General features: G+C 41.4%; 6 protein-coding genes and 1 long non-coding RNA gene across 10 annotated transcripts in view; 1 reads left to right on the forward strand and 6 right to left on the reverse strand.

The window, feature by feature from the left end:
• Window positions 1-3,116: 3,116 nt before the first annotated feature.
• Window positions 3,117-6,143, reverse strand: LOC119031845 (collagenase 3-like). The gene is made up of 10 exons (XM_037120597.1): window positions 6,020-6,143; window positions 5,638-5,885; window positions 5,401-5,549; window positions 5,018-5,146; window positions 4,698-4,859; window positions 4,470-4,599; window positions 4,247-4,380; window positions 3,983-4,142; window positions 3,765-3,868; window positions 3,117-3,635 (listed from the first exon to the last, which is right to left on the reverse strand). Exons 1-10 carry the CDS (start codon window positions 6,116-6,118, stop codon window positions 3,526-3,528), a joined length of 1,425 nt encoding a protein of 474 aa, XP_036976492.1. The 5' UTR covers window positions 6,119-6,143; the 3' UTR covers window positions 3,117-3,525.
• Window positions 6,144-11,668: 5,525 nt separating this feature from the next.
• mmp13a (matrix metallopeptidase 13a) lies at window positions 11,669-14,605 on the reverse strand. Its single transcript, XM_037120596.1, has 10 exons — window positions 14,482-14,605; window positions 14,100-14,347; window positions 13,863-14,011; window positions 13,511-13,639; window positions 13,217-13,378; window positions 12,970-13,099; window positions 12,747-12,880; window positions 12,484-12,643; window positions 12,256-12,359; window positions 11,669-12,148 (listed from the first exon to the last, which is right to left on the reverse strand). Exons 1-10 carry the CDS (start codon window positions 14,578-14,580, stop codon window positions 12,039-12,041), a joined length of 1,425 nt encoding a protein of 474 aa, XP_036976491.1. The 5' UTR covers window positions 14,581-14,605; the 3' UTR covers window positions 11,669-12,038.
• A 1,612-nt stretch (window positions 14,606-16,217) lies between these two features.
• LOC119031846 (collagenase 3) lies at window positions 16,218-23,958 on the reverse strand. Its single transcript, XM_037120599.1, has 9 exons — window positions 22,655-23,958; window positions 21,434-21,582; window positions 21,216-21,341; window positions 20,347-20,508; window positions 19,367-19,496; window positions 18,593-18,729; window positions 18,280-18,439; window positions 17,795-17,895; window positions 16,218-16,653 (listed from the first exon to the last, which is right to left on the reverse strand). Exons 1-9 carry the CDS (start codon window positions 22,795-22,797, stop codon window positions 16,523-16,525), a joined length of 1,239 nt encoding a protein of 412 aa, XP_036976494.1. The 5' UTR covers window positions 22,798-23,958; the 3' UTR covers window positions 16,218-16,522.
• A 9,674-nt stretch (window positions 23,959-33,632) lies between these two features.
• acer3 (alkaline ceramidase 3) lies at window positions 33,633-46,803 on the reverse strand. The gene is made up of 11 exons (XM_037119962.1): window positions 46,365-46,803; window positions 40,000-40,110; window positions 39,763-39,815; window positions 39,521-39,573; window positions 38,381-38,462; window positions 38,231-38,266; window positions 37,266-37,324; window positions 37,043-37,144; window positions 36,814-36,918; window positions 36,685-36,730; window positions 33,633-36,595 (listed from the first exon to the last, which is right to left on the reverse strand). Exons 1-11 carry the CDS (start codon window positions 46,465-46,467, stop codon window positions 36,542-36,544), a joined length of 804 nt encoding a protein of 267 aa, XP_036975857.1. The 5' UTR covers window positions 46,468-46,803; the 3' UTR covers window positions 33,633-36,541.
• Window positions 46,804-48,227: 1,424 nt separating this feature from the next.
• On the reverse strand, window positions 48,228-53,002 carry serpinh1a (serpin peptidase inhibitor, clade H (heat shock protein 47), member 1a). The gene is made up of 5 exons (XM_037120787.1): window positions 52,800-53,002; window positions 50,573-51,194; window positions 50,385-50,483; window positions 49,427-49,659; window positions 48,228-49,319 (listed from the first exon to the last, which is right to left on the reverse strand). Exons 2-5 carry the CDS (start codon window positions 51,168-51,170, stop codon window positions 49,017-49,019), a joined length of 1,233 nt encoding a protein of 410 aa, XP_036976682.1. The 5' UTR covers window positions 51,171-51,194; window positions 52,800-53,002; the 3' UTR covers window positions 48,228-49,016.
• A 7,533-nt stretch (window positions 53,003-60,535) lies between these two features.
• Window positions 60,536-70,579, forward strand: part of gdpd5a (glycerophosphodiester phosphodiesterase domain containing 5a) — a 25,049-nt gene continuing 15,005 nt past the window's right edge. For all 3 annotated transcript variants that reach the window (XM_037120576.1, XM_037120577.1, XM_037120578.1), the window contains exons 1-2: window positions 60,536-60,897; window positions 66,879-67,053. In XM_037120576.1, the coding sequence (XP_036976471.1) occupies window positions 66,937-67,053 (117 nt within the window). In that variant the 5' untranslated portion in view covers window positions 60,536-60,897; window positions 66,879-66,936. The remainder of the gene's footprint in view (window positions 60,898-66,878; window positions 67,054-70,579) is intronic.
• Window positions 65,859-66,991, reverse strand: LOC119031836. 2 transcript variants are annotated; one of them, XR_005078711.1, is made up of 3 exons: window positions 66,862-66,991; window positions 66,635-66,726; window positions 65,859-66,100 (listed from the first exon to the last, which is right to left on the reverse strand). It is a non-coding gene; the product is annotated as an uncharacterized LOC119031836 (long non-coding RNA). The 2 variants fall into 2 exon arrangements; XR_005078710.1 differs by having other exon boundaries at window positions 65,859-66,103.

Genomic DNA, 70,579 nt, shown 5'->3' on the forward strand with positions numbered 1-70,579 from the left:
TTCCACATGCAGCTCACAGCCGTAATTGTTACCGAGCAGCACCTTCGTGTGATGTGATGACTCACAGGTTATTAGTGAGTTTGCATAATGAGCTAAAGTGATGTTTGTGGTCGAGGCAACACGGTGCAAACAACAGACAACAAGCAACAGACACATGCACGCACACACACACACACACACACACATACAACATAAGCTTCCTGCAACCACAGCCACTATGTGCCAAACCCTAACCCTTACACTAAAATTAACGTGATCGCTTGACTCTTTTTACTTTTTTTTTTCTTTATGGAGTTATTTGTTAATAGCCATTTTTTAACAAAAAAAAAAAAAAAAAAAAATTCCACATACAGGTTTCTGCACAGTTTGAGAGCTGTCGGTTTAATATGCTGGGACAGTGGTGAAAGCATCCGAAACTCTGTACAAAATTAACAGCAGTGAATTTTCATTTACAAATACAAATAATAGACACGGGTATTACGAAAACTGACCAGATGGTGCAAACCAGAAGTGAGTTTTGTATAGCTGTATTGACCACACAGTGCAGAGTGAGGTCTATTGGTGGTTGTAGAGTCTGACAGCAGCAGGAAGGAAGGACCAGTGATACCTCTCCTTCACACACTTGGGGTGTATCAGTCTGTTGCTGAAGGAGCTGCCCAGTGCTGTGAGAGTGACCTGCAGGGCGGGTGGGACTCCTGCACCAGCAGCGATGACACCTTGTTCATCATGCTGCTCTCTCCCACCACCTGCACTGAGTCAAGAGGGCATCCCAGGATGGAGCTGGCCTTCTTGATAACTTTATCAAGTCTCTTCCAGCCTGCTAACCAGATGCTGCTGCTCCAGCAGACTACTGCGTAGAAAATGGCCGATGCCACCACAGAGTCATAGAAAGAATCAGGAGTGATGAACATCATACGTGTACATCATGGCACAACTCAAACGGGATCAAAACTCATTTGAATCACGAGAGATTTGTCATATTTTGAGTGAACATGAAGATTTATTGCCATGCGTACAAAGAGACCGAGAGAGTCTTTGGCGGTTAGTAGGAGTAATAGTAGTTGTGAGGCATGGCCGGAAGCAAGCACACATTAAACGTTTTAAGACTGCAGACACAGTGCTGCTCTCTGTCGCCCCGGGGGCTCTGATGACTTCACAGCTTAAGCCTGCTGCACTTAGCATGGCTAATTCATCTGTAAATGTGAGCGGTAAATTGAACTGTCATGTGGAGGAGTGGCTGTCGTTAGGCGGTCCCAGCCTGCATGACGCCCTGGGCGAACCTCACCTTCAGCTGAACCTATTTCCCTCCCCCCTCCCCCTTCTTTTTCCACAACCTCTGTATGTGAGACTTTACAAAACAGAGGACGCCTCACCGCCCTCTCCCCACACAGTACAGAAACCGGATGAAATGAATGCAAACAAATTGACAAATTTACTGTGGGCGTCTGTCCACTGGCTTGAGCAACTGCAACTGTGGCTGTGGTAGAATAACAGAGTGCCAGCAGACCGGGGACCAGCTGACAGCCGTAACATGATGTGCATGACTTTATAAAATAATAGATCCATTAAGACGCTTAGGTCTTAACAAGGATTGACCACACGTTTCAAATCTTGATTCCACAGTCATACAGTGCCACATGGCAATGTCAGCCAGAAGGTCAGCCGCTCCTCTGACTGGACTGCCATGAAATTTGCTACAAAGATCCATGATCCCCATGAGGCCCGCAGACTGTGGTGACCCTGCGGCCTCTCTCGTACTGCCACCCAGCAGGCCAGATTGTCAGCCATCCAGTCAAATATCTCAGCATCTACAGGATGAATTGATACAGAATTGTGTATAGGCTTTATGTAAGCTGTGACTAGATGATCTCATGACGCTTCCTCTAGCCCCACCATGAGGTTCACATTTGTTGTTCAGAGTGAATGAGCTCAACAGCTATGATTGCCATGATGTTTAATACAGACATTCCCGTTCCCTTTTAATCTGGCACCATCATCTGGTCAAAGCTTTAATTTGTTCAGTACTACACAATACCTGCGAAACCTAAGACATGCCCATCATCTTCCGCTTTGTTTTCTGTTGGGCGCTTATCAGCAACTGTTAGAGTGCTACCATGTTGAACTATGATGCTGAAAATGGTAAATATTATAGCTCTATTTAGTTTAATCGAGCATCAGGGTGTGCATGGTTCTGTAAAGCATTAAAAGTAAAATATGTTCTTAGGTTTCTTACATGAAAATGTTGTTCCTTCTAGTACAATTTCTATAATGTATCCATTTTTTTTTTTGCATTTTTTTCCCCCATAAACTTTAATTGAAAAAAATGGTGATACATAGTTCAAGTGTAAAACAATCAGTATTTTCATTTTCAATTTTTAAGAAGAAACCATACACCCTTTCCTGAGAGAGTAGCCAGAAAGATAATGGAGTGAAAATGCACAATGTAAGTTAATACATTTAAATTAAGTAACTTTAAATCATGTAATCTCAGAAAGCTTAATATGAGTGTAAATCGAGTGGTGATGAGTGAGCAAAGCAAAAAGCAAAGTTTGGTGAAGGGGCTTCCGATGGGAGAAAAAACCTTTTGATTGTAACGTGTATTTTTGTATTTTGAGTATCGTGCAACCAGGCTTTAAATGAGAGTGGCAAGGGTGATTTCCACGAAATGTTTCAAAGGGCAATTAAAGAGGTCAAAGCAATAACACCGCTTTGAATTGGTGCTGCTGTGACTTCATCTGGAGGTCGACCAAAGATAGATATATAAGTTGGGACAGATTTTCTTTTCCAAAATTTTAGAAATTGTATCAAAAAGATGATCCCACGAAGCAAGAACAGAAGAGGTGGGTCAGGTCACCGATGGCCTGGGAACATCTATTACCTCCCTCATCCAGTCTGCCTGGGTATATATTTCAGCTGGCAAGTCTGGCAGTGCTGAAATGAATTCTTAGCAGTACGTTGGTCTGTATATGGCTGAGTTCTCGCACAGCTGAAGGAAGAGTTTAGGGCATCCAGAAAGAAATTACTTTAGAGAAAAAGTTAGATGAAATTGCATAAGCACTATCAGGGACATCATCTCCTAAACTTCATTGTTCCAAATAACAACAAAACATACAAACTTCCTTTAACATTTTTTATTTGCTAATTCATAATGCCAATCTCTTTTCACATTTTTTTTTTATCATGAACATACAAACATTCATAAGCTGTGTCACAATTATTAATTACGCATGCGCAATTAATTGTAACAATATGTGAATTAATGTATGTAACATGTTCCAAATTCTCACAGTTAAACTTCTTGAAACACAAATCAAAAAGTAATACAAAGGGCAAAAGCAATACTGAAACAATGAATATTATATGAATAGAATTGTATTCACTTAAAATAGCAATGGCTAATAAAAAGGTGCTGTTCTCAGGAAGGCCATATAACCAGCATATACCCCCTAAGTGTGTAATCATATATTATTAAATATACTCTAATATATTATAGACTTTTTAACGCTGGTTGGCTAGTAAACTGGTCTAGAAGTTAGTGCAGCGCAGGAAGTAGCTGTTCCTCAGCACACGGAACAACCTCTTGCTCCTCAGGCTGTACTCAAACATGTAGGATCCACTGTAGATGTAGGTGAAACCTGCAGAACAGACGCTCAGTGAACACCGACTTTTTTTTTTTTCATTTCAGTTGTCTTGACTTGTAAAAAAAACAAAACAAAACAAAACAAAACAAAAAAAACCCAGAATGATCTTCAAATGTTACTCACCTCTGTACTGGAAAGCCGCAGTCACCTTGCCGGTCACGTCGGGGAGGGTCTGATCCACCGGCTTGGGGAATCCCTGGTCCATGGTCTTTCTGGCCTCATCGTAACTGAAGAGACGCAGACAGTAATTAGACTGATTCACCATCTTGTCAACCAACATCTTATTTATCATTATCATCATCGATATCAGATTTATGGTACATCACGTAATTTGAACACACCTGTAGTAATTTCTGCCAACGAAGAACAGAGTCTTGCCAGAGGAGGCATCATAGAGGGCCGCATCCACTTTCTTTACGGTTTGGGGGAGACCAAGGCTGGAAAGCGGTTTAGGATAGCCACGTACAATATCATATCCACTGAAAGCCCAAACTTTACTACCTGGATATAGACGAAAGCGAAATGTTTTTTCAGTAAAGGCACGTTAAGGTAATAATGCAGTCAGATCTGGCGCTTTGGGTAAATACGGAGAACAAACACATCACCTTTAAAGACTAAGACACTGTCTAGCTCTCGGCTTTCATAAGCAGCGTCGATGTTGACGGGGGCGTCGGGCCAGAAGCTTGTGATGAGACTCTGCTGTGGTGTGCTGCTCTGAGGGTAGCTACGCCAGAGGAAGCTGAGAGCGCACAGGAACAGACGGAAGTTTATGAACCAGCTCCAGATATTTCAGATATACTTGAGCGTTCTACTGTATGTCCACCATACCTGTCCTTGAAGAAGAGCATTTCTCCGCGCAGGGTGGTGACGGCATCCAGGACCATGTTTAAGTCACAGGCATCGGGGGTGGTGGGGGGCTTGGGATCGGGCTGATTAGGATCTCTGTCAGGGTTTGGACCTGGAGGTTACATAAGGTGACATCATCAAAGATTGTGGAGGAGTTTTTCCGAGGGCTGTTTTTGCAATCAGACATCCAATGAACTGAAAGGTACTAACCATAGAGAGACTGGATGCCGCTGACATCGTCCTGAGGCAGAACGAAGGTGTCGGGGTTTCTGTATGAGTACGTAGGGTACATGAGAGCCCCGGGATCACTAGAGTGGGACAAACCCAGGGAGTGGCCAAATTCATGGGCAGCCACAATGAAGAGGTTGATGCCTATGGAAGATACAGATACACTCCTTAAAGATTATCAAGATATCTTAATTAACTTACAGTTCCTCTCCATGTACAGTGTATATCACGTCAAACCATACACTGACGGAATCATTAGTAACTAAAAGAGACACTATGCAGAGCTTAAATAACAAACTGACCAGCATTTGAGCGGAAAGTGAAGGTCTCGTCTTCGTCGAAATGAGCATCTCCTCCAAGGCCGGGGGCTGGGGCGAAGGCGTGAGCAAGAGTGCGACCAGGGCCATCAAAGGGGTAGAAATCACCATGTGCTGTCAGTAAGAACATATTCACGTCAGGGGTTGAAACCAAACAGAGACAGAAGACACGGACCGGAATTGTGTTAAAAGACACAAATCAGGGTTGGGTTTACAAAATAAATCTATGTGCTATGATTGATCTGCTGTCCAACGAGATTCAAGGCACAGAAAACTCATGACGTTAAAGCTGAGAAGCCACAACCAATAAAGTGAGCACAGGGAGAGTATGTAACTGGGAAAGACAGGACAAGTTACTGTGCACTCACACAGGCGGCCGAAGGAGATCATGATGTCAGCGGTGCCGCTGTAGATTCTCGTGAATCTGAGAGGAGTGACCTTAGCCCAGACCTGCAGAGCTTTCGCTATGGAGTCTTCAACCTTTGACACAGACATGTCAGGTGTGTAGTTCTCTATCCTGCAGGACAGAACAATATACTACATTAATTACACGCATTACTTAAAGGAATTTCCTCTCACACGCTTTCTCTCTTGAGATCATTCACCTGTAGGTCAGGTTGTTTTTGCGCCACTTGTGGCCATTTCCAAATGTGGAGAACTCGCCGATGTGGCCGTCTGGAACGCCACAGCGTGGCTTCTTCATCACCGCCAAGGTGTCAGCATCCAGAGTCCCGGTGATCTGGAGACCAAAGAATTTCTGCATTTCACTCAACTTCCTGATCATCGGGCTCATCCCCCGTCTGACAGTCGGGCCGGTCTCGTCCGTTAGGTTGAAGAATTTTCTCAGGTAGCTCTGCAACAGAGAACAATGAATACTTAAATATGTGTCAGCTGTAGAACATATATAATGTGTGCAGCAAAAAGGGATTTGTATGTTAAAATCACAGAGATAAAGCTACTTTAAAGCTGCAAAACAAGCCTACATACCTCTGCAAACTGTTCATCCTGAACAGTAACCTGCTGTATTGGCATGCAGTAAACTGCGGCTGCCAGGCTCAGTAGAACGCTCAGATTGAAAGTCTTCATGTTTCGTCCAGTGCGAATGTTTGTGTGTTCCTGTGCTGCAGGCAGCTGTTATATAGGCTGAGGACGGTGCATGTTTAAGAAACGTCATCCTCGACTCAATTACTCAATGATCCTTTTATGGGCAAGAGAGGAAGTTGGGGTCATTGCTCATTCAGCGAAAAAAAAATTCCCTAATGAGACACTGTCATCATGAAACAGGAAGGGGTTGTATTAGGTCAAAGAATATGACAGGAAGACGAGGGCTAAATCAAGATGAAAACAAAGTAATGAATCTACCTCCACCTCTACTAAAGTAACACTACTTTTACATATTTTTCAGTTTCACGTGCAGATTTATTTTTAGTTGTTTTGTATAATCGGTTTCAGTTGTATTTCTAATGGAAATATGTGCTTCTTCTTAAATCTTCAACTCACAAAAATGAAATGAAAGTACAGATGTATGTATAACCAAGTAAGATATGAAGGTGTATATTTAAAAAGGAAAAAAAAAAATCATCCGGATATAGATCTGTTCAACGATACTAAAACAATGACAGACATGGATAGGTTACATGTAGTGAATTTTACAATACATGAACATCATTAATGAATGGGAAATGTTAATTACCCACAGTTTTAGTTAACTGACTGTTAGCTAACGATACAATTCTTTATAAACCATAAAGCAGACATAAAGGTTTAAAAACACAAGTTTTACTTCAAAATTGCCATCCAAATAATGTCTATAGATGAACTACACAATAGATATTAACATTTACATTTGACGTATCATAAACATCAGTTGCAATGTGACAAAATCATTTATTAATGCATGGCCTATAAAAAGCTAAAAAAAAAACCTAATGCTTGACAACTATAAATGTACCATTTATTAATGACGGTGTTACCATTCATTCTAAGCGACACCTACACTTTCTTAGTCATGCAGTTGCTTTTAGTGTCGCCTCTGAGAGGACTGACAACACTGTTTGTCATATTGTCTCATATGACCTTCAGAGTCTGTCATCAGTAGTCTCACACTGACTCATGAACCGTCAAACTATTGTTTCGTCTGTGCCATGTCCTGATTAACAAAAGTCCCGTAAGGCTACACTTCAAATAGAGGTCAAGGACACGTATTGTTCCTGACATATAGACCATTGTGCAGATTACTGAAGGTTAGGTAAGACCAAAGATCCCAGGAGTGACGCTGATAGTAACACATCTTTGCATACCTGTCGGAATAATGAATCTCATACAGGGCATAACTGTGTGTATGTGGCAATACAGACTGGCACAAGATGGACTACTACCACTATACTGGTCAACATCATCAGTGGGAGTGAAACCTCTGAGTGCAAACGTTATTTGTTTCCACCCACATGAAAAAAAAACAAATACTAGTCATTTTAAATCTTAGTATACTTGAGTATACTCAGTATACTCAAGCCATGCCCAGCCTCACTAACCACTAAACACAGGCCACAAACAAGCCACCACAAAGTCCAAGTTACTAGACTTTGATTATTCTTTTCAAAAGTAAACAACTTTACCTCTTTGGAATTCAGTATGCTTTTCATAATCATCATGTACAAAGGGACATAAAAAGAATCATATTTGTCCAAAGTAAACTAACTTGCCAGTGTATGTAGCTATATGCAATTTAGTGTGCACAAGCACTTGAAATGCACAAACATTAACATGCACTGTTTACTGTTTACCTGTAATTATGTAAAAGTACATTAAGTTCACTTCAAGAAGGCATACTGACAGTGTATTACAAACAACATGAACACAAGCACACCTTCTATCATCACACTAAATTATCACTATAAATATTTTCAATTTAGTATCCTTTAAAAGTAGCCCGAGTAAGGGAGTACACTTAGAAATAATGCTAAATTATAACTTGAACTACATGAAAACGTCAGGATATTGGAATGTGCATATCTAAGATACGCTTTTGATTTTAACAAATATAGACCATTGTGCAGATTACTGAAGGTTAGGTAACACCAAAGATCCCAGGAGTGACGCTGATAGTAACACATCTTTGCATACCTGTCGGAATAATGAATCTCATACAGGGCATAACTGTGTGTATGTGGCAATACAGACTGGCACAAGATGGACTACTACCACTATACTGGTCAACATCATCAGTGGGAGTGAAACCTCTGAGTGCAAACGTTATTTGTTTCCACCCACGTGAAAAAAAAACAAATACTAGTCATTTTAAATCTTAGTATACTTGAGTATACTTGTAGCCACATGAATCTTTAGTATCCTTCAAGTACAGCAATGATTAGTTCAATTAAAGTGTGCTATTTTGGAAAAACTAATTTAGCAGTGAGTATATTTGAGTTCTAATTAAATTGTAGAAAAGCACAGTCTGAAGAGTATTCAGTGAACTTTTGATGTACTAAAGTAGAACAGCTTCAAATATACTTTATACACTTTAACTATGTTGCAATGTTCCACCACAGAAACCACACGTTCTTGGAAATATACTCCGACAAGGAGGTATGAGAGTAGATGACAAATGCTCTTGGTGATTGGCAGAGATCAGGAGAGTGACTGGGACTGTGCGATGGGCGACTGTAGCCAGCAGTTATTCGATCTCTCTGTCTCTCTCTGATACAGTCATCAATGCAAACAGCCAGACTAATTAGCCGCTCAAGTGTGTTAGGCAGATTTTGTGTGGCGCTCATCCTGCAAACTGTCTGACAACCCCTTCCATAAAAAGCGGACGAGCGCTCGCTGAAGGGGGATTAAAATGTTCTTTAGCAAGGGGAGAAAGGAAATTGCGCAGAACTAGAGGCAGTTGGGTTGATCACTGATGCAGGAAGAGAGGGGTTGGGGTGCCGTCTAGTGAGTTGGTCAAGTTAGATACTGAGTTGAGAAACACTGCAGAGTCCTTGTAAGGAGGTCATGATGTTTTGGAGCGTGTTTTTGTGTCTTCCTATGAGGATCCCTTGAGCGTTGGGATGGAGTTTGGGTCAGTTGGATCCATGTTGGCCAGGGCCCATATTCACAAAGAATCTTTTGGCTTAAAGTAGCTTCTAACAGATGAATTTAGGAGCAACTCCTAAAAATAATGGGCGTGTCAGCCGTAAGTTTAGGACTCCTAATTTTCGAAAATAAGAGTTATTCACAAAACATTTTAAGCCTAAACGTAGCACCAAAGTCTGGGAGACCTTAGAAGTACTCCAGAGGACTCCTAACTCGCTAAGACCTAGTCACAGCCGAATGTTTTGGAGACGCTAAAAATGGCAGGGGGATTATCAAAACGATGACGGATGGACCGCGAAGAGATTGAAGTTGTGGTTGAGTGGGTGAGGGACGCACTAATGACGTGAAACAGGTAGTGACTTGAAAGGTGAATTTACTGATCGCGAGAATGATTTTCCTGGAAGGATGAGATGGTGGGCGGGGGGACAGGCCGAGGGCTCCCAGGGTGGTGCAGGTGGAGACTTTTTTGGAGGCAATTGAGGTTGTGAGGGGCGGCAGAGTTGCAGGAGGCCGGATGACGAGTGGTCGAGGAGCTGTTTCTCAAGTATGGTCCAGTAACACTGGAAGAGGAGGAAGGCAGGGTTAAAGCCCTGCCGAGTGAACACAAAGAGACTCCCTAAAATCATAAACTCAAGAGATACTGAGAGTGATCAAGTACCAGTGGAGCTGGCAACAATAACCTGGCACTGTGCAGGGGGATGGTCTGGGTATAAGTGCAGGCGCTGATTACCCTCAGTGTGCTGTAGATGTGTGGACCGGCACAGCTCGGACCAGCAGCAAAGCCATGCCCAGCCTCACTAACCACTAAACACAGGCCACAAACAAGCCACCACAAAGTCCAAATCGTAACAATTAGAATAATCTAAGTCGAGTTACTAGACTTTGATTATTCTTTTCAAAAGTAAACAACTTTACCTCTTTGGAATTCAGTATGCTTTTCATAATCATCATGTACAAAGGGACATTAAAAGAATCATATTTGTCCAAAGTAAACTAACTTGCCAGTGTATGTAGCTATATGCAATTTAGTGTGCACAAGCACTTGAAATGCACAAACATTAACATGCACTGTTTACTGTTTACCTGTAATTATGTAAAAGTACATTAAGTTCACTTCAAGAAGGCATACTGACAGTGTATTACAAACAACATGAACACAAGCACACCTTCTATCATCACACTAAATCATCACTATAAATATTTTCAATTTAGTATCCTTTAAAAGTAGCCCGAGTAAGGGAGTACACTTAGAAATAATGCTAAATTATAACTTGAACTACATGAAAACGTCAGGATATTGGAATGTGCATATCTAAGATACGCTTTTGATTTTAACAAATATGTAAGAAAAACACATTTTAAGTAAGTGCACCTTAGAAATTACACATCACTTTAACTTAAAGTTTAACATTGCACGATAGTATCATTACTTCAAAACGTGTTAAAGGTGTTGTATATGAAAATAGGTTCAGAGTATGATGTTGGTACATGTTATAAAGCAATTCATAAACATATGTATAATTGGACAATAATGGGATTAACCTCAGACAAAGGCCTCGTAAACGAAACAATAAATAATACATCAATGCAAAAATCAACCATTGTCATGGCTTTCAGGGTCCCCCACACTGCCTACATCATTTAATATGTATCTTTAAAACTGTAAGAGGTGAATGAATTAAACAATGCATCACCCTCACTTTACACATTTGATTTTTCTTTTGCAAATATAATTTTTATGTTGGCATTTTGTGAAGATGAAAAGGTGTGCTGTTATTGCCATTGTTGAAATTCTTACTTAAAGTACACCATAATAAAAGTGGGTTAGGGTTATATATAAATGTATATATATATATATATGTATATATATATATATGTATATATCAAGAGATAGCATCTGTGGCTGAAGAGATGTTGCTTGATGGCCCTGGTGATGTGCTGGGCGCTGGTGATGTGCTGGGCGCTGGCCCTGTGTCACCCTCAGTAACAAACTTCAGCATTGACCCTGTTATGAAAAGAAATCCATCATACAAGCAGATTATTAAGATTTGTTCTGGTCTTGATGGTAAACTAGATTAAAATGCAATTAATGCAAATACAGCTACAATAATTATGATTTGATTTGATGGTATATCTATATTTGAATATTTTTATATACTTGTTTTTACATTTTGTACTTAGGCTCTATATTCTTACACTGCTGTTTGCTGCTGAAATGCTTTAAATTTCTCCAGTGAGGGTCAATAAAGGATTATCTTAATTTATCTTATTTTATCTAATCTTATGAATTAAGTTCGCCAAGAGATGGCGACATTTTACCTCCATAAAAATAGCCCAAAACTTCTATTGCTAGCATAGACTGATAAACATGAGCCAACTTCCAACCACCAACTGGTCAATTACCCAATCCTTTTTCAACAGAGGTGAATGTACATGCAGTGAACAAGACATTCATCCACATCTTATTTATTTATCTATTTATAAAATGTAAAAGTATTGAGAAAAAAAGTGTCCTAAAACTGAACAATATGCTAAATAATAACATAACACACCAAAAAATGTGATAGAAAAACTTTTATTTGCCATTTTATAGTGCCATTTATTTTGACATCTTCACATGTGCAATCGTAACAACGTTTGAATTAATGTATGTAACTTGTTCCAAATTCTCACAGATTGTATAAGTAATACAAACAGCAAACGCAATAATTAAACAATGAATATGACACAGAAAAAATTTAAATAACATTTTAAAAACATAAGGTGCTGTTCTCAGGAAGGCCATAGAACCAGTATATAACCCCTAAGTGTATAAACATTAGTTTATCATATATTATTAAATATACTCTAATATATTATGGACATTTTAATGCTGGTGGCGTCACCCAATTCAAAATTCCTTCGAGAGCAGCTTGGCTAGTAAACTGGTCTAGAAGTTAGTGCAGCGCAGGAAGTAGCTGTTCCTCAGCACACGGAACAACCTCTTGCTCCTCAGGCTGTACTCAAACATGTAGGATCCACTGTAGATGTAGGTGAAACCTGCAGAACAGACGCTCACTGTTAGTTTCTTTGCAGACTTTTTCTCATTTCAGTTGTCTTGACTTGTGAAAAAAAAAAAAAAAGTATGATCTTCAAATGTTACTCACCTCTGTACTGGAAAGCCGCAGTCACCTTGCCGGTCACGTCGGGGAGGGTCTGATCCACCGGCTTGGGGAATCCCTGGTCCATGGTCTTTCTGGCCTCATCGTAACTGAAGAGACACAGACAGTAATTAGACTGAATCACCATCTTGTCAACCAACATCTTATTTATCATTATTATTATTATTATTATCAATATCAAATTTATGATGATGTCATGTAATTTGAACACACCTGTAGTAATCTCTGTCAACGAAGAACAGAGTCTTGCCAGAGGAGGCATCATAGAGGGCCGCATCCACTTTCTCCACGGTTTGGGGGAGACCAAGGCTGGAAAGCGGTTTAGGATAGCCATGCACAAGATCATAGCCACTGAAAGCCCAAACTTTACTACCTGGATATAGATGAAAGGGAAATGTTTTTTAGTATAGACATGTTAAGGTAATAATGCAGTCAGATTTGGCAATTTGGGTAAATATAGAGAACAAACACATCACCTTTAAAGACTAAGACACTGTCTAGCTCTTGGCTTTCATAAGCCGCGTCGATGTTGACGGGGGCGTCGGGCCAGAAGTTTGTGATGAGACTCTGCTGTGGTGTGCTGCTCTGAGGGTAGCTACGCCAGAGGAAGCTGAGAGCGCACAGGAACAGACGGAAGTTTATGAACCAGCTCCGGATATTTCAGATATATTTGAGCGTTCTACTGTATGTCCACCATACCTGTCCTTGAAGAAGAGCATTTCTCCGCGCAGGGTGGTGACGGCATCCAGGACCATGGTCGAGTCACAGGCATCGGGGGTGGTGGGGGGCTTGGGATCAGGCTCAGCAGGATCCGTGTCGGGGTTTGGACCTGGAGGTCACACAAATTGACATCATCAGAGATTGTGGAGGAGCTTTTTGTTTCAAGGATTTAGGTCAAGTGCAGTTTTCTCAATCGGGCATCAATAAACTGAAAGGTAGTACTTACCATAGAGAGACTGGATGCCGTTGACGTCGTCCCGGGGCAGAACGAAGGAGTCGGGGTTGGTGTATGAGTACGTGGGGTACATGAGAGCACCGGGATCGTCAGAGTGAGACAAACCCAGGGAGTGGCCAAACTCATGGGCAGCCACCATGAAGAGGACGTAGCCTACAGCCAAAAAAAAAACAAAAAAAAAAAAAACAAGGTCACTCACAGTTCCTCTCCATGCACAGTAAGAATCAAAAAGTACAGAATCATAACTAAAAGAAACACTATGCAGAGCTTGAATAACAAACTGACCGGTATTTGAGCGGAAAGTGAAGGTCTCATCTTCGTCGAAATGTGCATCTCCTCCGAGGCCGGGGGCTGGGGCGAAGGCGTGAGCAAGAACGCCATCAGGGCCATCAAAGGGGTAACCATCACCATGTGCTGTTTGTAACAACATATTCATGTCAGGGGTTGAAACCAAACAGAAATACAAGACATTGACTTGAATTGTGTTAATAGACGCAAATCAGAGTTGGGTTTACGCAAATAAATCTATGTGCTACGAGATTCAAGGCACAGAAAACTCATGACGTTAAAGCTGAGATGCCACAACCAATAAAGTGAGCAAAGTGAGGAAAGACAGGACAAGTTACTGTGCACTCACACAGGCGGGCGAAGGAGATCATGATGTCAGCGGTGCCGCTGTAGATTCTCGTGAATCTGAGAGGAGTGACTTTGGCCCAGACCTGCAGAGCTTTCGCTATGGAGTCATCAACCTCTGACACAGACATGTCAGGTGTGTAGTTCTCTATCCTGCAGGACAGAACAATATACTACATTAATTACACGCATCACCTAAAGGAATTTCCTCTCACACGCTTTCTCTCTTGAGATCATTTACCTGTAGGTCAGGCTGTTTTTGTCCCACTTGTGGCCATTTCCAAATGTGGAGAACTCGCCAATGTGGCCGTCTGGGACGCCACAGCGTGGTTTCTTCATCACCGCCAAGGTGTCAGCATCCAGAGTCCCGGTGATCTGGAGACCAAAGAATTTCTGCATTTCACTCAACTTCCTGATCATCGGGCTCATCCCCCGTCTGACAGTCGGGCCGGTCTCGTCCGTTAGGTTGAAGAATTTTCTCAGGTAGCTCTGCAACAGAGAACAATGAATACTTAAATATGTGTCAGCTGTAGAACATATATAATGTGTGCAGCAAAAAGGGATTTGCTTGTTAAAATCACAGAGATAAAGCTACTTTAAAGCTGCAAAACAAGCCTACATACCTCTGCAAACTGTTCATCCTGAACAGTAACCTGCTGTATTGGCACGCAGTAAACTGCGACTGCCAGGCTCAGTAGAACGCTCAGATTGAAAGTCTTCATGTTTCGTCCAGTGCGAATGTTTGTGTGTTCCTGTGCTGCAGGCAGCTGTTATATAGGCTGAGGACGGTGCATGTTTAGAAACGTCATCCTCGACTCAATTACTCAATGATCCTTTTATGGGTAAGAGAGGAAGTTGGTCTGTGATTGCTCACCGTTTGCTGAAAGTTTTCCAAAATGAGACACTGTCATTATGATGACATGACACAGGAGAGGGTTGTTTCAGGTGACACAATATGCTTGGGATTTTTGGATTTAATCAAGATGAATTTGCCAAAGTAACTCGCTCATAGCTGTGTTTTTTAATTTTTTTTTCCACAGCCTGTTTCCTGTTGTATTTCTCAAATCTTTCGCTTGTCAAAGTATCATAAAAAAGTGGATAAAATGGATACAAAAAAGAATAAACACGATAATTAAGCCATGAACATTAAAAATGTCCAGAACTATCAGAAATATTGAAAACAGTGACATGCACAGGATATCCATGGGTCATAGCAATATTTCATATTAATTTCACCAAAAAATAGATAGAAGAAAGTGACTGAATCTGCTTATTCATCAATATTTGCAGAAACAAACAAATAAACAAAAGAAAAACTTTGTTCCTGGTGTGTGTATGTGTATGTGTGTGTGTGTGTGTGTGTGTGTGTGTGTGTGTGTGTGTGTGTGTGCGTGTGTGTGTGTGTGTGTGTGTGTGTGTGTGTGTGTGTGTGTGTATCATAAAATAATGTCATTAGCATGCCGACTTTTTCATTGTCTGTGCCTTACTTCATTCTCAGTTCTGAGTCCTGCAGTCTACTTTAATATCTGAACGTATGTTTTCCTGTAATATATTTCTATATCTCTACAGTACAATCACTTCAAAATGTGTTAAAGGTGTTATTGTGAACATTTTTTCAAGAGTATGATGTTGGTATGCTGTATCATACAGCTAAGCTTTGAATGATGTCTGATTTCCACAGAAGCAGGATTTTCCCACATGCAGTCAAAGAGGCTGAAACTTAACATCAAAATGAATTGCTGTTGCGGTGACTTCATCTGGAGGTCTACAAGAGTTATTTGAGGGAAAGGGCGATGTATTGTATCAAAAAATGGTTGCCAGATGCTAGAAATTTCACCAGAACAGGTTAGGGCGGGTCTAGGAATCATCTATTACAGCCCTCATCCAGTCTGCTCTGGGTAAAGTTAGGCAAGTCTGGCAGTGTTGTAATAGATTGTGACAGAGTTGCTGTGTGACTTCAATTCTGTTTCTGATTCTGATTCTTTGCACAACTTTATCACCGCAGACTACTTTTATGTGTTGTCCGAGGAGTTTGACATCGCTGCCCGTCATATTGTGCTGCGCAGAAAACATAGCTGGTTTTCTGACGTGATAGCGGTGCTGTGTGACTCAGCTACAGGTGGTTACTTTCCATCCAGATAAATCTACAACCACTTCAAAGTGTATGGAAAGGTACATTTTAGTTACTGTTACCTAATAGTGGACACAGAACAACAGTAATGACTGGTGCAATGTGTTGTCTGCGGTAAATTAATCAACAGCAGGAAATGCAGACACTCTGAGAGAAATAAGATGCGGCAACAGGAAAGAAATCATACACCTTTTTAATCATGAAAAATAGATTAAATTTTGCCCCCCCCCCAAAAAAAAAATAAAATAAAAAATCATTGACCAGTAAATCACAGTGTCACAGTGATGTCAAATAAAATACATATGACAACTTGAAAACCTGAAACTTTGATACGAGGTACAACCGCCACTATTACTGCGTCGTATGAGGTAACACTGTTAGCCACTTCCCTATATTGTTCATCACTTCCCATGGTGGAATTAGGTATAATATTTTGTAACCCTCTGTGTATCCACGCACAGAGAGCACACACAGCGCTGTCGTCGTCCTGTGTCGTCATCCGCAAAGTGTTTCCTTCGGTTATCTCCCCTCTCTCAGGATTTCATTGTCCGCCCATCCTCCGTCTTGCACTCCAGCAGCTCGTTGGCGGGGCTGGTGGCGACGACGCGTTTGGAGTCAGAGTCATATTTGTAGTGGATGTTTCCCTTGAAGAAGTGCACAAATCCTGTTGGGAGTTAAAATTCATCATAGTGAGGCATACAACGAACACAACTGAAGGTATTAAGCATCTACAGTGTGTGATGAATCATGTGAAACATCAGCTTATCATTTGTCACAGCCACGGCGCTAACTTGCAGGCCATTGGGGCTCCTGCATCACTGTGGGGAATGTTAATGCAAATCTTTTTTTAAAATCAACAGCTGTGTTTAATTGTGCTGTCCTGAATTGTAAAAGGACAACAACAAAGAAAAAAAAAATTCAAACTTTGACACTTTATTTGAAAGTCATTGTGTACATGCAGCGCTTTGTGTCAACTGCTGTGCAAATAATTGTTATTAATGACATTAGTAGTGGTGGGAGTCTCAGTAGCAACACTGAAAGCTACTGAAAGGAACTTTGCGTTTTCTGGTGATTCTAGGCAGCCTCTTTGGCCAAAAGACGAGGATGGTGAAACACACTGAACCTTGTTTCTGTGCCGTTCCTCCAGACAACAGAGCAGTATCTCTCTTTGGCCTGTGAGACGCAAATTCATCTGCAGCAATCCAGCATGAAAACTAATGCTGATTTTATGACCAGATCTGTACAGATCTTCTTGCTGATGGTCTATTTTGCTTATGTGTATCAAACTGAGACAATCGCATAATCAATTAAAACTCCAAGTGGTATATTAGATAACCAGGTTTTTTGAAAAAAAAAAAAAAATCTACTCATCAGGCTTCCCCACAACAGGAAGCTGCTGCAGGAGAGTGGTGACTTGTGTTCTCATTACAATAAAAATCCTGTTAAGCTAGCAGATGTTTGATGCCTCAAGCTATGTGCTGGGACCTGATTTGTATTGTTGCTGAAGTTTGGCGCTATTCTGAGCATTATTTGTGGCTTTTTGATGGCGGTTTCTTGTTGGAGGCGTGTACTGCAATGTATTGTTATCGTGCAGTCTTTTCTGAGGTTGCTCAAACTACGTAAGCTAGCGGTCGGAAAACTTGATCTCTTGAGGGGGGGTCTTACTCTGTGTCACGGTGTGTTAGACCATAGATTAAATTTACACCGGAATATCCCTTTAAGCTCTTTATTTTGTTATTTTAAATATCTCTCTGTGCGGCAACTTTTACGAAACGGAAGGCAGACAAGGGAGGAGATGTAGCTACCATCAAAGAAGACAGCTGCATCGATTGGATATGGAATCCCCGGCCACTGGTTCTCTATAAGTGACGACGATTCCTCCATCATCTCCTGCATCTCATTGTACCTAGAAAACACAATAGAGCTTTGTCTCTCTTTTTTTTTTTTTTTTGTTTTACCTGTTAATAGGTTACGTAACAAAACCACAGCACCAGCTTTGTGTAATGACACAAGCTGAGTCGTTCTGATTAACAAGCAGTCTAACCACACTGGATGAGAAATAGCAAAACCACTAATAATGACGCTGCTTCACGTACGGGGGGAAATTTGTAAGTTGTCATTACATCAAGACCTAAGGAAGTGGTCTAGTCAAGTCATGCCAAGAACAGATTTTCAATAAAGAGCTCAAAAGACTCCTTTAACGGGGGAAAAATGGAAGAAGCGTCTTATCTCCTTAACTAAGCATCGAGGCTAAAAACTGTGCAAACATTTGTGGAGAGACTTGAAATACCTCCAGCACTCATTTCCAGTGAAGAACACAGTGTAGCGGTCATTTCTGAAGTGAAGAGCAGCGTCTACAGATTTTATTCTGGAAGGGAATCCCAAGCTGGAGATGTTCTTTGGAAAACCGTCCTCAACCTGTAACTGCCTCAGCATCCAGTACTGACGGCCTGAAAACAAACATAACTGTCTCACATTTTACAGACACTGCACATCACATATTCACTACCCATCAGGGTGTACCTGCTTTTTCATCAGAAAAGTCAATTAAAGTGCAAAGTGCACGACTCGTGGTGCTCTTTTAGGATATTCCTTTATTTTACCTTTAAAAAACACTATCAGATTCTTCCTCGTGTTCTCGTAGACAGCATCCAAGTGGGAAGGAACACTCTCTGGCCACAGGCTGCTGATCAGGGTGATCCTTGTTTCATCAAACTGAGGATGTTTGCGCCACATGAACCTGGAAAGGCAGAAAATGATCTCAAAAAACATTTCAATTCATTTCTTTTTTCCATTATCCTTGGAGACACCAATTGAGGATGAGGTCTGTCCATCACTTCTCATGATGTAAACATACAGACGCAATCACCAGTGTTGGCAATGCATGTTACTGTAAACCAAGGCTATGTTGAAACTTTGTGTTTCTTTAGTGTCGCAACTTTACGTTTCATTAGATTGAATTTTCAGTTTTATGTTGAGACAACGCCTTGCTTATTCTCCTGCTAGGTTTAGGTGCAAGAGCACTTGGTGTTGGTTTGGTAAAGATCATGCTTGGACTTATAAATATGGGGTTTTATCGCCACAAAGACGGTTAGAAAATGCCCTGACATTTTGTTGAAGGAATCCAGGGGTTTTACACTTTCAAATGTTGAAACATAGTCTTGAACAGTGGTCACTGGTTTGACAGCCTTCTCACCTAGCTGTAATGCATGCACCTCCTGACAAGTAATGTGAACGTGATAGGACACATATTATAGAAACGTGTATATGGTAGATATTTGGTACAAATTTGAGCAAAGCTTTGCAGAAACGTAAACCGCCAACATGTTATCCTGCTGACTGGTTGGGACAAGCATGTATCGGGACAGTTTACATACCTATCTTTGAAAAACAGGAGCTCCTGCTGTAATTCTGTCACTGCATCAAAGGACAAATCCGGGTCACATTTTTCCGGTGTTCTCGGAGGAGGTTTTTTTGACGACAGCAAAGCAAAATTGGGGCTGATGCCTGCAGACAGAAGGAAGGAATTTAGAGTGCCTTTTTGACAGACAACTATCAGACCCCACACATGCTAGCTGTTTTGTGTTTTGTTTTGTTTTTTTGCCTGAAAAGAGAAGGTTCTTGTGACTCACATGAATGCATCATCTGCAAATAATCGAATCTATCATGGGCCTAAGTCACGGATATCTGCACAGACAAACATACAGTATGTAAGCTTGCCCTAGTAAGACTTCTTTTAAGAATTGAATGTCTTTTTATATAAACTGTTCATGCTTATGTAATTTTACGATTATGTATATATTTTATAATGCAGCTGACTCTTTTATTTACATCTACAGTATGTAATGATACAAATACTACTACCTAGGATGACTAAGCATGAGATAAAAAAACAATGCGGTTTAGCTGACATCTACTGAGACGCAATGACAATGAGTCAACTGTGATGTACTGCTGAGAGTGTGGGAATTTAAATCTTAAAATTACGCTGTGATGCTGTCAGACGATGAAACGTTACAAAAAGAGGATGTTGTGGTTTTAGGCTTTTGGGTTTGTATCCCACACTACTGCTGTGGGTGCAAAATACAATAATACAATACTTATTGCTGCATTGTGTGTGTGCGTGTGTGTGTGTGCGCGCGTGCTACTTTTGTGTTTGTAACTAAAAACGTAAATGCTCAAAGCCAACTTCTATGCGCACGTTCATTTCATTTCACAAATGAGAGCAAACCAAAGGTAAAGATGAGATTATAAGTGTATGTCACAATGCTGTCGCAGTGCAAGGAAAGGAATTAACAGCCTCTGTGAATCCAGGCAGTGAAATGACGCTTCATCTTCTGAATCCGGCTGAACTCACCATACAGGTGTTGGATGTCTTTGACATCACGGTAGGACAGCTGGGGCTCATAATTGGGGACAAAGTTGTATGCTGGGTACATGATAGCCCCGGGATCGGACGAGTGGGGCAGGCCAAGGGCATGGCCAAATTCATGGACGGATACAGGAAATAGGTTGAAACCTAGAGCAGGAAAACAAGCGTTACGAGGGCCTCATGGCAGAGACAGGGGGTGTAGCTGCCTATTTACAGTGAGAGGAAGGGACGAACATTTTGGGGTTTACACTTTTTAAATTCAGACTCCGCATCTACCATCAGTGCCGATACGTTCTTAATGTATTTCATCTGACTTTAATCAAGTTCACGTTCAGTTTTCCCAACAAAATCTGATAAAAAAAAATACATCTTTAAGTTGCACTTCTGGTCATGCAAAACATGCTTATTCATACACATATGCTTATCTATATGTGTGCAAAATGTGCTTATTCAATTTCATGGCTAAAACTTGATGGGAAGATGAACATAATTTTATGAAGTTCCAGCAGCTGATTACATTTAGTTATTCACGTTCTTGCAGAGAAAACAGATTTGATCGATAATGCTCTCACACCCATCTATTAAAAATCAAAGCACAGCCAGCTACCGGTAAGTTTCAAACAAAGACTGGAAGCAAGGTTAATGTTTTTTATTGTAAGAAAGAATCCGGCCTCCCACTGTTTCCTACTGCCTCCAGACTTTATGCTAAGCTATGTTATCAATGTCTAGCTGTATCTAACAAGCAAGAAAGTGTATTAATATATTCCCCAAAATGTCACACCATTCCTTGAAATCACATCGTACTGACAGTGGGGGTTTTTTGTGCTCATGTGTGAGATGTCAAACTTTAGTACCCGTGAAATTAAAGCTCCAGTCTTCCTCAGCATCAAAGTGCACGTCTCCACCAATGCCATACCCAGGCATGAAGGCATGAGCCAGGACTCCTCCTTTGCCATCAAACGGTGAACCGTCCTTATGGTCTGTGACGGAAAGTTAATCATTGTATACAGAAAATCCATTACGCCATGTGAAACTGTCAGGGCCAGGGAGATCTGGCCTCTGTAGAGCTCACCTCTGTCCATAAAGGAGATGACGATGTCAGCCTCTTTCCTCTTCCGCCTGCGAAATTTAACCTGTGCAACGCTGGACCAGACCTTCCATGCCGCTTTGAAGACTTTGTGAACCTTTGTGGCTGGGATGGAGCGGCTGTAGACAGCGATCCTGGGGAACAAGGGCAGACTTTTACGACTTCAAATGGTCCATCTTTACTTTCACGACACATTTAATGCTTTTCGTCTTAGCTGTCACTAGGAGAAGAGTACAATGATCTATTCGACGTGGCATTTGAAGTCGTTTTAGTGGCATGGCTTTATAGGTGTAACTGATATTCGTGTGTTGCTGTTGTTCATACTGTAGAAGGTCAAAATTAATGTTGCTTAAGGACCATCATTGCAACAAACTCATGCTGTTGTGACGTCATAGCTTGGTGACTTGTGATGTCATTTATCCCTGGAGCCTCATAATTAATGTTGCTCCTTGTCCATAATTTCAAGTCGTGAAAAGATGACAAAGTCCCCAAGTGGAGCGAGACGTAAAGGCTGTTCTGTTTTCTGTCGCTGTTTGATTAGGATTTGGGAGCAAAAACTCTTAATTCGGTCTCAGCAGCAACAACACATGGTGACGTTTAGACAACTAAAAGTACTTGGTTAAGTTTAGGGAGCAAAAACACCTGGTAAGCTTTAGGTAATAAGGATGCTTGGTTTGGTTTAGGCAGTGAAAAAAAAAAAATCTTGGTTAGGTTTAGGTAACAAAAATACTTGATGGTCCCGGAAATAAGTTAATTACGTTATTCCAAGAATAATACCAAGATGGAGACATCAGATCATGCTGGGTCTATAGATGGCAGTGTCTAATGGATGGATTGCCATAAAAAGTTTGTATTTACATTTACGGGACCCAGCAGATCAATCCTCAGGACTTAATTCTCTGACTTTTCCTCAACTGCCACCAGTAGAGTACAATGTTAACCACTGGCCTATTGCAGGCACCATGAATTTTAGTGCAGACATTCATGCCCATCTCAGGCTGACTAGTAGTAACTTCTGAGTACAAACTGCAATAATGATATTCCCTCCAGTCTCAGCTATACTTGTGCTACTTCATAAATGCTAACAACTAACAACTTTTACCCGTATTGTTGTTGCCAAACTTGTGTTAGCATTTTAGCTCAAAGCACTTGGAAATCACATCAACACATCATTTTCGCTGCACTGCTTTGCGATCATCTTTTAACCTGTAGCTCAGAGTTCTCTTCTTCCAGCGAACGGTTTTTCCGAACTGCTCCACGTCAGACAGGCCACAGCGCGGCCGCTTCATAACTGCCAGGGTCTCTTTGGTCAGCTCTCCACTCGGAGGCAAACCAAAGAAGCGCTGCATCTTCTCGACCTTATCGCAGAGTTCAGTGGTCCAATCGGACTCATCTACATCTGCGTCCGCAGTCCTCCTCCGTCTCTCTGACTTTGGCCGGTAGCCATAGAAGTGTTGTAGATATTCCTAAGGGGGACAACTCAGTCAGTGTCTGCAAAACAGCAAACCTGCAAAACAACAGTCAGCTGAGAAGGTAGTGAACGTAAGATGATGTACACCATTTGAAACACTACACAGTTTGATGTTTTCTTATTTCTATGCTCAAAGTTTTTGATAGTCCTTCTCTGATGCTCATCTCAGGGCTTAAAACTTTGTTGTTTGCAACCTAATTTTTGCTTATTTTCAATCTTCCATTTTGCTTGTGATACTCTTTCTAGAATCCTGTGTGTGTCTTTCATACTGACAATTCATACTGCCTTGTCTTTCGTCTTAATGCTTTTTATATCTTTTTTTAAAGCACTTTTATGTGCCTCCGTGCCGGCAGGGTCCTATAAAAATAAACCTGCTTTGCCTTGTCGTCTTTACACTACACATTCCAAACATTTTCCCCAACCTTTAATAATAGTACAGCGCAGAAGTGTGGCCATACCCATGTAATAGTAGGTGTCAACAACAACCACACAAGCTCCAGAGACACTGTAGCCTCCCACTTAAAGGATTACTGCAGCTCTGTGAAAGTTTGTGCAGTAATCTCCATGGCTCAACACCTCTATGATGACAGTGAGCTGTTGATTTTGCAGAATTTCGTAAATTAACTCAATTTAGAACATAGATGAATACAGAATGAATGGTGTAAAAAGAGGTTTCCAATTTCAAATCACATAAATCAGGGGTCCGTGTGTTTCAGGGCCCCTTAGCTGATAGAGAGAGGGAGCAGGGACCCGTACAACATATTGTATAACCAATTCAAGCCAATCCATTTTATTTATAGAACACAATTTTAGCAAACACAAGGTTTACAACGTGCTGCACAAAGAGATAAAACAGAGATAACAACATTTTGTCTGCATATTAAACTGGGCCCATTATAACATGTAGGGCAGTGACATGTATAAACAAGTCAGCAGCAGCTGTAGCGTGGATAATTATTGGCAGGCGAAATGCACTCTGTGCAGTTTCTGCATGTCATGCTTGAAAAGCTGCAAAACAATCCAGTGATTGATCATATGATCACATGAGGAATCACTGGTAGACAAAAAAAAAAAAAAAAAAACCAACACAAAAATATTTTTTCAAACGGTAATTAAGATGCTCGCCCTGTTGTTTGTGGACCAATAGTTGAAGACCCACGATTTAAATGACACAGCATCAAAACACCCCCAGTATACATGAATGTCTGTGCAACAGGTGGAATTGTAAAATGTAATATTAAGGCAATGAGTTGCCCATACGACGGGAGCGACGTCACCGAGCAGCACGTTTGCATGTTTTGTTTTTTTTCCTTGAGTTTGTTGAGTTTGCCAAGGACAGGTGCCCGTTATCAAGCTCCTGTTTGCTTTGACTGTCAGTTCAAGTGTAGCACTGGGGTTTCATCTGGCCACTGTTGTGTTCATGTATGATAGCACAGACATCGTTCGGCCAGGCTTTGTAAGGTCTGTTCAGTTAGTAATAAATGACGAACGTTGTGGAGACTCACATTTAGAATTAAAGTAGCATTTTGCTGGATATATAAATATGATTAATCTCACTTAATAAAATCGTTATCATGACTCATCATTATGTAAAAATGTAGAATCAAGGTCATTCAAACACAAGAGCGGGGGCCATGAAATGTGTTTCACTTGGCTAATATAACTGATAGAGCCTCTGCCTGTGGCTGCTGTTCCTCACGTATTTGACTGCTGTTATCACCTTTCTTCATCATCTGTTTGTACAATAATACTGGCTTTGTAGACATCACATCCGCCGCTCTGCCTGCCCTTCTTGAGAACTGAGTCTAGTCTCTAGACTGATAGTGGAGCCCAGGGGGGCAGAGTTTCAGAAGAAGAGCACAAGGAGTCATTATCGCTTCATCACAGATTTACTTCAGGTGAGGTTTCACTGGGCCATAACGCGCTGATTTTAATCAGTTATCCAATCAAGTTATAATAGCAACACTGCTTCTGTTATCTCATCATAATAAGGGATCAAATTGGGTATTATTAAACCACAAAATGATTAAGCTGTGGATCTGTGGTATCATTTAAGTGAAATGACAACCACAGCAGCTCGAGGGTGAAACACAGTGGGTGTTTTTAAACACGCGCGACGCAATGAGATGTATTTATCCAGAACAAATATAAATGTATATTTTTTCCACAATCAAAGTACTTGTTTCAATAGTTTAGACATGTTAAAATACATCCCCACATGCAGAATAATTCAAGTAATTTTATGTTGCTATACATTTGTGAAGCTGTGGAAAATGATCTCTGGGGAAGAAACAGAAACACTGATACTATCTCTGGGACAAGAGCAACGTCAAAATCCAGCACAACCCGAGCAAAGCTCCGCTCAGGTCAAGCTGGCGGAACTATAAAGCCGTCCAAAGTAATAAGACAACTAGCTGGCTGTTTGTCATCCTTTCTCACAGGGATCAGGCATATAAACTCATAAATACCTCCGCAAACTCCTGGTCAGCTTCAGATGGCCCATCATTAGGTCCTGTAGGCAGGTCAGTGGCTCGGAGAGGCAAGGCAGTAACGGGAGTCTTGCTGGGCATCATGAGACACAGAAGACTCAGCCAGAGCATCTTCATGTTTGACATGCAGGAGTCACAGTCAGTCAGTCAGTCTGTCAGTCAGTCTGTCTGTCCTTTGAGATGTGCTGCTGCTGATACACAGGACCGTATGCAAAGCTGCGGTGGGGACCACCTGCCAATTATGAGTGAGTGCTCCTGTCCCAACAAGAACAGCAAGGTGGCTCTGCACGTAACAGGGTCTTCTTTAATGTGTCTTCAAAGAGACACCAGGCCCCCTTTTTATAAAGCTCTCGGGGTGGGAAATCAGTCCGAACTGGCCCAAAATTCTCTGTAAGATTTCTGTTGTGTTTCTAGATTCGGGAGTTAAAACCTTTTATCAGCATTGTGAACGTAGTGTAGGAATCTGTTCCCTATCTCATACAGACACATAACTATGTCTTATCTGCAGATACTGACAGCAACTTTCGTTTCCCATGAATGCAAAAACAAACCTTGCATAGGAGGTGAATCGAGATCTACCGTCAGTCCTTTTATTGCAAGTTAAAGCGCCAAAACCCGGTGTTCAACATTTTCCCCAGCACTGTATGAGATTATGTGAGGAGTCAAAGTAAATTAGTTTTGGATGATCCTAAATTCGAAGCGTAATGTAAACGTGGACCAGAGGAGCAGACCAACAACCCGGCAAAAGAAAACATTTAAAAAATGTATAAGAGAATAATATGTGTGAGTACATTGTATTTGTTTTATGTTATTTTCTGGATGCAATGAATTTGCATATTTGAAGTGCAACAGAGCATTGTCGTGTCATTTGTGATAGCAGATAATTGAGGGGTTAAAAACATACATAGCCCAGAGACACATATAAATTATAGTCTTTACCTGTCGTGTCTGCTAGGTGAGGAAAAATGTGAAATGTGTTTCCTGACACGATCTGGCCAAATAAGGAAACTTGCATATGAAAAATGATATTGGGGATATTGACAGTAAATCAGCTGGAGGACTGATGTGGTTTCAAGCGCTGAGGCATTCAAAGTATGACTTGGATCTGGAGAAACGTATAGGTGAAGAAATGATATACCAAAAACAAGTCATGGGGATACAGTTAGAGATATTTATCACAGTGAAAGTCCCCTGGGGTGAAGGTGCTGTGCCAAAGACGAGACTGCATGCGGGTTATTGGATGTCGAAGGCCTTCAGCACCGCCAGCATCGAGGTTTTCAAATATCCTGTGCAATATCACAACATTTACTAGTCTGGCACAAAGTTTTAATTGCAGACGTGCATGTTTTCCTCCGGATTAATCGCAATAAGTTTGATGATCCCAAAACCTGTATATGGTGTTCAATCAAACACACTACAAGGATTTTTTAACTGGTCATGAGACAGTCTCGATTTAATACGGATCCCTCTTTATGAGCTAAAAAGCAAACAAGATCATCAGTGAGAAGATTTCTGTATAGTTGGTCTTAATGCCTGTCGCTGGGTCTTATTCCCTGTGCAATTATAACATTACATGTAAAGGAATGTTGATGACCTTTCTCGACAAAATTACGATTACTGAGCAATCAAAACAGTTGGCTGTAGGCCACCTGCAGCGTAAACGTGGCGTGGAAGCGCACCATGAATTTTTTGTTTCGACACCAAGTTATAGAATTTTAACCTACAGAGCCACAAGTGGATATATTACTTGACTGCTATGCATCCTGCAAACTGTTGTGTTTTTGAAAAATGAAAGATTGTATGAAAAATACAGTGTCTCTTTCTTTCACTCGCTTTCAAAACAATGTAATGTGTTGTAATAAGGTGAATGGTGTCTTTGTCACTTGTTTCTGCCCATTTTATGCACTTTTGTGGGTAAGATCTCAACGCTTAAACGTAGTTCAGCGCACACAGCAGCAACTATCCCTGATTTTGGTGAAACTGGATCACATTTCACGGCGAAACTGTTGCAGCCGTACCCAGCAGTTAAAGTTAGCCCTGTTGGCCGACACCACTCGTAGAACCAACCGGGGGTGTTGGCGTTTAAACTGCTACCACAGGAGCTTTGGGCCGACAGGACAAGCCGTTGAAACGTAAGTGGCATTAGACTGTCTCTCTAAGTTGTGTGTGTTGTTGCATCTGCTTGGTGTTCGGCTGTGTTAGCAAAGTTGTCAACACGCCATGTTATTTTCTTAAAAGCCAAGTCGGCCCATTTCTACAGAGCTGGCATGCCAAGTTTTGGGCGTACTGTGATCGACGCATAACGTTACATTACATCTGACAAGTTGTTACAGAAACATGGGATTTGTAGGATGGGGTGGGGGAGGGGCATACATTTGCTTGCTATTATATAATTAGCAGGTCAAAATTGTAGTTTTCTAACACTGCAGCTTATGACCAAATACATACAAAACAAATGACCTTCCCTCAAGCCTCTACTGTACGTTGTACAAAGTAAGTGAACATGGTTTAGTTCTTTTTACAAGTTCTCCTAATAAACATGTACACACCATGATAGTAGCTGACCTGAGAAAACTAAACGCGATTACAATGAAATCTGCAAGCAGCTGGAACCTAGAGTAATGTCAGAATATAACTCTTGTGCATAGACATAACTGCAGTGAATAACTGCGTATCTATACTACTGTACATTCAAATGCACAGTAACATAAAAGAGGCATGGAAACCAGCAGCCTCGCTGTTGTTGCTTTCATTCTGCTAACCCGCCTCTTCAGCAACTCGGGCATTGCCAACATGAGTCAGTGCTGACAAGGTGTTGCCCAGATGAATTGTGTTTTACAGCTGGGAAACACACCTGAACCATGAACACAACTCTATGTCTAAACACGGCTAATCACAATGTCCATTAGATACGGGTAGCCCTGAGTCAAAGGAAGCGGGATCACTGGAAAAAACCTACTAATGACGCTCATTATGACTCTTTAGGACACAGCTTAACATTTGACTCACGGCATCTTCCTGCTGTCCCCGCAGGCTGAGGCTGGATTTTTATGTTCCCAATTAAACCCTGAACGTGACATGAGTGGAGTTGTGCAATACCTGCTGATGATTTAAAGTAATGGGTCTCCTTCCCCAGATATTAATGCTTTTGTCAAACCTACAAGTGGACATTGCACTGTGCTTCAACTGTACAGTACTTTTGAAAACACATGTGCCAAATGTTTATCACCTCCGCCTCCAGTAAACATGAGGAGGAAACGGTGAATTACTTTAAACCACGGAAAACTAAAGACTAGATTGCTGATCAAATAGCAGGTGGCTGGAGGAGGAAGGGGATTTTTACAGATTGGTCACCATGCTGAAGACGTGTTTTCCTCCTTTTCTCAATAAACCAGTGATGTTTTGCCAGACGAGTATATGGCGCTGTGCCAGGTGTGAAAACTCTGAAGGGATTTACGAGCGCTGTGTTTTGGTTTTTTATGATCTCTGTAGAGCTCGGGATACATCTCTCTACAAACTCTGTTTGACAGTGTGTGTGTGTGTGTGTATCATACCAATCCTGATTGATGTGCAATGACAGTTCTGTGTCCACTGCATACCTATAACTACACCAACACCAAATTCCTGATTGAAATGACAGTGAACAGATGCGTTTGTGTTTATACAATAACAGCACTTGGGACATCAGAATGTCTTTATGTAGCAATGTTTACTGTACCAAGAGAGGAATGTTGCATATAGATGATGGAGTTATTCTCTGTCCATACAGTACACTGACAAACGTCAAAAGACCTTGACCGTCAATCACCGATACAGTACATGTGTGCCATTGTACCTGCTGCACATTACACATCATGATTTAAGTCCTCCGGCTGTTGGAAAACTACGACTGTAGTTATTAAAAGACGCAACAGGTGAATAATGCGTCACTCTAAGTGTACTCTGCACTGTGTTTTGAGTATTACTGCTGACTGATTTACAGTGAACAAATGCAAATCATTTTGAAATCTTAGGGAAAGACAACCTCAGGCAGGATTCCGTAAGGGGTTTGAAAAGCCGAGTTGTAGATTTGTTTGAAATGTTCGCGAATGTCCCTTTTGCTGGCAGAGCACAATTTTGACACAGGATAAAAACACTTTTTTTTTCTATGTAAATTCACTCATCTGTTTTTCCATTTCACTAAAAAAAAGGGCTCTGTGTGACAATTTGTAGCAATTTAACTCAACAATTTAAGATGAGATAGAGGTTGTTTTATCGCTGCTGGACTGTGGTTTTCTCGGTGAAGGAATCGAGTTGGGTTTTCTGTGGAAGTTGCGAGGATGTGACTTCACGCACATTGTCGAGTGACTCGTCTCAGTGCCTCCCTTCGCTCTGAGAGAAACAGAAGTGGGTGTGAACATAACATAATCAACTGGCTTCCAACAAAGTTCCACAGAGCCTCTTTACATAGAAATAATTTACGCTTGGTTTTAAAACCCTGAACTAGCTGATTCTGAGCGCCTCATGTCGTAATCTGTTGCAATTTGTTGCCCTTGAACGTGGGAAATAGCCATGTCTTTAAATTTTGCCTGAATGTTTCCAACTTAAACTGCTGGTCTGTTGTATGTTTAAAAAATGTGGAAAGACGCTGTTAGTGGTGCGTGACCATTTTAATCATCTGACATTTGTTAAACCTTTATGCAATCATGGCATCTTAAACAGGGACATTTCAACATTTAACTATCTTTCTCCCGAACGCTTTATGTTGGATGTTAAGGAAAGAAATTGACTGACTGATTGATTGTAGGGCTGCAACGATTAGTCAACGCAATCAATTACATTACACTTTTTTTTTTTTTTTTCAAAGATTTGAGCGGGAGCAAATTGCTTTAGCACCGTTACGAGAATGCGCACCACGGTGTGGCCGAGAAGAAGAAGACGGTTCCGCAGAAGATGAAGCAGCAGCAGCAGCAGAAGAAGAATGTGAATGATGGCAAAACGTGTTGAGGAGAGCAGGAAAGCGAGACCCTACCCGCCAAAAGTGTGGGAACATTTTGAAAATAAAACTGCGAAATATGTGATGTGCAAACTTTGTCGAACACAGCTGTCATTTCATGGCAGCGCTACAGCCATGCACGAGCACCTGGAGTTTGTGGTGGCATGTACGCCAGACGGTCGAGTTCACCAGTTGAACTGATAAAAGTCATTTGTCTTAGTTATCAGTGAGTTATAGCTGTAGCCTATCTGTTTTGTTGTGGTTTGGAGCATATCATCGCTGCCGGGCGGAAACATCCTATCTTCAAAATACGCCACTGAATTTACATGTGACTCTGTAGTAGCCTGCACACCTACAAGCAAATCAAACCGAAATGGATTTGCATTTATTTTTTTATTTTTTTGAGACATATTCAACCATTAGTGTGCAACCTAAAAGTGATTTATTCAAATTCGTAGTTATTAAAAATGCAATAGATCTCGATTGACGACAGCAACTGCGGTTGTTGTGAACCCATGCTCCCCCGTGTATCATCAGGCAAGAGGCCGGGCTGGAGACAAGCTCTTTGAATACATTCAGTGGTTAATAATGTGTACAGATGTTATGGGTAGCCAGTAAAATCGATTATGAAAAAAATGTATCAAATTTGCAAATAACAGGTTTCTGTCTGACAGCAACGATATCAGTAATACCGGTATTTCATGTGCATAGGATATTAAATCAGCACATAACAGTAATAATATAAATTGGATAAAACACTGAAGAGTAAACCTCCACTTTATAACATAATAATAATTCATTTGTAAGCTATAAATCAATTAAAAACTGGAATAATTTGTATCAATTAGTTTAATTAATATATTAAAAATCTCTTGAAGGGTTGTCTCTGTAAAAGTCTATATGCTATTTTGCAGGCATTCAGCCATTTTTCATTTGATTTCAAAAGGAAGTAGGCTGTCAAAGAAGGCCGGAGTAGGAGCGTGGAGTGAGAGAACCTTCCAGTAAGTTCAGTTTGAGAGAAATCCGTATGTGCAGAGCCTCACTTTCGAAGCGCGCGGCAATAACTTTCACACTGTCGCCTTCCCGCTCAGTCCCTTTGGCTTGTCGGCGAACGGTATTTGTCCCAACATGCTCTGCTACACATGCAGCATACAAACAGCGTATCTCTGTCTTCTTGGGAACCTGAGGGCGAACCTTTGTGATGAAGCCATGTGAGTAACAAACAACTCAGTGACTAAAAGGAGCAAGTCAGAAGCGGAATCCTCGATTGAAAAGTCCGGGTGACGCATAGTCAGAGCTGTGTCAGATGCATGATAGTAGCCTTCCACTTGCTGTGGTTTTCATGGTCTTCTGTTGCAAAAATTACACTTCCTCGAAAATGCCTTTCCTCAACCTCTTCACAGGAGTGGTTGCGCTGTTTGGTGAGTGGGCAGTGTGGCAATGCTGTGTGTAATACAATCAGCGAGAGCGAGTCATTTTTTCAGGAGGCTCTGTTGATGTAGTGCTGGAAGAAGCATTTCAGTCTTTTATTGAAATAGCAATATCACAAATGTGAAAATATTCTGTTACAAGTAAAAGCCCTGCTTGTTTTTTTTTTGTTTTTTTTTTAAATACATAGTATAAAAATAATAGCAACATAAAGTACTCATATTGTAGTATAAAGGCACAAGAAGAGTCCCTGTTATGGTAATCATACCATACCATGCACTGCATTAAGTGACTTTATTATTAGAATAAAGTCACTATTTATGTTGCAGCTGGTATTGGTGGAGCTCATTTTAACTACCATACTTTGTATACTATTTGTAACTATTACTCCAAATATAAAAAAAAAAAAAAGTACACATCCATGACAGACAGTTTGAGAACGTATATTCTCGTTGCATTTTGAGATCATTTTGGCACGCTGTCATGATGAGCATCATTTATGTGTTTTATATGAAAAAATGTCTATGTAAATATTTCATTTTTGATGCTCATCATGGTTAATCTGTGTAAAATGTTTGTATAAAAAGTCAGACAAATGTAGTGTAGTTGGAAGTACAATGTTGCCTTTTGAAATGTAGTGGAGCAGATGTTTAAGGTGGATTAAAATGGATAGACTTGAGTGAAGTGGTTCAAAATTGTACATCAGTACAATTCACATTTCCTACATATTTTCTCTAGTAGCAAGTTTAAAAACGTTGCTCTGGGGCCTCCCCAAACTGCCCAAAATGTAAGACTATGTTAGGGACAAGATTTCACTGCCTCTGGGAATGTGAGAAAATTCAACGGTTCTGGCAATCTGTATGTGATGAGATTAATGTGATAATTAAGCGGCAACTACAGCCCAATCCAATGCTGTGTCTGTTGGGATATGTCCCTGAATCCCTAAGATCACATAAGAACACTATACACTTCCTGCTTATGTTGGGCCGAAAGGCCGTTATGAACAAATGGGTAGGAGATGAATCTCCATCAATACATATGTGGAAGTCTTTGATATCCGACTATATCTCTTTGGAAAGACTAAGATTTCAGATAAAAGGTCAGAATGACGTGTTTACAGCAGAGTTTGATAAAGTGTTGGAGTACCTGGAAACCTAGACTGTGATTGCTGCTGTTAATGTATTTTGGATCTGCTGCATATTATAAATTGTGTACACTGTACTGGACTGCCTTAATGTTTGAAAATGTTCAATAAAAAGAATGTTAAAAAAACAACAAAAAAAACCAAAAACGTTGCTCTGAGAGAAATGTCTGTATGTTTAAAATGTTTTTTTTTTAATATTGTGATCATCAATATAATCATTCAATAATAATCAGAATATAATTAGCTTTGCCATTGGCACACCTTTTCATACCATTCATGAAAATAAACTGTATTTGAATTTAAAATTGTTTGAGGAATATCTGCACAAATGCCAGTTTTACAGTTGAAATGAATGAAAACAGAAAACCACCACTCCGTTTCCATGGCAGCCAGTGGATCATCAGAAGGATTTGCCAACGCCTGTAGTGTGCAGCGTGTTTTTTCCACAACCGGTACATAGTACCACACCTTGCAGTGACGCAGTTCAGTTGAAACCCTTGCCAACGCCGGATTAACTTGATATGATGCTCAGAAAAGTAGATAAATAATGTATGACTCATAGCTAGTATCCCATTAGTTATTGACACTTCACATTCAAGCCATTGTCCAAAACCATATATGATCATGGAATGATCAACAGAGTATGAGTTCAAGGAAATGACTGAGACAGAATAAAGTTCCCTCCTCCGTAGACAACTTGTCAGACATTTTCTTTTATTTGTCGATATGGGACGTCATTAAAGACTGGCACACGACCAAAGTTCAACGAATGTGTTGGCAGAGTTCGTTCTTATGGCCTCGACACACAAATATCACCACCAACAGCCACAGTTAACATCATCAGAACAACCTGTAACTAGGATGTTGGACACATGAAATGAATGGAAGGCCAAATAATCAGGCACAGACTCTGCGGAGGAAGCTGTTAAGGTTTGTCCTCCTGATGTTTTGACTGCTTATAATCAGGGGAAGGGCACACTGAACAACACAAGGGAAGAATTGATTGGTTTGTCATGAACATCAAGGCAACTTGGATTACACTGCACGGATAACAATAAGGCACCCTCTGCTCACCTCCAGTGACGAGCAGCGATTTCAAGAAACACACACTTACGAATTTCACACGGACATCTGAACAGTGTTAATACTTCTCTTTCATACATTGTGCTTATGTGCTTATGACTGTAACACTGGGATCACTCAAAAGGTTACACCCAAGCATATGGGAGTCACACAGACACAGCCATGTAGGCATAATGAAACATGAATGTAGCTTGTGTTGTCTCAGGACATCGTCCGGCACACAGCAGTTTAGGAGGCCACACACTTACACATATCTCCACTAACAAATATGTTGTGCCATCTTCTAATTTACCACCATTACTTCAAGCTCCAGGTTCTATTGTTACCAGTACATCGCTACAATTTCACAGCAGCAAAACAAACATTGTAAATGAGAAGGCCTTCATTTCACACCACAGATGCAGCACAAGAAAGCTCAGGCAAAGATCCCACAGCAGGTAGGTAGTAGTCACTCTTAAATGCACAACGGCATGCTTGGCAATGTCTGAAATAAGCTGGAAAATGACGCCACCTAGTGGTTGCGTCATAAACAGTTTTACAATGACATTCCTCTGCAAGGTGTACAGCATACTATGTGCCCTTTGACTCTTCGCTAATACTCTTTAATAGATGAAAGTAAAAAAAAGGACTTAAATGTGATAAGTGTAATAGATAAAACGTATTGTAGGATATGTTACTGACTAGTGTACTGTAGATAAAGGGACATCTACAATGGACTTCAATCAAATATTTTTCTAATAAGGAGGGAGGGCATTACAATAACTACTGCCCTCTAGAGTACATGTATAAAAGGAGGTTTAGGGAAACATGGCAGGAGACAAAAAGCCGACTGAACTGGCTGAGTCTAGAATCCCATTCCCTGCAGCTGATGAAGATGCAATGATTCAGACATCTTCCATTCACCCCCTTGGTCCTTTGACTGAAGGCTTAAGATCACAAATAGCAAATGTTACTCTTAAAACAGGCTGTCTTTGTCAGCTGGCTTCATTAGCTGGGTTTCAACTACGCATTTTAACTCCGACTACCCTGTGCGCTAGCTGTAGTGTACACAAAAAAGATCTTGGCGAGTTAAGCTGATGCATTTACAGTTATGTTTCTGCATGTTTAGTATTTTTTTTTTTCTCATCAGACCGCACCACATGCTAGTCAAATCCCAACAAAAGGGGTTTCACAATTTTTAACACAACAAACCCTGTGGGCTTGAGGGGTGACTGTAAAATTCTAGTCCTTCACAAAGCACAAATGTATTGTGCAATTCCACTTCGAAGACTAAAAGCTTCATCTGTCCACGGAAACTTGAGATGTACAAAGTGGCTCAACTTGCTTTGTGCGTGTGGGAAAAAAATTTAACCCTTTCCAAAGCAAAATCTATATCCAGTGTTAAGAGGCTGTGTAACAAAACTACAGACATTGCATCTCTCGCTTGATAATCACGAGGTAAAAGATAAGCATGTTTCACACATTAGACTACAATTTTGAATCCCAGAGCAAGTTTGGCATTTAAAGAAAACAAACAAAAAACAAATAATAAATGAATCACTCCAGTCTTGGCATGTTTTGATAGGAAAATATCTGGTAAAAAACGAAGCCCGTGGGCAAGCAAATGAAGAACCATCGGCTGAAGGCGGCTGAGCTACACTAACACAGCATGACTTTCACGCTCTAGCAAGCAGTTATTATCCCATATGTAGTGAGCACATCCAAAAGCAATACAATCCTCCTTGAAAAGAGATGTAACAACACTGCGTTGTAAGTAAAGCTCCTTCAGCTACTTGTGAAATTACACATGAAAGTCTTAAGTTATACTTTTGTTTGGTGAGCCATTTAAATATATTACAAACATCCACAGACTCAAACATACAACAATAATTATGCTAATGTGGATTCTGAATCAAGGACACCATTTTCCCTTTTCCCAAACCCTAATTAAGATAACATCCCCTTCAACACGTTGATGAAGGTTCTTAGTCATCCAGGTCATCGTAATTCTAAAGGCTGTGTCGTAGGCAACTGGACGTGTTTCAGTTTGCTGAAGACGTTTAGAATTGAGAAAACGTAACTGTTAGTTAGAACTGAAGAAGCCTCTTGGATGGCAGATGTTGCGTCTTCAAGAAACCGAAACAAGACCAGTTGCCTCCGATACGGCACTTCGAATCCCCTTTAACATTTACCACCGCAGTGGAGTACACAGCATATCTGCAGTTTGAAATGAATGAGCAAATTAAATTATTACACATCAATAAAATGACAAAACACTAGTCTAATAAATTATGATCAATGAAAAAAACAAAATCTTCCATTTCTTAAAACTGGACTCAGTGCTATACTGTACTTAGTAAATCCCCACAGTGCAGAACCGAAGGGTCCCTGGGGTGGTGCTTTGGGGTCCACCTGCTCCTAGCTGTGGGCTGAGTTCCCCAGCAGCGGGCACTGGCAGGTCCCTGTGCCAATGGTGTCTGGATATGGCAGTCACCATCCTTAAGCTGGTCCCCGCCCCTCCCTTTCAGCTCGTCTTCTGTGGTTCAATGTGTAGTGTGGGCCAAACTCCACACAGAAACTGGACAAAGTTAAGAGAGGACAAATAAATATGTGCATGAATAAATGTAATTAAATGAAAACTAAACATAGGCTAAGGGCAACACATACCTTTACTTTTGGTCTGTACTTGAGGTAGGTAGACCTGATCTGCAGGCTAAAAGAAAAACATTAGATGTTAATGCAAACTGTTATGTCTTACCACAACAAAACACAACTTAGCCTACTCCCGTTACTGACCTTAGAAGTATGTGCAGGTAGGATCCAAGGCCTGTGAAGATGTGCCACCAGGCATGGAACTGTGTAACTACTCCAACTCCAGGAGGAAGTGTTTTTCTACTGGCTCTGAACGACAAAAAAAAAAGGGTGGAGCCATCACCTTTGATTAATAACAAAACTAATGTGAGAAACAGTAGAATTCCCAAATAGTTCAAACGTAAAAGGACCCCAATTTTTCCAAAATACTCACCTTAATGTGTCACAGAAGATATTGTCAATGTTCCACAGTAGGAAACCTAACATAAAGACTCCTAAAGAGGTGTAACACAGCGGTCTGAGCCATGGGTACACCCTAACACACACACAAAAAAAACAAAAAAACAAAAACAAACACAAGCAAGACATTACCGCATGGAATATCAATGAACCACCATTCCATGTTTTTAACTGCAGGGTGCTCGAGGCAAACTTACCATGTAACAATGAAGATAGATCGCATCACTAGGCAAGCAACCAGAGCACCATACATGACCTAGAAGAAGACACCATCACTTATATTTGGCTCTGAAACACCTCGAAGTCTAGTGGTGCACAAATTCTTACTACTATTTTCAAACCGTCGTCTAGTATTTTAATTGCTGAATTCCAGGCAGCCTAAGCTGTACATTGTGATTAATACCAACACAGCCTTCTAACAGCCTTGCAAGATAAATGGTTTCAACAGGCAACCTTTTATCTTAATGTATTAGTTTTCCTCTCTCTGGAATAATTGATACATTACAAAATGAATAAAGCAGAATTAACACTAAGAAAATCTTTCATACAAAATTTGATTAATCTCCTCTGAATCACTGAGTCGGATAATCAGATCAAGTTATTGAATTCAGCCAAACTATGCACTTGTTTCATTTGGTCCAGCAGGGACAACATTATCAGTGTCGTTATAAACCCCCATAGAGGAGTGTGATCAGTAAACAGAGTCAGCTCCAAAGAGTAAACAGAAGCAGCTTTGTCACATTGTCCTTACTGTTGTTAAGCAACACACAATGTGAACTCCAAGCAGGTACAGACACTGTGCTTATCTTTACATGTTTATGTTGTTACTCTACCTGGTTGGTGTTGGGATTATTCTCCTGCTTGGCAACATAAACTTTTTCATTCCATAGTTGAGGGTTCAACACTGAGCCAAAGGTTTAGTACGGTGTTTTTTGAAATGTTAAAACTTGTTTGAACAGCAGAAGACTAAAATATGATTACATGTTGCATTTTGTATACACTACGTAATGTTTAACAACCAGCATGCACAAAACTGAGTGTTTTATGCTGTGTTGGGCGGCCCAATGTTTACACAAGGTAAAAATGACTCAAGGTGCACTGTGCCCTAATGGCAAACAATGAGCAATGTGAGCCAAGGGAGCATAACGCAGAGCACTCTTACCTGGTGAAAGACAGGCTCCTTCCACTGCAAGTATACCTGCAAAAATACATACAGAAAAAAACACTCAGGATGATAGGATGCTAAGCTACGCTTCATTTACAACGTGAATCAAAGTAAATGATTACTGTTATAATGAAAGTGGATGCTCACCACAGTGACCGAGACACTGAAGATCAATAACAATGCAATAGGAAACAAGCTGATGGTGTTCTCTTGTTTGAAGCATTCATATCTGAAAGAAAGGAAACAAATGCAAAGAACAGAGAGACAATGATGGACGATTAAATGAGTAACACAGGACCTTTACACTCCATACACAATTTTTGTTTCATGGCCTCTCTTTTTCACTTTTTTCACAATTAGAACATGATTTCAGAGTGGCCTGGAGCTGGAGTGATGACGTTCTCCACTCAAAGCACCTGGGCTATCTGAGTTCTCTATGTGTGTGCATATTCCATTTGTAAAAAAGGACTCTAAGCCACAAACTCAGGAATTCAGCTGCATTGCAATACCCTGACATGGATAATGAGTTCAAATTAGATGTCACCACCAGTGTGCTCACCCATGTGCTCAGACACAGGACCCATCTACAAATAAACATCATACTCACAGTTCAAACACACACTCATGTTCTAAGCTGGCCCTGCCAGATGCTATGGCCAGGTGTAAATGGGTGGTAGGCCGTTTAGTTAGCCTGTAAGGCTGCAAGGCCAGCTTTGAAAGATAATTAAATAACTTGGAGCCTGGGTCAATTTCTTGTTCTTTTAAGAGCTGTGCTCCCAGGGGTATGATCAATAAGCCATGTCCTGCTGCACTGCATCCAGCTAACTTTCACCAAAGTAAGTGCTTGCTGCCTGCTTTACTACTTGAAGAGAGGTCCTTGTCCCTGCTCCAAAAAAGCTTACTTCTCTGCTCAACCAAATTATGTGACCTCTTGTGAATCAAAAGGGGTAAATATGCAGTTAGTGTCTACAATACATCCACTCCAGCTGTGTGCTTGGTTTGACCCCTTTCTGATACACACCAAGCCAAACTTTCAGTAATGATAAGCTGGGAGACATGCCTGCCATTTCTTTCAACGGTATGGAATATGGGAAGTGGAAAGAGATACCTGAGCTCAGTTTAGAATCAATATTTGCCTTGACACGACAGCAACAAGGTGACACACTGTACTTTCTTGGAATAGATTAAGAGATCAGTAAGGGTTTCATTTTACAGCCACACTTGTTTCCATGTCTGCAAATCCTAAGTGCTTCAAGGGCAATAAATCAAAAAGGCTGAGCCACTTACAGACAGTAGACAAAGACGCATGTACTGTAAATCATTGGTAACTCGTCCAGCAACTGCAAATAAAAAATACAGAGAAAACATGGAATGTATCACACCATTTCAGCACAACTTAACATCACATTAGGCAACAAAACTTTACCTGATATTTCCGTTGCAAATATTTCCCAATAGTCTGATGGATGCAAGAAGTTATGGTACACTTTGTTTACATTTTAAGATTGTAGTGTAACACTGCAGCCTACCTGCATCTCATATATCAGCGTCATGTGGAAGCACCAGGAACCAACACCAACAGCTGGGCGACAAAAAACAAAATGTTGTTCAGAAAGTCAGGACATTCTCATGTGTTGGCAATCGATAGTATTAGCAGTAAATGCAGTGCAAATGGAAAAGCTGTCGTAAATAACTACAATGAACAAATGCTGAGTTTGCTTCAGTAACATCAAGAGCCAAGTATTTTGTGTCTTCAATGGACAAACCTGCCAGTCCGAGGAAAGAGCAGACATAGCGAAACTCGAGACCATCACGAAACGTCTGGATGGCCCCACAAATAGGAGGAAGGATCATAATCAGGTTGCTGACAGTGTTCCCTGTTCAAAAAGACAAGAGACAAATTAGAACCTGACGACATGACCTGTGCAATATCGGAACGCCATGACAGCAGTGAGAGTTCAGTAGGGCAACCAGGGTTACATGCTGTGATCATTATAACAGTATGAATAGTATATAATTACAGAAACCCGATCCATGACTGCACCAGGATTTCATGGACACACTTCTGCTGCTAGCTTTGCTGCCTCCCTACAATCATTTTTATTGTATTGCTTACAGCTATAGGGGAATTTTGTTGATTCTGGCTGCTCATGTAGACAAAAGATGTCAATGGCGAAACAAATCGAGCTTTGTTTTAGTGCTTTACCACCAGACGGCAGCGTCACAAGTGCAAAAACAGGAACCAAATGCAGATGCAGGAGCAGGCAGACTCAAAGCACACAAAGCGAGCTTTAATAAAAGCTGATTATAAGTCCAAAAAAAAAATTCAAGGAAGACAAACAGTGAGACCAGTAATAAAAAGCTGGCAAATGAAGGGAATGATGGAACGGTGAACAATCCCTAATCCAAAGTGAACACGGGGAGCACATGATGACCGGGGGAAAAGACGCAGGAAAGCAGCATACCAATTAGGCGAGGATGAGAACTGAACAGGATGAACTGAACGGACAGTCCAACAGGCAAACCTAATGAGGGGGATGAGGAGTAAGGTGGACTGGGAAATGAAAGGAAAAACACTGGAAAGAGGGAAAGGCTAATGAGGAAGATGCAGTGCAGGCGTGGGGGGAAAAGCAAACTGGGGGAGAACTCAGGTAACGGGGCTGGGCTAATTAATCAGAGAGAAGACAGGTGTGGAGGGAAAATCATCATCATCATAATCTTCTCGCTGCAGGTCTCATTAACTTATGAAAACCATATAAAGGCACTGGTATTGAATTAAGACTGTTTCATGAACAGGCTCCCTGTGGTACGATTAAATAGAATTCACGGCACAGGAAAACCTGAATTACTGTACATCTGTACTGTACTGTAAAATACTGCTAATATAGTAGTGTTTTGGTTTGCTCTAATAGGTACAGGTAATGGATAAATGTGGACTTGAATTACACTTTTTTGTTCCTTCTTCTTCGTCTTATCCTTTAAATTTTTTTTTTTTTTTTTAATTAAACCACACAAAATAAATCCAAAACTAATTTGACAAACAGTTAAACGTTGGTAATTTTTCAAGCAGGACTGCCTAAGCCAGTGGTCAGCAACCTAATTTATACTTTCACACAATGTAGTAACTCTGCAGTGGGTTTTTGTGCTATAAGGTACTTGAACTTTGCATTTCCTTTTCAATGACGCCATGGTTTGGTGTATTTTTGAAACAAAAGAACTCACCTACAAAAAAACAGAAATAGAGTAGCAATACAGAACTATATATGAAGACCTACTTGAGACCTCCCTGGGTTTGTGAAAATGTACAAAATAAAAAGTAGCCTAATTTGATAACAAATAGCGGCCTACATTTAAAAACAGCCACATACAGCAATTAACCCTTGGGCTTGAGCATAAGACACAATGATATTAATCAAGCAGGATCATTCTATGTGTAGGCCATGCAATTTTACTGTCAGAGAATGCAAGAATTACTGTAGGCCCAAAACAGTGATGATGGTAAAAATATATAGATATATTATTTATTGCCACGTAATATGACAAAGTCACATGGCCCCCTGGCCTAAATCTTGATTGTTCCAGAATCTGAAATAAAATAATTTAATGCTTTCCTTAAAACAAACTGCATAATTTTTTTGACTGTTGGTTGGACAAAATAACTTGAAAGTCAACTCAGGAATATTCTGATATGCATTTTTCAGAATAACAAAGAATGTATTGGTCTCCTTAGGGGAAACCGGGTTACATTACAATTGCTCCAGTTACCAGACTACAGAGAATTTATAACAATAGAAAATAAGAAATGAGAGGAAATCGAAATTACAAATAAAATATAACATATATAAAATAAAATGTATTATCTATACTGTATATAGATAAATATCTATAGCATATCGTAATCAAAATACTGGAAAATATAACCATAAGATGATATGTGACTCACACTACAATTAACTACTATGTATAATCTATAAACTGTGATTAACTATTATTACATTCTAAGTAATAATATTTTTTCAGTTTTCTGAAAATAAATAGGCTAATTTTACAACCATATGAATAATTGCTATTTGCAGCCATAACTCTTTGATGTATTGTAGCACTCATTTTAGAAGTTTGGAAATTTCACAAGATGCATCACCATGCGGACGTGGAAGACCCCGCATCGTTGCAGACACAGAGCTTAACTGAGAATCTGCAACTTGCTGATTGTTGCTTGTTGATTGTCAGCTGGACAATAAAGTTATGTCAAGATGTTGCTGCCATGCTTTGAATTGTTACGCTAGCATTAATAACGTAGGAGCTATGTCAGAGGGAGGCAGAGATCATCTGCAAGTGATAAAATAATACTTACAGCCTATTTTTTTAAACAGACATCACCATGTGGGATTTTATGAACTTTATGAACGAACTGGATAAACCATAGCCATTTTCACCTGAAGCTAACGTCTGCAGCCAAAAACAAATAACTGTTACAGCAAGCCCAGCTTATCAGCCAAGATCTGAGAGGGCGCTGTCAACTTTGCAGTCTGAAATTCTGGTTGGACATGTCTGCTTTCAAAACTGAAAAACAGCTGAGAAATCCTGGCGTATTGAGGTCAAAAAGACCTCAACAACTACTGTTAATCTGCCTCGAGCAAAACATTTCAGCCTTATCTGTAAAAGTGGTTGTTGAACCTGTGTCAGTGTTTGTGTATATAAACCTCTCTCCCCTAGGCCATCGCTGTGTGCTTACTACGCCATTGGTACACCATCAGGCCCACACAGAAATGCTGATCCTGACTTTGCTCTTCTGGGTGTGGTGATGTACTATCTCAGGTGTGGGAAACAATCAGGCTTATCAGGATGTTTAGCAGGTAGAGACTATAACTGCTAACTCCTATTTTCAAAGCCAACATGACACTTTGCTTTAATCTACCAGTCCTTAGTGACATCATTCATTGCTTTTTTCATATTCCTTACGTTGTCATGTAAAATGGCATCGGCCCGTTGCTAGTCTATTTCACACGTGTTCAGCATCTCCTCAATTGCCTGTTTTACTCTGCTGCATGAGACCCATGGAACTGAGCATACCGGCACGCAGTAACTCGATAGTGGAATCAATGTAATGTAATGCCGAGATGATAGGGCATACCGGGAATTCCAAAACTCCAGGAGATAAAGAAAACCCAGATCCTGTACCACAGAGATGAGCTGGTTATCCAGAGCAATGAATTACCTTCTCTGTAATATTCTATGGTACCAGATGTGTAGTATTAAATGCAGATCTCTGTTACCCCCTTACGAAAGAGTCGTATTGCAGATGTTACATGTCGACGCTGGACTGGTTTATCTTTCTAATTTAATTTAAGTTAGTTCCACACTGCAGACATTTTATTCTTCTGCATTCTGCCACAAATTGTGCTTTGACTTAGATTAAAACAAAAAAAAAAAAAAAAAGGGCTTGGGTCCACGTTCAAAATTGCTGATCCCGATGAGTGGAAAAATGCCCATATCTGCCCCAATCCCAATCCAGCAGATCGGCTCAGGACATCCCTATTGCTTACTGATAACATTGCACGTGCTTGTCGCTCTCTCTCAACCTGTTTCCTGTCATGTCTCCAAGCTGTTCTGTCAATAAAGCCAAAAGACCAAAAATATACTTGAAAAAATAAATAAATAAAAGCACACAGCAACAGTAAAACTGCACGGGAGTGTTTTGTTTTTCACATTTCAATGACAAAGGCAAACATCTGAATGTGATGGGGCGCCTGTTCCCTGTATTTTTAAAAGACTGACCATGCACAAATGCACACACAGCAAATGAGGATTAAAATCATGCCCGTGTCTCTTTACCACGGGAACAATGCCACATTCCAGCCATTGTAACCTGAATCACGTTAGAGTGCCAAAACAGTTCTTCTGTGGCTGAAAACAACTATCTCGCTGGGCCAGCATGTCAACAGCTTCAACTGTCAGAACCCTTGATAGATTAGTTGCATTCACACCAGTGACAATGATGACAAATATTTCACTGAAAATAGTGTATACAGTGTGCTAAATACTAGTGCTGGGCGGTATCACAGTATTTTTCAAAATTCTAATGGTTTCACGGTATATAACAGTATTTTTTTTTTCATGCATAATCAGGAGTTCACAGCATTTTCTACTGGTTGAGAGAGGAATTATAAGCCCCTTTAAGATAGGAAAGCCGGACATCTTCTGCAAGGTAAAGGCTTCACTCTGCCGCCCTGTCTATCTAAAAGGGAAGTTTAATATTCCTTCTTTCCCAAAAAGCCGCCACTGGTGGAAGCATGAACATGTGATGTGACGTTGGGCACAAAGTTGGACGTGAAGAGTGATGTACAACATATGCATCGGAAGAAATGTGGCGACACTTGATAAATTTACTCAATTATAGACCCGTGGCCCATATTCTCGCCTCCTCAGTCAAACACACGCAGATGTTAAACCGCTATTAAAGGAAGCGTGCAGCGGAGCGCCTCGTGTTAGCTGCCTCATGCAAGAGACAGCTAACAGGAAGCAGGTCGAATTAGTCTTCAAAATAAGAGCTTTACATTGCACCCCATTGGTGTTTAGAACTGGGTTGCTAGCGGGGTAGCGACCGTTGGTAGCTTGCTGCTACAACAACAACCTGACAGCTACAGAGACCGAGGAGATGTTAGCATCTCCCGGATCTCAACGGCTCTCCAGTTGCTCATCCTGATATCCGCGGATGAAGTCATGAACTGCAATGTCTATTCTTGCCATCTTCACCGTGACGTAACACCAGAGTAATACTGTTTACCCTCACCATGCCTCGCTGTCTTAAAGTGCCTGTTTAGAAGCGCAACACTGAAAAGGGTCTGGTCTGAAACAGTGTCACCTACCGTAGCGTTCCGAACGTTGTGTAATCAGATACATCAGTATGGGGATGTATTACAAATTCATAACAAAAATATACACCCATATTCGGTGTGAACCGATATACCGCCCAGCACTACTAAATATAACACATAGTCCACAACTAATGGCTTGAAGTAGGACTTTGTACGGCAATAAAATTAAGTGCATATCACCAAAGTCCTCTTAGCGCGGACAAAAGGCACAGAAGATGAAAGAGTGGTAATCTAATCTCAACCCACTTGGCTTGAGTACACCTTGGACTAACTGTTGCTTCATTTAGTAGCCTCTGTGCCATTGATAACAGCAGCTGGACGGTCCTGAACATACATTTAAACCTGAGCTGCAATCAGATTGTCTTCAGTTTTACAGTGAACGTACGGGGACTGCGTGTAGGGTGTATAAATCACAGCTGAAAGGGGACTGGTAGTGCAAATAGTGATTGTACACCTAGCCTGGTTAACTTCCAACAGCTGAAACTGCATGCACAACAATGAATACGTATTGATTTTAATGGGGAATGTTTGTCTAGTTTGGCTAAATGCCTTTGAAGGAAACCATGTTTCAGCAGTGAAAGCTGGAGCGTCTGCTACTTTCTGTTTAAAGTCCAGCAGTTATCAGCTGTTTGAACAGTTTGACATTAACAACGATTAAATCTGAGATAAAGGTTCTTGAGGAACCAGTTTTTTATCTTTACACAAGGCGACGGGGCGCCCTTCTAGTATGAAGGGAATGTTTTATTAACTTTCGTATGGTGGCCGTTAATGACGAATGCACCTTGCGAAGAGGGGGAAACGGTCGAGTCCAGAGTCGACCTGAGATACAAATGAGTTGGCGGTAATTGCAGTGAGTGTGATGTGTTCAGGGTAACGTTAGCTAACGCTCGCTGCACTGTGCGGAATAGTAGCCTCCAATAAAGCTTTATGCAAAACAGCCCGACTCTGAGCAGGTTCACTGGCTCTGTCTCCGCGGCGGACAGCCCGTCGCCTTCCTCACTGCAGCTGCATTTGGGTTAATGCTAGCATTTAGCTCGCATTTTAGCGAGGGACCGAGGACTCACCTGAGCCGAGCTAACATGACAACATAAATCAAGTTATTGTTCCAGCTCCGCTCGCTGCCGCTTCACGTTTGACGTTATTCAGGGGCGACCGTGCGTCCAACAGTGCCGACCGTCCACCCCAAAGTCTCCCGAAACGGCCCTACAAAGTCACCGCTTTTAGCCACAAGCGACGCAATTGCGTTTACTCACAGAATTCCGCGACGTAGGTGGAGACGACATAATTTTCTTCACACCAGTCCAGCGTTGAGGTCGGCCGCCCCCAGTATCCTTGCCTGTCTATCGAGGGAGCCATGATGGAAGAGGAGGAGGCTGTGGGTACTAACGGATCTGTAGTCCCATCACAGCGAGAGGCTCCTCCCGCCCTCCTCCCCGCCGGAGGTGACACCCAGCCAGGTCGACAAAGGGTGTCGCTCGGCCAGCTAAGCTACACGTCATTACACACATATTAGCTCGTTCTATGGCCAGAGCATGGGTGTTAGTATTTTTTAATCATTAGTCTGCTTAAAAAGTGCTAACTCTGCTCACTGAATACTTAAAATGCTATGAAAATGTGGGTCATTTTAATAACACTCTCTTTATGTCTTTTTTGTTTTTGTTTATTTAGTGCATCAGCTCAAACCTGCATACCAGGTTCCATTATGCACAACCCAGTACCTTAATAATAAAAACAGTAATGGCAGCAAGCAATAAAGGGATTCATCACGGTCGTGGGTATATCGCATTAATTTTTTTCATTTTATAGACTTTTCTTTTAGCAATGCCTAAAGCAACCCCCTTCAAGATAGAACACACACACAGACACACACATTCTCTCTCTCTCTCACACACACACATACACACACACACACACACAGGCGCCCTTGCGGTTCTTTTACTGCATACATTACAGTACAGCAGACCAAAGCAACCAATAAAACAAACTGTTTCAGCTCAGTACTTTATTGCCACATCAGCCATCATCCAACAGAAAATTGTCATGTGGCAAAAAAAAAAGAAAAAAAAAAAAGAGGAACACTGTACAACAAGCATACAACATCACAGTACAGTCAAGATGATGACACATGCAGAACTGGATGTAAATATAACTGTCTCTCACCTGATGGCAGCTGACTAATGAACTGTGCACAGTGCTTCGCTGTAAGGAGGTTAGATACAAGGCTGTAAACGTCACACCATTCTACAGTAGGCTGTCACTATTAAAGAGCATTTAATATCTACAGCATGAAAAGTTGATGATGATGGAGGCCTACATTCATAAACGTCTATTATACACTTTCTAAGTATTTTGATTAAATCTAACTATTCAGATTGCATATTCATCTTGCAGTTCTCCAAGACTGAAGTTACGATTGCATGTATTAGTCTAACACAGCCGAAGATAGCAAATATGACGGTATGATAAATGTTCTGTGATGCATTACTGTATAAATCGTGCAATTTGTTCACATGAAAAACAATCACTGTGTGTCATAGAACCCGATGTCCTCTAGGTGGCGTTAAACAGACACGCTCACACAATAAAGCTTCCAGAATGTGGTGAAACAATGACAATACTCTCTCATCTTCATGTGCTAATCTCCCATTTAATCATCTCCTCTCCCAAATGAATTGAATGGTTCTATTCTATTATTGGACCTTTTTTTCCCATTAAAAAAATGAACCATCGCTCACCGTTTTTTTGTAAAGGTTTTCGTTGCGGACCTACTGCAAGCACTCATGTGGCAGGATTTAGAGACTGCTGCTCATTGCAAACAGCTGCAGGACCCATCTGTGTATGTACCCAAATATTTTGCTGGGATCTAAACGATTAAGACACTATGTTTACCATATAATGTACACCGCTGCAACTCTATCGTATTCCTTGTTGAAGTAGAGCTGTCCAGGAGGGAACACAATCTCCCTCACTGGAATGTTGTCGTGTCATTCAGCCGGAAAATCCCACTGGAGGCCAGACTACAACAGAGCTGCCCAAGGCTAAACTGCAATTGTGAACATATTTTCAGCTTGACGGGCCAAGAGCCAAAGTGGTTTGACTGAGCACAAGGGAGACACTTTTAGGTTTTCTTTCAGAACTTTATTACAAAAAAAAAACCTGTCACATTTATATTTTGTAATTGCAAAAAAACGTGTGAGCACACGTTGTTAACAAGACAGTCCTCATTGAACCAGCCATAATTTGGTTTGTTTGCCAGTGTTTCACCAGTGCATTCATGGTAGATCAATAAAAAGCAAGGCAGGTTAAAAAAATGTGCTTGTGGTAGAAAGCAGTGCAAAGAATAGGCAGATCCTTGGAATTAACCAATACAATGTAGCCATACTTGATAAACTAAAATACAATGTGTTAAATTAAACAGCAAGCACCATGAAATCTCTCCAAAAATAAGATTGTTGAACACCTTTTTTTTTTTTTTTTTTTTACAAATATGGTTAAGACTTAACAACAGAAATGACTGTGCTGACACTAATGATGATGTTACAGAGGTATTCTGGTTCTCCTGAGAACCATGGAAAGCATACTTAATGTAAGTCTTCAGTCCATAATTTGATCTGCCAATACATAAAGAAAAGCCACGTAGTTATATCAAATAGTCTTCAAGATAAACATGACGGCTGTGCACAATGCTTTGCTCACTAGGACAAAATGTTTAAACACATTTTTTTTTTTCAGTCATGTAGTGGAATGTATTGTGTGCGGCTGGCATGTAACGTTAAGGAATGCACTTGCACTTGTTCAAATGAACGTTTCACTTCTCACTCCTCCCGGCCCGATGCAGGAGAAAATATACAGTCGCACGTACAGTAAGGGGATTTAACTTTTTAGCTGCTCAGGTCAACACGCGGTTACAATTCATCTCTCATCTTTTCGCCCTTCGGTCTGACCATCCTGCCAATGAACAGGATGGAGTTAGTCTTCTGGTCTTTCACGAGGAAGATGAAAGGGTGGTCGGCGTAGAACAGCTTAGGGTTTTTCAGCTTGTCTGTGCCGAAGACGCTGGTGTCGATTTCGTTTCCGTCGGTGTCCCATTCCATGGCGGAGGCGTGGAATACGCTGGACAGGTAGAGGTCCTTCTTCCCAGAGATGTTGGACAGGTCCGCTTTGGATTTGTCCACCGCCTCTGTCAGGCCCAACTCCCCGAGGTGTTTCTGAAGGGCAGCAGCAAACGGTGTCAATCAGTTATAATAGTAATATTATAAGAAAGAGTTCAAGTAGAAGTTGAGTGAGAGGTGTCGTCGTCTTTCATGTCTTTTACCTGCAGGTTGTGACTGACTTCCATGCTGACTTTGGGCAGAGACACGGCTACTGCAGTCTTCTGCATCTTGCCCATCCACTTATCGAGCTGCTCCTTGGTCAGCAGCTTCTCCAGCCTCTCCAGGGTTTCCACATGGTGGGGCATGATGAACACCACAGTGGACTTCTTATGGGCCAGGGGCATGCTCATGATGATCAGCTTATTGGTTTTGTCATCATAGAAGTCATAGAGACCTGAGGACACAGATTCAGCCTTGTTACACATTAGCAATCTCCGCTTACGGTACGCTTCTCGGAGCTGCTCAAGCTTCATGCCGTGAACCATTTTCTGTTTTTATAGATTATCTTTAAAAAACTGAACAAGGGGTTACACATCTACATTAAACCAGCATAGGGCATGAATATGTAATCATGGAAAGCTGTGGTGAAGCAGCTCTTGCAGGGCAAAGTTCCAGTTCCTCTTTGCATAAATTCAGACGCTCAAGAAAATTGCGAGGGGTAAAATATATAGTAAATAGAGAATGATTTCAGACACAGCATTTTTCCAGGGTTGTGTCCAGAAGGGGGAGCCAGGGTGGCACCGGCCTTGTTTCTTGAGGTACATTTTTTTTTAAAAAAATTTTATTTAAAGAATGGAAGCTTCATATTATTTTTGTATGGTCCCACACTCTTGATTAATCATCTTTTAGTTTTTAAAAAAATATATATTCTTATATTATTTTATATTATTTTTTATTATTAGAATATTCTCATAGTATGTCACTTTGGATAAGTGCGTCATCTTATTGAATGTAATGTCATGTAAAACAAAATCAAACACAAGAATGTAAGAAACTGTATCACACCGTAATGTTTGTGGTTAAAGACGCACTGAGAAATTATACATTTTATACTATCCTGACATGTGCGTTTACTTCATGACAACAACTTTCAATTCTGAGCAGACCGTCTCCACCTACCTGTGCGGTGCATCATCTGTACTGACACAGTGTAGCCACGGGACACCATGAATCCACGATTGTCCACCATCTTATGATGGAACTGCTCATCCCAGTGAGCTGTGTGACAAAAAACAATTCCATTACTTTAGATGGCATTTAAAGGAATTATACTCCACATGTAATTTTTTTTTTTTTAACAGACTTACGTTTGAAAAACATAGCATTGATGATCATTGCCCCATCAGTCTTCTCCACGTCCTTGGTGACTTCGGGCAGCTTGCCATCGGTAGACTTGGCTGCCCACTCGTTGATGGAGTTCACAGCGCTCTTCTTGTCTCGGAAGTTTATCTTGGAGTGGTCGCAGTTATAGTGCTTTTTGCTGCTCTTCACAAAAGCATCCACAAAGGTGACAGAGCTGGGTCCGTACAGGCGGTTGCTAATCTTCCAGGTGACATTTCGGGTCTTTGGGTCGCTCACCTCCGTCAGGAGCTCAGACAGACCCGAGTGCAGCTGCTCGTCTTTAACCTTTGCCGCATTCAGAACGGTTTTCACCTGGGAGGCAGTCGAGGCTTTACCCCCAAGAGCCACCAGACCCAGACAGGAGGCCACCACTACAGGGGAAATGAGGATGTTTTCCACATTCTTCTCCTTAGCCATGTTTTGGTACAGACTGAAAGCCAGTTTTGCGCTGTTGTCCGCAAGGATGGTGGCATGGTTACTCAGGACCTTGTCTGCTGAAGCCGCGGTGGCAGCTGAGGCCGAAGTGGCCAGGAGGAGCAGGGCTACCAGGTTTGTCGCCCACATGGTGGGATACTAATCAGTAAAAACCTGTAAAGACATGAAGACAAAAAAACAGTTATTAACATCATCGGCTGAGAGTTGATTTGAGTTTAAAATACCTCTGATCCACTTTCCCAAACTCATCTTGTGACACATTCATCGTTTTCAGGGCAGTTTTTCTAAATGGTAACTCCACCAATTATATCTGTTAAAATGTGTTTACAGGTCTTGCGGAGTACTACTCCATATGAAACAAAGTAGTACTGAGTTGCATTGTGGGTAATATAGGCACCAGTTCTTGATAAGCAGTCCAGTGGTCTGGCGTTGCATTCCTATAAAACTGTTGGCCTCATTATGGACAGTTTCAGAACAACTGTTGACACCCTTTAATGTTAAAATGAAATTGGTGGAGTTACCCTTTAAGGATAATTACAGGGGGGAACCCATGGCACTCACATGGGATCTCTCCCAGTACCTCAAGGAAAGACTATCTTACATAACAGCCACGTAGGCAGCAACAGGAAGTGTGTGAGCCAAAATATTGGTCAGCTCCACGTCTTGGCAACACAAAACATTTAAGATTTCCATAACTCTCCACAGAGGCACGAGTCTGGTTGCTGCTGATTGGCTCCTCATGATGTGGATGAAGTGACTACGTGACACAAGCAGAATCCATACCAGTTTTTTTTTTGTTTTGTTTTTTGTTTTTTTTTATTTCCAGTCCACGTATATAGAGGGAATGTGTGCTTTAAGTAGAAGAGTTTTTTTTGTTGGTAGCTAGTTAAAGTGATATTTTGAACTCTTTACAGACAGATGAGTTGGTTTTTAAAATCAGTTTTTCAAAACTCTCATTTCCTCAGCTTCCAAGGCATGTTTTTACAGGCTCACCTCCATGTGAATGAATGAGATCACTTTTAGAAAGGCTTAAATCACCACTTAAGGAAGGCTGTTTTCTGTGTTTCTGATGAATACACCTCTTTAATACTGATGATGTGGTCTTAAGAGCATTTGGAAAAGTGACACCGCATCTGACATTTTGAAAATCGTACTCTGTTTCTTTAAATGATCCCATGACTAACGTTGGTTGATGTGGTTTGCATTTATTTTTATCCATGTTCTCCAGGACTGTCCGTGGATCGTAACCAGTTTCTAACGTTACATCTCTCAAATTATGTCCTTTGTAATACATTACTTTCAAGTCTGTCACGTCAGCTACAAATAGTTCATTTAATCAGGCATGAGACTATTATAAATGAATGACGAGATATTCTCTTGCGCAGTTTTTGCACAAGAGACACTTTGTTTTGGCAAATGTGTACCTGGCTTTGTAATATGCAGACAAAGGAAAGACGGATGTCCCATGTCACAGATGAAATGAGGTCAAAAGTTGCAGCCACCTCCCTTTACGTCTGAACTGTCTGAATTTTGTGCAACATACTTGTACATCCTCCCCTTCCTTTTCTTACTCATATACTTACTTTTCCAACAACGTGAAGGCACATTGCTTCTATCTCCACAAGAATCTCTGAGTGCATATCACAAATCTGACTTTGTGGCCTCTTTTCACATGTCTGGGCAATTCCCACCGACTGAACACTGCACTGATCCCCTCCCTTCCCCCCTTACTCCCACAACTTTTTTTTTTTATCTTACCTTATTAGGCTCTTTCAATAATCCAGCCCGGTATCCTCCAACCTCTTGCAAATATATCCCTGGGTGCTGATGTGCTCTGTGTGAATATTCAAGTTAATGGTCTGAAACAGAAGTGTATGAGACTGTTGCAGGAGTTCTCATGCCCGGCTGTCAGAGCATGAAATCTGTGCAAAGGAATCTTGTTTCCAGGCCGGGTCCGCCCATGGTATCCAGGGGCAGAAGGGAAGAATCCTCCCCCTCCAGGTCCTAAAGCACACAGCCAAATTCCACCCACCGACCCATAGAAGAGTTGCAACTCCTTACTTACTGATTATAGCCGTACTGAAACACATGACAGTTTCCCTCTAATATCTAAGAAAGATTCTGTTTCCCAGCCACTGGAGAGGCTAGAGAGTTGTATCAAGTATAGGTGGTGTTACTGTTTTGAAAACGATGCATTTTTTAGATATGTAGTGTTTGCATTTACACGAGAAATTGCCGAGCCCTTTTTATGGTGGCTTTGCTTTCTAAACTGATGGAGAAAAAAAACAGACTTCGCAGGTGATGAAAGTTGCATGGTATTCAGTAGTACTCCTACATTTTTTGAATATCTTTAGTGAACACTGGTGTTGAGAAGTAGCGTTAATTAATGATCTTTGTTGTTGTGTCAGTGCTTTGACTGCCTTATTTCCTCCCTCCCCCACCCTTTAATTGCACCTCTGCCAGCAAGACACCGCGGAGACACCACGGGCGGAGGGAGGGTAGCCAGAGGTCCTGTTTAAAGAGAATTAACCAAATGAGTATTCCTCAAGAACGTTAACTGTATTTTGCCAACGTCTTGAATGCAGTAAGTCAGTAACAAACATAGTAACATTGGAGCAAAGCATCTATAGATAGAACATTTTCTTTTCCAATGATCACCAAATCACATTGTCCTAAAAAAAAAAAATCCAACTCTAACCCAACTTGCAACAATTTTTTCCCACTCTTTTCCCGCTCTCCAGCAATTCAGTATTACCGCTTTTTTTTTTTTTTTACAACAAAATAAGCATGTATATGCAGATTGTTTGCAGAAATAACATACCACTTCTTTCACTCTTTTGTTTCTCCATGATCTATAGAGTGAGACAACTCTGTTTTTCCCCCTGTCTTTTGAGCATGGCAAACGCACAATAAGGATCAGGCAGTGGACAAGCCTGCCTATCAGGTACTGACATGAAGGTCAGTGTCAGTGTAACGGTGGTCACTTTTTGAATATCTTTTGCTTCAGTCTGACGTTCAAGTGCTGTTTGAACAGAGGTATTAACAAGCCAGAAAGGGGACACCTGAAAAGGGGAATAGATTAACATGTTCCTCTGGCGTTGTGAATTCACAATAGCTGATTGGAGCTAGAGTCCAAAATCACCAGCTACTGTTGAAGTCATTTGAATGCTGATCATCAGCATCTGCACTAAAGACAAACGGCAGATGTTAGTTGGTGTAAGTGGGTGCTAAAGGATGTATTGTTATGGGGGACATGTAAAAGATATATCCTGACTTTTATTCCCTAGAATGAGCTTAAATAACACTGTATCCTACAATTCCTATAATGCAGCTCAAAAGCAAGCTAATGCCGCCAAGTTGGTATGCAGGTTTTCTCAAATATATGGTGACTCAGGTCTCACTAAAATAGTCCTGATGATGTCACCAAGCTTATTTTCGCAAATCTCTCTCAAAGGAGAGAGTTGACTACCGTTTACGTGAGAAAAAAAAAAACTGTTGCAGTGCCCCTTTAAACAAGAGAGACCTCTGTAGGGAAATCAGGTCACATCACAAGCTGCACAGCCCTAACACCCCCATGGAATGAACAGTAAACTGCAGGAGACTCTGAGACCATAACAGCCCATCTAACAATAACATAGCCTGAAGCTGCATGTTTGACTCCTCGGCGTTATAACAAAATGTGGTAACTAGATCCGGAGCCTTATGGTCACATGACTGAAGCTGTTCACGAGGAGCACCAAACACAAAACGTTTTCAAATGAATCCATTAAAAAAGCAGTTCAGTCAGTTCAAGAGAGTATGGGAACTGAACGCAACCTCTTGTTGCATTTTTTTTTCCCATGAATGCTTCCTCCTCTTCTTCCTCCCGGTGTTATGTGTATCCTCCCCCCTCCTTGGGAGGTGGATCAGACTGCAGGAAGTTACTGAACGAGCGGATGCATGTCCTCTGTAACACTGCGCCTGTCCTCTTGAGACTGTTGGTATATCCATTCAGCTGTTGTTATGCGCTTTGGGTGTGATGGAAAAAAAAAAACATTCAAGCATGGGCATATTTTATCACACTGAAAGAATGTAAATGCGGCCCATTGTTGTGTCTTTTTTCACATACATAAGTGACTCACAAGATAAAGGGTACAGTCAGTCTTTAGAGGCAGGAGATTAAAAAAACAGATTTCATACATCTTCAAGAGACGACATTTATTTCGAAATCTGTTATGGTTCTAACAGTGATTGTGATTAACTACTGCAATATTTATAACTACATTACTAGCTATTATCTAAGCTGCTGCTGTTGTATTACTATAACAATGTGAGACTGGATTTTGTTTCTTGCTTTTGTTAGCTTTAGCTCAGTTCAAGATCCCTGCTGGACAAGACAACTTGTACTGTCCTATAATACATGTCAGGTGGAGAATCCTATTGTATTATACCTGGACACTCCCAGCTGGACTACATGGTAAATGCTTAGTCTAGTTTTGCTTAATTGACATGTCAGGTTTGAGATGCAGAATTTAGGTCATAGTGTCCTCCATCTTGATGACTTCTTGGTCCAGATTAAGTGTACCAGGGCCTGTTTCAATGAGTAATTCACTCAACTGTTCACCTCGGGCCAAACTATTCAGAGTCACTCAAAGATTCTGTTGACCACAGAGCAAAGTTTTCAGATAGTATGAAAAACAACTGCATCCAGGTATTTTGAGGAGGAGGAAAATAAGGAGGGGAGGAAGGAGAATAAGGAAGAGAATGAGAAAGAGCATAACAAGAAGTTGTAGAAGAAGAAGAAGAAGAAGAAGAGGAGGAAATACAAGAGGGACCTGCAGCAGCGCCCTCTGAAGAAAACTGAACTATTATGATTAATGCAGACTCCAATCTTTGTCCCATTAGCCTACAATATGCATAAAACGTTTTTTACGAACATAAGAATGTACATGGAAATAATGTGTAGTAATTTAGTGTACGTAGTGCCAATGTCCTTCCATGTTCCCTTCATAGATAATCGCATTGTTTTACCATACATTATTTATGGACAGTGTTTATCGGAGGTGCTTTTATTTTGAAGTATGTTCTTTCAAATTAAATGCATTTCTGGTCAAACACGTATTACAAGTATTACTCACTTTCTGAAATAAGGTCCCATGGGATCCACAAAACCGGTATTCTAGAATATTGCCTTTGACCCAGCAAAGGACACCCTATAGTAGCTTCTCTGATAAACTTCCAACAAACTCAGTCAGTTTACTCAAATAAACAGACAGCGAACAGATAGAGAACAGACATCACAGCGCAGAACACACACATATAAATTGTCAATTTTATACTACTGAGACTGCAAAAAAACAAGAACAGAAAGCTGGACAATTTAAGGATTACTGTACTCCACCAGCAGCACATGTCTGCTATGTCTCGGAAGGGAACCTCCACTGACTGTGGAACATCAGCAGCCCCGATCTCGCAGCATTCAGGTGCCGTCAAGGCCGCTGATTTTAAAAGGGTCCCAGTCCAAAACAAAACGCTTTGGACTCCAAACCTACAGTGCTGCACCTCCGAGACACAGCATTCAGGCACTGATTTCAGAGGGGATATGGCAGACGGGAATTCACCACCTTGTGGAGCAAATGACAAAGCTGCCTTCCACATGGAAAAGATTCAAAGGCTTATTTGATAGATCCTGAGAACAACAGGACAGTCCACTCCTGTTTGCGAAATCTTAGGCACAGGATGGTCATACCATGGCCACGTGTCATCCAACAGTAAACCGAATGTATTCCATGGCCCGCTTGTGGTTCAGATCTGGCAAACAGGACGCCCAAGTGCCATCTTTTCTGCACCGTATGTAGGCTGAATGAGGGTGTCCTGTAAATGTTGCTATCAGGAGTTTTCTCTGAGCTTCTATGGGTTTTCTCTTGGTGCTCCACTTAACCCACTTTCATTGAGGAAGAGATTTTTCAATGAAAAAAAAAGTTAGATTAATTCAGGCTGCGTAACAGCATCATTTTCCGACACGAAAATGTCTTCCGTGTGGAAAAGATTCAAAGGCTTATTTATGACATCATGAGGACAATTTGTCCGCATACATCATACACACAACATTGTGGAAGGGTCTTGTCTCCCCAACTCCCACCATCCGACCCAGACAGCAAATTCATCCATTCATCAGCAGATTTATTCATTCTGTCGACACCACTGGACTGATGGATCAATTCAGTGTATTTTGTAGTCAACTCAAACGACACATAACCAAACATGGCACCATTAACAAAGCACAACAACAACCAGGCCCATGAAAATGTTATTCCCTAACTGTATGCTCAGCGGTTGTTTGTATGTGATAACACACCACTTGGCTGGCATAAAATCAGGCTATTAATGATGTATGAACAAACCCTCTGTAAAAAAGAAGAAGAAGAAAAGAAACCCCTTCAGAATACAGAGAGGACAAAAACTGGAAAGTCAGTGCTACTGAAGTGGAGATCTCTGGCTCAGAGTATGAGAAAAAAAAACAACTTGTTTTAATGATATGTACTGTAAGAATTGGTTCATTTTAAAGGAAAATAGAAAAGAAAAGGGGCGATTAGCCCATTACAATAACAGACAACCACTTGATTTTCTACATTGAGACAATTATCTGTTATATGTGTTAGTTTTTTGAAATCATATGTTTAAATGTAAGGAATTGCCTAATTAAATATGTGCTTATACATATATATATACACCTCCACAACAGAAATCTGAAAAACAAAACAAAAAATAAACCTTCAATGTGTGTCTTGGACATTTTCTTCCAACTGGTGTCTGGCCTAAATTCTGTTATTCACTGTCCTCGGTTACTATTATTCCCTTTATTTTGGCCTGTATATAAGCCCTCCGTCTGACCTTTTCTGCACATTCTAATAAAAAGTAGAACTTTTAAGTCATTTAAATGAATTTTTTAATTGTCTCCGTGCAGCTGAGCCACTCAGAAGAACTACAACACCCAGACTAACAGACTCATATTTGCACCATGTGGTCACATCATGTGCTGCTCTCTCTCACTATCGTTATATAGATGGTGAAGGGGCCCTCTGCTGGCCGAAGTACTGACATACAGCTGAGCAGTGGAGTACTTCTCTTTGCCACTAGAGGCCGACACAGAGCTAATATTAAAAACAGAAGGCAGGGTTGTCTTTTTAGTGGTGTGGTTGCTACAGGTCACAGTTACTATCACCACCACCAGCACCGCCACCACTATCTTTGTCATCATTATGATTACATGAAGGAATTAAATGATTTGTGTTACACCGTGATGAGCTGAATAAGAAGCTCACATTTAAAACATGTATAATTTTGGGTGCTCCTAAAATACCTCTCACGTTTCCACTTGTTCCACTCTATATTTGTCTTCTCCACTCCTGAATACCATCACAGGACCAGCACGCATCTCCTCTGTTAGAGAACTTCTAGTTGAGGGACCGTCATTGCCACTGGTAAATTGTTAGGATTAAAGGGATCTGACGTAATTATCCCAAGCCAAGGGTTAATCTCTGAGTGCTGGGCCTGGAATAGATCTCCTACAAGACGCTACTCATCTGCTCTACCTGCCTGCCAGGTGTTGGTAGCGCACGGCCTCCTGGGTCTTTTATAGCGATGCACGACTGCTAACAATCGATTACAATGCTGAAAAGCTGCACTGATGTGAGGAGAAGAAGAGGAATCGGCCATGTTCAAATCCCACTCTAATCATTCAATTAAATCTAAATGTTGAGATTATTTTTGGAACAATTGGGCTCATGGAAAACTCTTAAAGCGACACAAACGCATGCAGTGACGCTTTTTTTCTGAGATCATGAATCTGACAGTCGCTGAAGTTAGTAATAATTCTTTTTCCATTTTACAAATCGGAGTGGCGATGTACTAGAATGGATCCATTAGAAGTAATAATCTTATTTGTTCTTTTAGCATTTAACGTAATATCTGCCAAGTGGAAACGGTGAGTTACTCCTTCAGCCCCATCCAAACCTCCACACCTCCTCCCTTGTCGTCCTGCTCGGTACATTCCAGGAAACACTGGCATTTCCAAGAGATGGGGCCTATGCCAAGCCTCCCTGGCAACTTCTGACACCCCCCCACAGAGAAGTTTAATTAAATTATTTCTCTCTTCACCTCCTTTAATCTTTCCACTCACTCTTAAAACCACTATACTTGATTTAAACCCTCTCACAGGCTTGAGACAAACTTATCCTCACTGGCCATCACGTCCGACAGTGTCTTCGAAATGGTACAAACAGGCCGGATAAAGATGTCCAAGTCTTCAGACAACCTCTCATTACATCTATTCGCCTCTCCTCTCCTCCTCTCTACATTCATCTCCTCTGTTTCAGCCGTCTTATGCGTATGAAATTTTAATATCTGCGATGCCAAATTTATGGGGTAAGAATCAGACCTGCAGTAAGGAGTGAAACCGCCCTTTGACGCTCCGCATATTTGCAGTGATGAACGTGAACTGTACATTGTGTCAAGAAGTGAGTCTTCAAAATCTTTTGAACGTGGTTGGATCATTTCACATGGATACTGCCTGTTAAGTGTGGTGTGCATTCTGTCTTGAATTGAGAGGACAGAGGGTCTTGCTCTCTGTTCGGATTGTACACCACATTGAGGCAACATGATTCTGTCATTCTGGGCTACGGAAATAAAACTGATTTGATCTGATGCTTGGGAACATGCGGGTAGATTAAGCCTATGGCCTGCCCGCCCGGTAACCAACAGTTGTCACAGTCATTACCTTCCCACTCTGCCTGGAAAGTGGAAAGTGAACACACTCATATCCATTTCCATCTTCAGGATGCAGTAATTCTTTAATCTTAATTATGCAATACTTTACAGCAACTGATGTCACTGGTTCTATTTGTGTCTTTTACTTGCAATTTCTTCACATTACTACCCATTTGACGGTTTGTAAATGAAAAAGGCCACCACATTGAGTCACAAATTGAAATGACGGAATATGAAATGAAGGATTTATGAACACAAGCTGTCAGTAATAATTCATTAATTGCTCACTAATGCTTCCAGTTAAAATGTGATGACGTCTAATGTCCGTGACAGTTTAGTGTCAGTTAGCCACTTGTTAGCATCTCGTGAGGTGTTCACGTCCGTAGAACAGAACGTGTAAATATCGGGATTGATCCGTCGTGATTAAAACACTGCCTAATTAATGATTTATAAAACACGTGATTGGTTATTAACGTTAAATATCAGCTACCGTGTAAATGGCTAGACGACGTGTTACTGTTTTTGCGAGAGTGAAGCGAATCATGACACAACAGAATAAGTTATGAAAGCTGTCCATCCCCGCAGTGCCGCTGCTCACTGCTCAGGTCCATTTACCTCTGACCGCACTTCGTACACACTGTAAAAAGTGTCCATTTTCAGCGCACCGCTCCGCGCTGTGGCTGCTGTAAAAACTGAGCCCGCGTGACATTCTTTGCAGCGTGCTGCACAGCTCCACCCACACCGTGTCGGACGGATTACACTTTTTAACTCTTGTATGAACGCCGAAGGTTCGTCTGTTCCAGGAGCAGCTATCCTGTCATTTACACCAAATATTTGATTCTTTTAAGAAAAAAAGAAAAAAAAAAGAAAAAAGAAAAAAAGCTGTTCGACTTGTTGCGTTGAACCTGTCGGCTGTTGCTCGGCGCTGTTCAGAGGAGGCTGATGTGTCCCGCACGGCCGCTGGAAGTTACTTTAAAGTCTTGAATGAATCCGAACTGCGGTCCAACTGTGAAGAGAGGACATTATGTCGACGCGCGTGGAAATAAGTGAATAACAGAGAGCTACTGACCCCCTCAACGCGGTCCGGGATACAAAGGCTGTCGTGGAGGTAAAGTATATGTTTGAGAGCGTGTGTGTGTGTGTGTGTGTGTGTGTGTGTGTGCGCGCACTATCATCGGATTATCTTCATATAATCTGAGGAGCTGTCACTTGGCTGTGTTGTGTTTGTTTTGTTTTGTGAGAGCTTGTGGGATTGAGCTGAGTGGTCTGTGCTCATTGACTGTTTTTCTGTTTTGATTTTTTTTTTAATGCTTTATATGGATTTTTTTCAATCAGATGTTCTGAGGACCATTTGTCATAAATTGAAATGATTGTTATGGCCAATGTCAGCACAGCATTGTGACTGTGTAATATCACCCTGCTTTCTCCATAAGGGCACATGTAAAGTGTTGCTGTGTTTTTTCTCTTGATGGTTGATTGACAGTTGTGTAAAGTAATAAGTATAAGTATTAATAACCCTTTAAGCCCCAAGCCAATTTCCTAGGGTTAGGGTTAGGGTTAAAAACCCCAAGGTCCTCCAATCGGGGGACTGTGGACACCATTTCTCTGACATGGGAAGCACTGACATGTTGAGTTTCTGTGGTCAGACTCCGGCTGAAAGCATTCATTTGCGCCTTGAAAATGCATATCATCTTATATACATAGTTTCATATAATATAAAGCTTATAAAGGCTGATTTATTTACGTGTAGCAGTAACAAAGTCACAAAGTCAAATATCACGACATGTTTTACCAAACACATTATAATCCACATTGCGACAATATTTGTGGGGATGACTATATGTACAGTACTTTCACAAAACATCGATGCAGTGAGATTTTTGTGATAATAATCATCGGTAATAATGGGTGTAATGATGAAGTTGGTAAAGACAATTACAACAGTCCTGGAAGTTCAGTAAATGGCATCACTGTACAATGCAGCCTTTAAAACCAGGAAAACACAACGCTTGTGTCATATATCATCTTATAACGATATCCAGAATCTAAGATCGTATAGTGTCTTGTATCGCGATAGCTTATGCATCGATATTCTATCCAGCATCTTTGCAAATCAAGCTTTAATAGTCTTAGTCATTAGTCCTCCCACCTCTGATTAGTAGACGATGTACAGTATCCACCTACCAGTTTTCCTATCCGTATCTGTGTCTGTGTCTGCTGGCTTTCTGCGACACCACTTCTTTTATGGCTCAGTTTTAGTTTCTTTGACAAATCAGAGGTTGAACTGGCAGGTGTTGCTTGTGCAGGGCCTCGGCGTGAGAAGCAGACGCTCGTGTCCTCTGACCACCTGATGGATGCGGGTCAGCGCCGAGTGATGAAGCACTTACTGAACTAAAGCGAGCGGCTTCAGCGGCAGCTTTGTCTCCAGTCCCTGCCCTCACACTCCTCCCCGTGTGTGGATAATGAGCGCGTGGCACTAATGGAAACTCTATTTTTGGGCTAAATCCACTGAAAGATTAAGGATACTATTAATGCATGCATATATAAATTTCATGAAGGAGTGAAACGATGGAAGCCTGGAAAGAGGCGACAGTGACCGAGATAAAAGGCTAATAATAGACCGACATGGCGGGGGCTCTGTGGCAGTTGGTTGGCTGAGACTTAGTGGATTACTGTATTATTATTCATGGAGTGCATAATTCTAACTCTGCTCCCAATGCTGACACAGCGAGTGGGCTGCAGCCTCGGTGGGGTGTCACCATTAACCAGGTTATCTGTGGGAGACGGGGGGGGAGACAGTGAGGAGAGAGGCGCGGTCCTGTCAGGTACTCGGCAGGTTCAGGAGAAGAAGAGATAATAGAAAATACATTAAAAATGAATAGCCCCATTAGACCTGAGAGCCCAATCAGCTGCACACTTCCGGCTACTGTATGTGCATCATTAAAGCGGCAAACCCGCTGACTCACGCAGCAAACTTCATACAACACACTGAACTTCTAACAGAGAACGCGGCCAGGAGCACGCTGCTACAGCTGATGTGTATGTTCAGCAGCAATTTTGTGTCTGCTGTTCACAGAGCCGTCTGCGTGCGGTTTCCCACAGTGGTTGCACTGTAAATAGAACTTGTGTTGGAGGCGTTCCTTCGAAGGCGAAGGCAGTTATTGCCGCACACGTTGTCATTAGCAGATTAACCTTTTCTCCTGTCAAAGTGTTGATGGAAACCTGGGATATTTTGCGTGTCGTTTTTTCCATCGCTTTTATGATATTTTGCGTCGCAACAAGCATTGGATTGTTCTTTGGACATCCTCGCTCCATGTAAAACATCCATCACAGCTTTAACCCCCGGTAAGAAAGTCGAATACGGGAAGGGGAACTTCCCGTGACAGCGTCCTTTCTCGGTCTGTTTTGGACCAGACGTGATTTATGTGGAGTTATTTCCAGTTCACTGTGAATAAGCTTGAAATCGTGCAGCAGTAGAGCAGGCAAGTGTCTCAACCCTGACTGAGTGGCTGTAGTTTGCCCTTACGATGAGCACAGCTCCCTGATGATAGCACCGCGGCGGACAGCCACAGGGAGACAATAGGCCAACCTAGCTGGAAAAGGCCTCTGTGATTTCAGCTCCAGTTGGCCCTTGTTTGAGGATGGGGTCAGGATGTGAATGCCGGGAATCTGCCAGCTCCCCTTTAATCCGGGAGAAGGCTCCCTCGGGCCTGGGAGTCACCACATAATCGCCAGTCAAAAGTCAAATGCCGCAGTTCTGCAAAGTGTACGCATAACCGTTTTCCTCCTTTTAAAGGTTGTTGTATAGATTTTGGTTTAAAGCTATTCTTAAACACACATTCGCACTGGTCCTGTGGGAAAGCCTTAGTGGGCATGTGGCAGAATTCCCAACAAAAGTGTATTTTTGTATTTTGTATTTTGGTGCGGCTGTGGAGCATAAAGACAATCATCCATTTGGCATGTAGATGAGTTAGATTTTGTCATACAAGTGGGATTTTTTTTCTCACTTTCTTTAACATTGCGTGGGTTATAAACATGCATCGTTTTGATTAATGCATGGATCTTGATGAGGCAAAGCCAGTGTTTAGTACAGTATTTAGGTGGCGAGTGGTGGATTTGATGTGGATCCCAGTAAAAACCTGGATCCAGCAGGTTTGAACAATGTTTAATTTGATATTGTATGTTTGAATTTAAACGGGCACTATTTGGCCTTGGCAGAGGTATGCGGTCTACTGAGCGCCACTGTAGTTCTATAGATATTTGCAATATATGTATGAAGACTAATTTAGTCACATTTAACTTTTCTTTCTAGCTCCATCATAAAGTCAAATGTTTTTTTTGTCCAGTGCTTTCTGACCAAATGCCTTTCAAAACCGATGACATTTAAATCATCCTCAGCCATACTTTGAGTGCAGTGCTAATAAAAACATTAGGCCAGAAACAAGCTAAACTGAGATGCTAAACATTGTTAACATTATACCTGCCTAGCACAGTCATTATTGTTAGCATGTTAGCATTCTGAGGATAGCATTTAGCTCTAAGCACTGCCGTGTCCAATGGGGTTTGTCCACGCCGAGTCAAGCCATGCCACGAGTCGAGCCTAGTTGCGCTGGGGATGGGACCCTCTCTGGTGCAGGACCACAGAGCAGCCCATGTGAGGCACAAGTGACCGGCACGAATCCGACCCTTGATGACCCCATCTTGCCCTCAAACGTGCGCGGATTGTTATACTCAGGTCATGTCGGTGTAGGAATGCGTAGAGACAGTCACTTTGCATCCAGATCCCAGTGATTTTGTAACTTCTTACTCTTAATCTCTGCGGTTCTTGCAACTAAGTTCCACTGACCACTACACAAGACCAGCGCATCATCAGGTGAAGACACAGCTTCAAGTAGGTAGCCCTGTTGTAATCAGAATGCTAATCCCTGCCCCGGTGTGCCAAGTTAAACCGAGTCAAGCCAAGCCAGCACAAGTTCTTTTCACCGCTTGCTTCTTTTTTTTTTTTTTTTTTCTTTGAGGTGATTTGAGGTGACACGGCAACAGTGACAAAAGGCCAGACACATTAGCCCAGACCCCCCGTCGTGTTGTAATCTATCTGTTCAGAGATAAGGACGAATGAGCAATTTGTTTTGTTACCGGACTGTTGACCAGGAAACGCGCTCTTATCTACCTCTATTTGTCCAGGAAATTGCTTTTCATTGCTGCTGTATATCAATAAGTTAAAAAAAAAAAGAAAGAAAAAAAAAATGTCACTCATTTTATTTCAGCCGATTTTTCAGCTGTGCTCTGTTTTGGGTCTAGGTGATGAGTGCCTCTCCGTTTAGAAAAACCTCATCCTCATGGTTTGGTCCAGGCACATGGCAGGATTTAGATTTGTACCCACAGCACCAAATGGTTCTGTTTTTATAAGCAGTGTGCCCCTCAGAGTCATTATAAAGGAGTGGCCTGCTCGTGTGTGGAGGGTTTTTGGTCACTGCCGTATTAAGAGCAACACATTTCACCATCGAGACATCCCATTATACGTGAGACTCTTTGTGCTTGCCATACGTTTTAATGTTGTCGTATCACCACAGGGATGTTGTTTACACATGTATCTAGAGCCAATCCGGTGTCACCGCCGATGATAACAGTGGTTTCGTTCTGGGAGCGAGTGGTTGTAACTAGTCCAGAGACGCTGCACTGCACTGCACAGACACAGCTGAAGAGGTCGGTGTGTTTACCAGAGAAACTACATCCCAGCGTCTGCTGTTTCAGCTCCCATGCTGGCTGTCCAGCAGACTACCACCACCTCAGAAATCTCTGTCAGATTTATTCATCTCCCGTCGGAAAGCTAGTTGGATGCATTCAGCACGAAGTAAGAGCACCAAGTCGTCAAGGCTTCCCTCACATAAAAACAAGAGATGCAAGCCAATCAGTGGCAGCGTGGGGGTGGGGGGGATCGTAATAACATGCTCAACTGTGACAATGCTAACGTGCTGATGTTTGTCTTGCGTTTACCGGCTCCACGATCTGAGTTTGGTGTGTTAGCATTCTGGCATTTGCTTATAAGCACTAAACACAAAGCACCGCTGATGCTGATTCAGTTTTACAGGTATTCGGTCATAAACCAAAGCATCGGACAAATTGAAACTTTGACCCAAAGGTGTGGCCAGATGAAAAGTGAAAGCAAAAAGCGGAAAAGGACAGCAGGATTTCTTCTCTGGGCAGCAAAATGTCCGTACAAAATTGTCTTAAGGATCCATCCAGAGGTCGTCGAGGTTTTTCAGTCCGGACCAAAGTGGTGCAACGCCATTTCCATCCATAGAGCCATGCTGCTAAAAAAACAAACAAACATGACGGCCATTGAGGTGTTTTATAAACAGAAAGGCACTGAAGGTCACCGGAGCTGGGCGCTTGTTCCCAGTATCCAGCTTCATTTTTAGAAGTCGTATAAATACCACATACGTGTGTAAGTTACATAGGCTAAATTTATGCGAGACATAATGCTGTCCGTGAGCTTTTTCATATAGAAATACTTAATATACTTAAACACACAAAAAAAAAACCCACAAGAGCAGCACAAGACCCTGAAAAAAGAGACGAGCACAGCCCCATTTCATTTTAGAGAGCCATGAGAAACAACATGTCCTGTGCCAAGACATTTTTACCTGCCACCGAGGCAACAAGCTTTTCTTTTTGAGGGCAACACGCTGACTCCATCTCACTCTCCCTTTTCACTCACGTTCTTTTTTTTTTTTTTTGTTAAAGGATCAAGCCATACACATAAGCTAGTTGTCCCACCATCAGTGCCTTTCTGCCTTTTTCCACTGACATACGTTCTTAGATTGTGACTGTAAAGCACATACCATGTCATTACGTCTTTCCCAGACATGACTCACTGTCCAATAGCGTGTTGACTTCCTCTCGCAGGTGTTGTCACAGCTAACAAGGACCGGGACTGTCAACATATTCACAGTGTTTAGTGAAAATATGCCTCAGCAACATGACGTGACGTGGCATGTTGATGGCAAGTGTAATTGTATGTACAAAGACTGAGCTTATGATTTTGAAAGAGCTTGTCCTGTTTACTAACACTGCGATCTTCTCCAGGGTTCCCAGTCCTGTGTGGGATGTTAACAGACTGGTGGCGCGTTGTGGCTGAAGGAGCATGGTGAAACACCAACCCTTACAGGTCTATGAGAAGCAGGTCTTTGTGTCCTTTGTCACTGGGATCTATGGTTGCCGCTGGAAACGCTACCAGCGTTCCCAAGACGACAGCTCCAGGGTAAGGCAAAAGATTATTATGGAATACGATATATACAATTATATACAGTATTGCCTGCTTGTCATACTAATAAAACATAGCAGTAACTTTTCATTAATTGTCGTATTAGAGCCTTGTTGTATTACTGTAGTGCCGTTGTTATTATGCATGTTGAAGTATCTTGGCAGTTTATTGTCAGTTTAAAGTAGTCACGTGTTCTCAAATATAAAAGATATGAGCAACCGTACAAGAGCCTGAATGAAATACTCTTCATTTGGCAAAGTTTCTATGTATTTTGTTGAGTTGTGTACTTGTGTACTTGTGAAATACCCGTCAATATTCGATGGGGTTCCCATAAAGCAACACTGACATATGAGGTTGCATTGGCTAAAGTTTTTTGGATGCACGTTGTTTCATAACAAGGAAAGGCAAAGTTGTGCATTACTATGCAGACACGACAATAATTGACACTAATCTGGCAAAGTTATAAGTCGTATGCCATTATATAACCACCCATAATACATGTTCAAATGCGATCAGACAGATGTATGTATATCAATGAACGTGTTTGGGAGGGTGACTTTCTCTTTCATCTGGGCTCCCTTTTCTGAGAGTTGCAACTTTTTTACTTTCCTACACACTAAACTCCCACTTTTCCTGCCTTAATGTCGAGCCAAGGGTTGCGATCTTTCCATTCGCCCACCTGATTCGTTGTCCAACCTGCTGGCAAGTCACTGGTGCTAGCAGCAGTAACAGCACCCGCTACATCTTCAGAGCACTCGGCCTCAACCTCATGTTATTCTTCTGGAGAGTCACTGGGTGGGTGAGGATCCTCTGTTCTGGTAGCGAGTGGGCCCACTGTGCTAGCTACACCAGCATCATCCTCTGGTGCCTCTTTATCTCTGAGTGCCACCTTTTTGTGAGTGATACACTCTGGTTTAGCTTTCGCTTGCTAGAAATTTTCAGTATGACTTCTCGACATAACATCTTTCCTCTGTTTGGTGCACATGGCCAATTTGCATACGTGCAAAGGACTGGCTGGCTCTGCTTGGCAAAAAGTAGAACATATTTGTGAATAAATGTTTTGGACTGGACATGGCGATCTTAAAAAAAGTTTTAGTGATCATTAGTGACAATACATTTTTGTATTTGTTAATTTTTTGGACAAAATTTGAGACCCCCTTACACCCCCCTTCACCAGCCATTCTTTTGTTTACTATTACATTGCTCACTCGTGGATACAGTTTCAGGTAGATTTTCATCAGCAGTGGTTGTTATACAAAAAAAAACGAGAGACCCCTATATACTGCACACATAGTCATCAATATCTGATCCATGACACAGAGAGACAATGAATCTGACCGCACAATCAATTCCAGCTTTCAGTACTTCTTCATTAGTTTACAGCACTGAGGTTTGATACCCAGTCTTATCCTAAAACCATTGCGCCATGTTACACTAGTGTGTTTGGCAGACATGTTTTAAATGGCCTCCATCAGAAGGCTGGGGGTCCACTGTTGGCCAAGCAGCTAGAACATTGTGATCAATCACTGATGGCTACAGCACTCGTGGGAAAGGTCATGACATTTCTTCAGTAATTACTCGGCGACAGTAATGGGTTGCAACTGCACTGTCGTGTTTTAGCCTGACTTAAAGTGCCCCAAATCTACAAGACGCACAACTCTACGTCTGTTTTACAATCCTGATTCCAGAGAGCCTGGGATGCTGTGTGAAACATAGATGAAACTGAATGTGATCATTTACTCATCCTTTTTTTTATATAGGCACAATTGATATCAGTTCAAAGACAATATATATGATGAGGTTAAATGTGTTTTGGACAACTGCCAGGCCGGGTCAAGCCCATGCTTCTGACACCCCCGTCACTCTTAACACTTGAACCGTAGCCGATGAAGGAAGGAAAGAATAGTCTGTTACAGAACCATGGTCATTAAGTTAATCATAGGTGCTTCAGCATGCATATTTAGAGTGCATCTGCTAAATGCTAACGCAGTCTTAGTTGTAACCTGGCTTACAATTCAGCCTCAGTCCTCTGTCATGTTACAACACATAGGTAAGAAAATTTAAGTTGCAGTCTCAGAGGCTAAAAACGGTACTCTCTTCTTTATTTCCATGTTGTATGGAGGGATCTGGTAGATAAACTTTTAGGCAAAGACAGTAGATTGAGTGGCCGTGCAGCTTTCTGTGGTGGGCAGCGGAGCAAAATCAGAGGCTTATAATGAGAAAACACAATCCTGCTGAGGCTGCACTGAAACCTGATCGCGCCTCAGTAATAAATGAACCATTTTCCATTTTCTGTGGTACTGAAGGCCAGAAAACAGGTCAAAGCTTTGTGAGAGGGAGCACAAAACTCCACTTCAGTGACCTGAAGTGCATCACACATCCATTAATTTTGATTATGGCATCCCAGTCTTCTTGTGTACCCTGTATGTATGATGAGTTCACCCCAATTTTGTTTTGTTTTTTTTTTTTCATTAAATTCCTAAGTAACCCCCAGACTAGATCCTAGTAACTGGGGGGAAATGATCTTTACGGTGAAGCCAATAACAGAAGCAGTGCAGTGTTTGGATGTGGAAAGCAGAGCCAGACACCCAGCTGTGTTGGAAGCCCACTGGGCAGCTACAGCTACTGCTGCCGGGTGTCTTCTTTATCACAAAGAGCCAGCGGCTCGGCCATAAATTAGTCAGTTTACTGAATGTGTGAGGCTGGCACTGATGATGTGCTGACCAAGAGGAAAATACGAGCACACAGATGCCTCTTTCCCCTCTCTGTCTTCATTTACAAAGCTGCATGTAGTCACACACACAGTGCTTGCACATAAGCAAGAAAGGTTAGGATTCATGCTCTTAAATGCCGGGTGTAACTTGGTGATGACTGCATTATTAACAACCACAGCGCTGCTTTGGGTTCCAGGCTTTGTGTTTTGTTGAACATCATCAATACTTTGAACCTCTGCTTCTCCAAAGGCCTTTTAGGCAAGTTTTATGACTCGGTAGCCATCTTGGCAATGCCCCCAGGGCAGCTATTTAGGACAAACAAGGCCAGCCTACCATGAGGTTTAAAGTAAGTTTGACGCCACCAACTAGCTCAGTCCAGAGTGCCACGATGCGAGAGTTGAACGTCTAGTGTTTGAATAACCTCATCTTTCTTGGTGATCTTGTGAATTCCTGCTGTCCCATCTGCAGCCACACCAAATTGGTTGAAGCTTCTGTGAATCTCAGTTGTGCATATGTGTCAGTGCAACAGAAGGATTGGCTGATTCTTTTTCTGGTAGGACTGCTTTAATTGGCTTTTCAGGGTAAGAGGCGGGATATGTGACATCAAGCTGCTGTCGCTAACATAACAGACTTAAATATTCATAATGCTTAAAGTGGCCTTGGCGTTTTGGCCCAGAACAACATTACACACATATCACAAGAAAATAGTGGATGTGTGCAGATCCTCCTCAAAGGAGTTAGTCGACACAAGATTGTAGCTCGGGTGAGAGTCAGTTTTGGACTGAAATGTACCTGGTGGCTAGAAACAC

Source organism: Acanthopagrus latus, chromosome 13 (assembly GCF_904848185.1).
Source record: "Acanthopagrus latus isolate v.2019 chromosome 13, fAcaLat1.1, whole genome shotgun sequence".
Lineage (NCBI taxonomy): Eukaryota > Metazoa > Chordata > Actinopteri > Spariformes > Sparidae > Acanthopagrus > Acanthopagrus latus.

Excerpts from the sequence above, each read along its gene's own strand:
- LOC119031845 (XM_037120597.1), bottom strand. The coding sequence starts at position 6,118 with ATGAAGACTTTCAATCTGAGCGTTCTACTGAGCCTGGCAGCCGCAGTT. Across the intron at positions 3,869-3,982 it reads GTTGGCAGAAATTACTACAG|TTACGATGAGGCCAGAAAGA; the intron begins GTGTGTTCAAAT and ends GCGTCTCTTCAG. Across the intron at positions 3,636-3,764 it reads TGCGGCTTTCCAGTACAGAG|GTTTCACCTACATCTACAGT; the intron begins GTGAGTAACATT and ends TCTGTTCTGCAG.
- mmp13a (XM_037120596.1), bottom strand. The coding sequence starts at position 14,580 with ATGAAGACTTTCAATCTGAGCGTTCTACTGAGCCTGGCAGTCGCAGTT. Across the intron at positions 14,012-14,099 it reads AAAAACAGCCTGACCTACAG|GATAGAGAACTACACACCTG; the intron begins GTAAATGATCTC and ends TCTGTCCTGCAG. Across the intron at positions 12,881-12,969 it reads ATGCTCTTCTTCAAGGACAG|CTTCCTCTGGCGTAGCTACC; the intron begins GTATGGTGGACA and ends GTGCGCTCTCAG.
- acer3 (XM_037119962.1), bottom strand. The coding sequence starts at position 46,467 with ATGGCTCCCTCGATAGACAGGCAAGGATACTGGGGGCGGCCGACCTCA. Across the intron at positions 36,731-36,813 it reads TACCTGCACATACTTCTAAG|CCTGCAGATCAGGTCTACCT; the intron begins GTCAGTAACGGG and ends TTTTTCTTTTAG. Across the intron at positions 36,596-36,684 it reads AGTACAGACCAAAAGTAAAG|TTTCTGTGTGGAGTTTGGCC; the intron begins GTATGTGTTGCC and ends AACTTTGTCCAG.
- LOC119031846 (XM_037120599.1), bottom strand. The coding sequence starts at position 22,797 with ATGCAGCGCTTCTTTGGTTTGCCTCCGAGTGGAGAGCTGACCAAAGAG. Across the intron at positions 18,730-19,366 it reads CTCCTGTTTTTCAAAGATAG|GTTCATGTGGCGCAAACATC; the intron begins GTATGTAAACTG and ends CTGCCTTTCCAG. Across the intron at positions 17,896-18,279 it reads ACTGGAAATGAGTGCTGGAG|GTACAATGAGATGCAGGAGA; the intron begins GTATTTCAAGTC and ends TGTGTTTTCTAG.
- serpinh1a (XM_037120787.1), bottom strand. The coding sequence starts at position 51,170 with ATGTGGGCGACAAACCTGGTAGCCCTGCTCCTCCTGGCCACTTCGGCC. Across the intron at positions 49,660-50,384 it reads ACAGATGATGCACCGCACAG|GTCTCTATGACTTCTATGAT; the intron begins GTAGGTGGAGAC and ends CTGTGTCCTCAG. Across the intron at positions 49,320-49,426 it reads AAGTCAGTCACAACCTGCAG|AAACACCTCGGGGAGTTGGG; the intron begins GTAAAAGACATG and ends GCTGCCCTTCAG.